The sequence below is a fragment of the Lethenteron reissneri genome, chromosome 65, assembly GCF_015708825.2.
Source record: "Lethenteron reissneri isolate LAM-NWPU_2019-01 chromosome 65, ASM1570882v1, whole genome shotgun sequence".
Lineage (NCBI taxonomy): Eukaryota > Metazoa > Chordata > Hyperoartia > Petromyzontiformes > Petromyzontidae > Lethenteron > Lethenteron reissneri.
Genome location: NC_083843.1, coordinates 9097551 through 9169639, shown reverse-complemented (window position 1 = coordinate 9169639; position 72089 = coordinate 9097551). Strand labels below are relative to the sequence as shown.

Here is a 72089-nt window from a genome sequence, read left to right as displayed (position 1 = left end):
GAAACGAGTTGATGGTTTAAGCCTCATTATCAATTCCAGGCATGTACGCATACAGAGTTTGATTATTCGATTAATTTGATCCAAAGTCCAGCTCTGAGCATTGTAGAGTCGTGGTTTGACCGCCGTGCGTCTAACATCGACAATGCAGCTGGTGTGGGTTGGTTATTGCTGCCTCCTGGTCGAGATGAGAACAGCATTTGGCGATGCATCGTTGGCGGTGGTGTGCAGGTACAACTAACACAACACATTTATAATAACCGTGTTGCGAACCTCCGATAAGCACGGTTGGCTACGTATGTTGCGAAAGAAGTTCCACATACATCCAACTATACAGCACTAATATACACTACACGATGACACATTATACACTACACTACACCACACACGATACACACTATAGATCACACACAATACACGACTGTACACTACACACTACACTAAACTATGATACACGACACCACTATACTACATTGACGACACTGACAACATACATACGTTCCGTAAAAAACACCCCAAAAATTCGGCCTGCATCAGGTGGAGAGATGTTATCTGCCTCGCTTCGTATGCATGAGTTCATGGGCTCGAACCCGACCCTAACACCTGTATATTTGGAGTTTGCACGTTCTCCCCGTAGTCGCATGGATTTTAATCCAGGTCCTCCGGTTTATTCCTCCACATTTAGAAACACGCGTTTAGAGTATTTGGCTGCTATACATTTCCACATGATAAGCAACTTTGTTGAGATATCATGTGTGGCCAGGTCGCGTCTGATAAAAAGCTATATCGCTCAGTGGGCCTTACTTGGTAATATAAATATGGTAGATTCAGAGTTTACTTCTACGATTGTCACTCTTTGGGTCCAGCTTAGAGGCAGTATCCTTTCTGTAGCAATACATTTCGAGTGCCAATATCTTATCTCTCTTAGTATTTTTTTTTAAGTCTTGCAGGAATACAAAGCTGTACTGAACACGCATGTTCTTAAGATGTTCAGTTTGGTCTCGTAGCTGATTTGCTTGCTTTTTCATATATCATTGCATCCTGCCGTTCCTCTTTTTGCCTTTGTCATCCTCGCGCTTATTGTGTCTTTCGTGCAGTCGTTGTCCCATGTCAGTAGACTGCCCAAGCATATAAATTAATTTACATTCACAATCTTGCTTCTTTCTATTACCACTTCTTGCTCAATGCCCTCCCTTCCTAACATCACCGTCTCTGTCTTTTTCACGTCAATCTTCCATTCTGAATCATTTCCTGACTCATTCGGGGTATGAACAATTCCCTGCAGTACAACTACGCAGCTTTCTTCCATCCCATATACATCGTCCGCGAATCTCGCGTTATTTATTTTATCTACTTGCACAGATATATATTTATATATATATCCTGTTCTGTTGTCCTGAATGGCATCCATCACTCTTTTCAAGCATCTATGACGAAGTTGTTTGGTGATAGTGGACCGATACAACAATTGGGGACAGAATAAGGGGTGGGGGGTAGAGAGTCGTGTTTTACCATCAAGGTCGCTTCCAGAGCAGTGTGACCGGCTGGCCGGAGTGCGGCTGCGTGCGTTGCCACAGACAATCTCGTCTGTTGAACGCGTTCTGGTAACGCTTCCATTCGTCACGTTTCACGTACTTATTAAACTAATTTTTATTTTATTTTACCAGTCATGGCCCAACTCGAGCTAAGTATCTCTTTTTAAGAAGTGACCTGGCCACAAATGATAGCTCAAAGAAGTGGCTCATCACGTGGAAACGTCTAGCAGCCAAATTCTCTGAACGCGTGTTTGTAAATGTGGTAGGAAAAACCCGGAGGACGCGGAGAAAAATCCACGCGACCACGGGAGGAGAGACACCGACAACTCCAAATATACAGCAGCAGGCGTCAAGATCGGAGTCGAACCCACGACCTCCTGCATACGAGGCAAGGTAGTTAACATCCTCTAGCTACCGTGGTACCCTCATTGTCACCCCCCCCCCCCTCCGTTTTCATTTCTGCACCCACGTTAAGTTTCGATAAGTCTTTTCTTGCCTATAAGTTGTAGTCCATCTATATTTTTTATTTAAGTAAAGTTTATATTTTATATCCTCGGTCAACTGCGATTGTCACGTTTCCGTGCAATATCCACTTCGTGCTATAGCTGCCCCGCAGTGATAATACGCGAATGTGTGAACACGCACTCGCTGAGCTACTCAGCAGTGTGAGTTAGACTCTCATTTAGATACAGACACAGACGCATTGATAACTCATCCATCTGTAATGCGAGCATAAACGGGGTGGTTGTTGGCCTCCGCGATATTCACGCGGGCCGGAGCATTGGGGGGCAGAGCCTGGTCGGTGGAGCGTGTGGGAGGAGCCACCGCTCATCTCGGCTGCAATGGGAGACGAGGTGAACGGGGGACGGAGACGGAGGTCACGTGATGGGAGAGGATATATGGGGAGAGCCGGAAGAGATCGGGAGTGGAGACGGAGCAAGAATAGGGGGGAGCCACGCTGAGCAGGACGGGAGCAGCGGCGCCATCTGCCACGTGGCGTGTGGTCGACGGGGCTAGCGGGGTGTGAGAGCTAGCCGAGTGTGCGGGGCACACGTAGCTAGTAAGTGACTAGCGGAGTGTGCGGGGCACACATAGCTAGTAAGTGACTAGCGAGTGTGCGGGGCACACGGAGTGAGCGGTGTGGCCAGCGGAGTGTGCGGGGTACACGGAGCGAGCGGTGTGGCTGGCGGTGTGTGTGTGTGCGGGGCAAACGGAAAGACGGGTGCGAAGGCGGTGCGGGTCCGGACGAGGACCAGCGGGAAGAGAACGAAGAACCTAAATAAATGACACAACGGAGACCAAGAAAGCCTGACAAAGTCGTTTATTACACATCTATTATAATACAAGTGCGTAGTTCGTGTGCGTGTGTAACACTAACGCTCACTTGTTCCCGCCTGTTGATTGGCAAAAACAACATTTACAATCGGGGATGTTTACACGAAAAAGAAAGTGTTTATATATTTAAAAGTTTAAATACAATAACATGTTTAAAATATATTTTAAAGTTGAATTACAATTGAATTAAATAATTTGTCCGCGATGACCCACGGAGAGAGAAACCATTGACAACCACAGGGGTGATTCTATTCCATTATTTCACAATTTTACGCCTACAACTTTTCCATATTCCATCGATTTACAAATTGTAATTTGTTATACATTATCCAATAACAGTTGCAGTGATTTTATAATTCTGTCTTGCTTTGTTTTTTTGTTTGTTTTAAAGTAAAAGTTAATGCGATATTGTTGCTACCCCTCCCCCCCCCCCGCTGAATGAGTGGTACATTCCGAACAGCCCAACAGCTACGGTGAGCAATGTGGATCAAAGCAGATACCGGTGACGCGATTTGTTATTATCACAGACGTTAATTTGGCATCTTTGGACTGACGTACAACAGAATCGGAATATTTATACTGCAGGAGGAATCCGATGACCTGTAAAGCTCTTTTTAACAGATGTCCAGTAGGGGCACGGGGTAAGAACGTTACAACAGCAAACAGTACACAAACATGATAGTAGCAGAAGTACAAGGAAAGTTAACACATCACCATAACACATCCACAGTAGTTTAACACGTAAAGCCTTCGCGACCAATATTCATTATACAGTTTTATCTGGGGTTAACCATCTAACACAATCAACCTGCATTATGAACATCTACAGTATATAAATATAAAAGTTAGTAGTTCCCTGCGTCTTGTTGACATTCGGGTGATTGCTAGAAAGTGCATTGCTTTATCCACCGCTTTCTTTGTTGTCGGAGTGCAGCGACGAATTCGCCTTGGCTCCGTGTCGCCATGGACTGCGTCTGTAGCGCGTTGTGGCGAACGGCGTGCGGTTGGTGCAGCTCGTTGACGCACAGCAGCAGCTGCTGCTGCTGTTGTTGTACAACATTAATGGTTGACGCCTCATCAATGTCTCTTTCAATTCACTACGCGCGATTTATCACCGATGTGACTTTTTACTTTGACGATATCATTTCTTGATTTGAAGCTTTCGTGACTGCAGGAATCCATACTCTTTGGTTGTTTCGGTAAAAAAATATCTACGTGACTTTCCCGATAGAACCAATGAGTTTACTTCTCATCATTTTCTCACAATAACCTCGCCGTTGACTGTTTACAGCTCAGGATCTAGCACGTGGTGTGGGTATGCAGAGCTGTCAACCCCTTATCAGTGCCCTACTTTATTACGGACAAGGAAGCCAACATTACTCAGCACGAGGTTACAAATCTCACGAGACACTCCGTGGAAATGTGCTCAGGTGGTCAAGGTCACAGACACGAGCTTCGTATCACGCAGCTGTCCAGACGCAACGTGAGACGCGTTACACGGTCGGCTTTGACCACTTGCAGACGGGAGCCAGGTCCACTCGCTACGCTCTCAGTGGGAGCTGCGCTCGCCACGACTCTCAGTGGCTTCTCACCGATAGCTGCTCGCTGTGGCTGAGAGACGCTGTCCCAGGAGCGCACACGGCGGCGACGAACCAAGACACGAATCGACTCTCACCTGCGTAGACAGGAGCGTTGCATTCACATCGCGGTGTTGGAGTTTACGGGTCGCGATTTCTACAAAACCCAGAGTGGCCATGCAAACGGTGATGGTTTGTCCCTTGGACTGATGTCGTTGGCTATGGTGAGGCTTTGTGGGTTTCTGCACCAAACCGTACCTTGTAAAACATTCTTATTAAAGTTTTTTTTTAAAGTATGTCGTCTCTATCATTGCCATTTATTTGTTCAGGATTTATTTGAGCATGATAGTTTAAATTGTCTTTAAAAAATAGTTAACTTAATATTGTTAATCATTTGACAAATCATCTCCCAACTTCACGTGTACATGAGTGGGAGGATATGAGGGTGATCGTATTGGTGGTTGAGCAGGTGTGTGTGTAGGTGGAGATTAGTGTTGTAGTGGTGAGTGCGCTGTGCTACGAACCTGCCGATCCAAGCTCGACATCCACTCACGGCCACCAACACCAGTGACCATTGCCTAAACCGGTCATGGGCATCTCCTAGGTCGACTCAGCCTCAAATGAGTACCTGCAGCGGAGTATAAACATCGCCACTCGGGAGACAAAGGCGGCCCGGCTTGGTGCTGGCCACCCACCCACTCGTGTGCCGTGCCAGCCGTCATAGGTGTTCGCTAACAGCACTTGCCCAACAGTCTGTTCAGGCTATACGGGGAATCTTTGTGTGGGTGTGTGAGTGAGTGAGCAGGTTTGCAGGCGATCAGGTGGAAGGGAGATCAGCCGGTAATGGACTCTTGAATATGCATGAGGTGGACGGGTGAGAGGTTGGGCAGGCGAGTGGATGGGCAGGTGGGAGGGTAGGAGGAGGAACGGGTGGCAGGATGGGCAGGTGTATGGCCGAGCAGGTGTGAGTGTGGGCACGTGGGAGGGAGGGTCGTGGGTTAAGGAGTGACAGGTATCGGGTAGGAGAGTATTGGGTGCAAGTGAGTGGGTTGTGGTCATCATTACCAAGCATAGTCATTGTTATTTTAATCATCATCATACTCTTCATCATCCATCAGTCGGGATCAATTCATCATAGCTCATCGTGACGAGGAACAAGCAAACTGAGTGTGCAGTTATAAATACCACGAGACACGCCATAGAATTTGGCCCAATGCTACAGACAGCACTTACCTGTGAAGGCGTATGCTGTAGATTTCCAAATCGTACCGTGTTTAATCTCGCGTAATATAACACAAGGCAGTCAGGCTCAGCTCTGAGAGAGAAACATTCAAGCCTGGATGACAATCTTGAAAATAATTTTCAAATTAAATTTTTATTTACCCAGAATATTTTGACCCTTGACCCACAATACAACGTGATTCCAATTCACAGGTAACCCAGAACACAATCAAGAATATTTACGCGATTTAACCCAAGAAACCTTTGTTTGATAATATTGGTCGCGAAAGCCTACGTGTTAAAGTCAATTTGTTTAACCAGATGAGAACTCAAGATACCAGGATGAGTGTCGGTTGCAAGAGTGATGATGCTGCTGCTTCTGCTGCTACTGATGATTCTGTTACTACTACTAATGATTATATTATTATTAATGCTGCTGGTCCTACTCCTGATATTGATCATGCTAGCGATAATGCTGCTGGTTATGCTATTGATTATTATATTACTGCTGATATTCATTGTATTATTAATATTGATTCTGGTCCTGCTTCGGATACTGATCATGATGCTAATGATGGAGCTACCACTGCTAATGCTGTTGCTCCTGTTGTTGTTACTAATTCTGCAGCTGATGATATTTCTGCTGATGATGATCGAGTCGTGTTGAATTTGAGTACAACGAGGTTAGCACTCAGATCAGGATAAGTCTCATTGACAAGAGTTACCTGGTTCACAAAAATGAAAATAATTGCAAAACAAGTCAAACCCATGCCAGCAATGAAGAAAATAGAAATCTCATCCACAGCCCAGAGCACAATGCAATTAGCGTTTACACAATTATTTCAACTGGTACAATATAATCAATGTGTCTCAAATCATCTAAGCGATGCTAAACAGCTTGAGACTCGAGGTTGGGTTCACACCGGATTGGTGTCTCACGTTAAGGAGGGACGCCGTTGTGGCTAGGATATGTTTACTCCCTCGCCTGGTATGCAGGAGGTCATTGGTTGGATTCAGACCCTGACAGTTGCTGGAAATTTGGAGTTTGTGTTGTCTCTATCCCTGTAATAACACACAATGTCTCTGCTATTAATGCGTGTTGAGACAATATTATTCGTGTCGTATTGTAAGGTAGATCCTCACTCTAGATATATATCAGGCGCTTAATAACTTTAACCCACTTCAAAGTCAAAACACAGTTCCCATTGTTGTCAGCAGAAGCGTTATCCCATGAATCGAAGGTTGTGGCTTCAGGACCAAGTCTGAGAGCAGATAATTAAAATATGAATCAAAACAAACCTTTACGAATAATATTGGTGGTGAAAGACCTCCTACTACTACTAGGTATTAAAATGGCTTCTCTCTCTATGCCCTGTAAAATAAAACTAGTTTGGGTGGAGGGGGTCACTCGACCCCAGGTTATAACAAAAATGCTTTATCCCAGCGATGCTCAGCACACACCACGAGTAGTCCCCCCCCCTAGTGATGCCATCCCATTCCCACCCCGGGTTTATCACCCAACGCGCGAGTGACCGCGAGGGGGACGGCGCGCGTCACCCCGTAGCGTCACGTGACGCGTGTTCCCAGCACGCCCGCGGTGGAGCTCCGCCCTCTCGGCGTTGAGCGCCACGCGGTGCGAGGGACGATGACGTCAGAGAGAAGCTTGGCTCCCCCCGCCCTCCCCCACCAGTGCGCTAACCACTGCACCACCGCTCCACCCCACACTACGCACATGGCTCTCTATACACTAAAGACAAAGATCCTCCATGTAGCCTGAACAGACGGTTGGGGCAAGTGCTGTTAGTAGCGAGTAGCAACTATGAAGGCCGGCACTGTAACACACGAGGGAGTGGGTAGGCAGCACCACGCCCAGAAATACACAAAGACAATGACACGCACAGACACAGTAGCAAAGACACAAACACAATAACATAGACACGCAAAGACACGCACAGACACAGTAACAAAGACACAAACACAATAACAAAAACACATAAAGACACGCACAGACACAGTAACAAAGACACATACACAATAACAAAGACACACAAAGGCATACACACCAACCCACTTACTCGAAGACAAAGATCCCCCATATAGCTTTAAAATAATGTTGAGTTAAGTGCTGTTAGTGAGTTTCACCTAAGAAGGCCAGACTAGGAGAGACCCGCCTTTGTATCCCCAGGGGTAATGTTTACTCATCGCACCAGGTAGTCATTTGAGGCTGAGTCGACCTAGGGGAGACCCAAGACCGATTCATATAATCGATATCAATGATGTTTGTAAACCAGTCATGGGCCTCCCCTAGGTCGACTAAGCCTCAAATGAGTTCCTGGTGTGGTGTGTAAACATCGCCACTGGGGAGACAAAGGCGGTCGGGTGTGGTGCTGGCCACCCACCCCCTCGTATACCGTTCGGGCCTTCATAGGTGCTTGCTAATAGCACTTGCCCAAACAGTCTGTTAAGTCTATATGGGGGATCTTTGTATATCTGTGTGTATCTGTGTGTTTGTATCTGTGTGCTTCTGTGTTTGTATGTATCTGTGTGTGAGGGTGTGTCTGTGTGTATGTATGTATCTGTGTGTTTGTACGTGTGTCTATCTGTGTGTGTCTGTGTAGTCTTAACAGACTGTTGGGGAAAGGGCTGTGAGTAGCAAGTAGCAGAGCCTGTGAAGGCTGGCACTCTTGCACACGAGGGGGTGGGTGGCCAGCACCAAATCAAAAATACACACAAAGACACAGACACAAAGACACAATAACAAAGACACACACACAAACACAATAACAAAGACACACACAGACAAAGGCATACACACCAACCCACGAACCCAAAGAAAATTATCCCCCGTGTAGCCTTCACAGACTGTAGGGGCAAGTGCTGTTTGCTAGTAGCACCTATGAAGGCCGGCACTGTGGCACACGAGGGGGTCGGTGACCTGAACCACGCCCGACCCGCCTTTGTCTCCCCAGTGGCGATGTTTGCACATCGCAGCAGGTACTAATTTGAGGCTCAGTCGACCTAGGGGAGAGCCTGGACTGATTCCGATAATCGTCACTGGTGTTAGTGAACCGGTCATGGACCTCCCCTAGGTCGACTCAGCCTGAAAAAAGAGTTCCTGGTACGGTGTGTAAACATCACCACTGGGGAGACAAAGGCGGCCGGTCGTGGTGTTGGCCACCCACCCTCTAGTGTGCTGTGTCGGCCTTCATAGGGGCCGTCCATAAATGACGTCACGTGATTTTTGACCCCCCACCCCTTCGTCACACGGCGTCACAAAAAGTCAGACCCCCCTCAAATATGACGTCACAAAGCTCTGCCCCCCCCCCCCCACCAAAAAAAAATAAAACATGCCTCAAATAGCTTTAAACTATTGTCATGGTAGTGCATATTTAATGTGGCGCTGCACTCTGATGTTGTAGGAGAAAACATATATTAAAAAGTATATTTAATTAAGTAGAACGTGTTGTCTATATTTATTTAAAGTTACTCATTTTACGTGACGTCACATTTCTCAACCTTCCACCCCATAGTCACACATCGTCACAAAATGTCTGACCCCGCCCCCCCCCCCCAGATGCGTGACGTCATTCATGGACGGCCCCATAGGTGCTCGCTAACATCACTTGCCCCAACAGTCTGTTAAGGCTGCACGGGGGATCTGTGTCTTTGTGTGCACGAGTCTGGGCGTTGTGCCCGTTTCTCTGCGCTGTTCACACTCCGTGCTCTCAAGACGCACGACTCAAATCCAGAATCCTCACTGAGCTACCATCACCATCCACATACAGTGCGGGGTAGAGCGGTTGACTAAACGAGTGGTGGACGGAGTGCAGCAGCTCCATGGAGTCGGCGCGGTAAAACAACAGCAGCCCCGCCTCCCAGTGCAGGTGACACCCGACTCTCCGGGGAGGATCCCTCACCGGCACTGAGGTCACTACACCACCATGACGCACGAAGCAGCTGTTGTTAGTTTTATATAAAACCCAGGATGAGTCGTTCCTTCCCAGGCTGCACTCTATACCACGCCCTTTCCGTGCGATCGTTCCGTACGCGACTCCAACCTGACAGAACCCCGTCACACCCCCCACGTCCACCTCCCAGTAGTGCTGACCCGACGAGAAGCTCTCGGAGCACAGGGCTTGGTCCCAGTAATCAAAGCGGTGTGGGTGATCGGGGCGACCCTGGGAGACAGCGGTCACCGTCACCGTCCTGAGGTCCGAGGAAATCTGGAGTTCGTTGTGGGCCGAGTTTGGGTCCACAGTCGGTGAGCGTCCGCCTGCAGTAACGATAATCACAGTAGCCGTGTAACACCAGCACCACTATAACAACAGCACTCGTTCACTAACACGCACGTACACTACAATAGAGCAATTCATAATGAGCTTTGTTATACAATGTTGTAATGCGTAGCTATCGGTGTGATGACATGTAACGGGCACTTTGTTAATCCACTGCTGGATGAGGGCCTCCCTACACCGTGCGGGTCGCGGGGGATATTTGACCATACTTCACCACGCTGGTCACCACGTGTTGGTGAAGGCAGGAGGCGCAGCTGGCGAGAGCACAGAAGTACAGTACAGCGGTGCGTTTGTCTGCCCCGCCATCTACATTTTTAAAAGTCGAGCTTCAGTTCAATATTCACTGTGTAATAGATGTAAAACATGTGATGCTACCATCAAAATACGAACTGCTCTATTTATTCTAATGCAACGCTGAAAACTTAAAATATATTAATTGCTTCCAACATGTATTTGTTAAAATTTTTAATTGAAATAGAACGATCAAACATGTGTGATGTACACTCGTGTGTGTGTGATAGTGTAGTGATGTACACTCGTGTGTGTGGGTGATAGTGTAATGATGTACACTCGTGTGTGTGTGTTTGATAGTGTAGTGATGCACACTCGTGTGTGTGTGTGATAGTGTAGTGATGTACACTCGTGTGTGTGTGTGTGTGATAGTGTAGTGATGTACACTCGTGTGTGTGTGTGTGTGATAGTGTAGTGATGTATACTCGTGTGTGTGTGTGTGTGATAGTGTAGTGATGTACACCGTGTGTGTGATAGTGTAGCGATGTACACTCGTGTGTGTGTGATAGTGTAGCGATGTACACTCGTGTGTGTGTGATAGTGTAGCGATGTACACTCGTGTGTGTGTGATAGTGTAGTGATGTACACTCGTGTGTGTGTGATAGTGTAGTGATGTACACTCGTGTGTGTGTGTGATAGTGTAGTGATGTACACTCGTGTGTGTGTGATAGTGTGGTGATGTACACTCGTGTGTGTGTGATAGTGTAGTGATGTACACTCGTGTGTGTGTGATAGTGTTGTGATGTACACTTGTTTGTGTGTGTGTGATAGTGTAGTGATGTACACTAGTGTGTGTGATAGTGTAGTGATGTACACTAGTGTGTGTGTGATAGTGTAGTGATGTACACTCGTGTGTGTGTGTGTGATAGTGTAGTGATGTACACTCGTGTGTGTGTGATAGTGTAGTGATGTACACTCGTGTGTGTGTGTGTGATAGTGTAGTGATGTACACTGTGTGTTTGTGATAGTGTAGTGATGTACACTCGTGTGTGTGAGATAGTGTAGTAATGTACACTCGTGTGTGTGTGATAGTGTAGTGATGTACACTCGTGTGTGTGTGATAGTGTAGTGATGTACATTCGTGTGTGTGTGTGATAGTGTAGTGATGTACATTCGTGTGTGTGTGTGATAGTGTAGTGATGTACACTCGTGTGTGTGTGTGATAGTGTAGTGATGTACACTGGTGTGTGTGATAGTGTAGTGATGTACACTCGTGTGTGTGTGTGTGATAGTGTAGTGATGTACACTCGTGTGTGTGTGTGATAGTGTAGTGATGTACACTCGTGTGTGTGTGTGATAGTGTAGTGATGTACACTGTGTGTGTGATAGTGTAGTGATGTACACTCGTGCGTGTGTGTGATAGTGTAGTGATGTACACTCGTGTGTGTGTGTGAGATATTGTAGTGATGTACACTCGTGTGTGTGTATGTAATAGTGTAGTGATGTACACTCGTGTGTGTGCGATAGTGTAGTGATGACTGCGGTGTTTAAACATCGCCACTGGGGAGACAAAGGCGGTTGGGCGTGGTGCCGACCACCCACCCCTTCATAGGAGCTCGCTAACAGCACTTGCCCCAACAGTCTGTTAAGGCCATGCAAGGGATTTCTGTCTATATCAACGTATTGGTATATGTTGATACGTTTTCTTTTGTAATTAACTTGTTGTCGCCTGTGTAGTGATTTGCACGGGCAACTCATCTGATGCCTTGGCCAGGTTGTCTAATGAAACCTAAAGTTGCCTTTGATTCTGAGAGCCTCAGGTTGTAACACTCAACCCTAAGAATCCTCAAGGTGTCTGTATCTCACTGCCTCAAGCACTAATAATGAACCCTAAACATCTTAGCCATAGCGCGTGTGTGTGTGTCAGACTCACACGCAGAATAGCAATAGCATCCTTACTCAATTATACACACGTGTAATATTAATAGATCTCATGTAATAGTGATTTGCACCCATCTGTGTATTTGCTATATTTTAATGTGTAGGTATATTGATATATGTTTTTTTAGTAATTTAACTTTTTGGCTAGGTAATGATTTAGATGGTCAACTAAGGTCAAGCCCTTGACTGGCTGTCTGATTAACCTCTGAATTGTAACACAGAATCCTCAACGTGCCTTTGAGTCTTAGAGCTTTAGGCATTAACACTAAACCCTATGAATCCTAACTGTGTGAGTCTGGATATCGCATTTTTATCATTGAACCGTACAAATCCTACAGGCAGCCTTTGTGTCTGCAGTGGTGATGTTTACAAGACATACTAGGTACTCGTTAAGGCTGAATGTACCTAGGAGGGCTCCAAAATTTGTTCTGAATCCACTCATCACTGATGTTAGCCATGGCCGTGAATAGCCTGTTGGTGACGATGTTTGTAGCTCAGTGCACAAACCATCCCATCTTCACTGGACATCCGTACTCACTCTCATCCATACACCTCCGATTAGCACGGTTGGTGTGAAAGAAGTTCAATGTAGATCTATACACTTTACAAAGACAAAGATGCCCCTGTATATCCTCAACAAACTTTTGTGGCAAGTGCTGTTAGCAAGCACCTGTGAAGGCCTGCATGGCACACCAGGGGGTAAGTGGCCAGCCCCACGTCAGGCCGCCTTTGTCTTCCCAGTGGTGATGTTTACACACCGCACCAGGTACTCAATTGAGGCTGAGTCGACCTAGGGGAGGCCCAGGACCGGTTCAGATGATCCATCACTGGTGTTGGCCTTGAGCAGGAATAACACTCGGGACGCCAGGTTCATAGCGCAGCGCACTAACCATTACACTACCGCTCCACAACATACTTGTACGAGCACAATTACACACGCAATAACACACACACACACAGGTGGTAAGAGTCCGTGGAACTCACACATGAATGCCAACAGGTTGACCACAGCTCCCTGCAGGGCGCTGACAGATGCGATATCTGTTTTTCTGGGAGATGAGGGTGGAGATCCCTTCTGAGCCTCTCTCCTGTAAGATCAGAACCAGCAGTGACTCCCACAGCCCGTGTCTTACACAGCATCATCACACGCAGCATCAACACTCACAGCTCATCATCACACGCAGCTCATCATTACACACAGCTTCATCACATGCAGCATCCAACACAACATCATCACACAGCATCATCACAGCCAGTGCCTTACACCGCATCATTACACACAGCGATATTACACTCATCATCATCATCACGCAGCCCATGTCCCACACAAGGCGTCACCCCGTGTATTAATCTGTGCGAGTTCATGTGTCCCTACCGGTTTGTCTCCTTCAGGTGAACCTGCAGGAGTCAGACACAGGATAGGGGGCGCGAGTCAGTTTACCTCCAGCCACATTAACCACACGGTGATTGGTAGACGCGATGAGCTGGGCTGAACTTAGCCATTTGCGTATCCCAGTGTTGTTGGTTGTAATCAAGACAAAGCCGTGGACTCGTTTGGACTCGATGGTTCTCATCAGCAAGGTGTGGCCTCTCAAACCATTGCCACGGGCAATGAGGTGTACGTGTCACTCGACATTGAGTGGCAGTGATTGGAAATAATATTCCACTGCATCGTGTTACCTTTGTCAGAAGTTTAGAATTTTTGGGACAATTTTTGGGCCCAAAAACCTCAGAGAAGCCCACTTTTGATACAATTTTGGGCCCAAAAGTCGGTAATGTACATACACAACGTACGTACATTTTATCTTGATTAACTATGAATAACCCAACTAATAATCGAGATCCATTGTCATTAATATGCATACATTAACCCACCTTTCCCACTCTGGGCTTTGGACCTGAATGGCTTACAGTGATGACATCACATTTATTCCTCTAAGACCAAAACAGAAGAATTTTTCCACAATTCTGACGGTCACCTGATGAGGCTGGTTGTAATTACTGGCAAAACATCGTACTCCAATTGTAAATGTTATTGGTTTACTCTACAACACTCCGGTGTGCTGAACTAGTAACGAAATTGGCATGTTATGTTTACGTGACAAATCTAATTGGTTGTGTCGGGTGGTGGCGGGTTTAACGACATTTATATTTAAGCGATCTAACCCAAAACAAAAATCTATGAAGGGTGAACACTTGTTGAAGCAGACAATCGTCGGATCGGTTTAAACTTTCCGAGACTGATAAAAAAACTTATTCCTGTGGCTTTCCTGATGTTTAAAGCTCTTCTGTTTTCAGCATTACTCTTGGTTGGTCGACATTTTGTTACATGAATAAACTAAATCTAGCGGTAAGTAAATTAAATCTGTCTCTTATAGGACCATGTGGTTAGATATTGTAGTGCCAACGTCTATATAAATTACCAGCCAATTATTAACTCGAGGAATTTCTGTGTTAATAAATTATTTATTATTTGGAAATTCAGCAGTAATTAATATATGTTTACTGGAAATTCACGTTGGTGGACTTGTTCCACCTTTAATTTCAGATCGCATAGGCCATAGATTGTATTGACAATGCAAGTTGCGTTTATCTGTTCTTTGTGATACCTCGCATGTGCCGCCTTGCTAAATGCACAGGCAGTTTTCGACTTATGAACACCCAACTTACGAACCAGCTTCCATGAATAATATATTTTTGTTACATTGATGTAAAATGTGAACTTAATCATGGAACAATGTTTTTTCAGCAGAGCAATCCTCCGCGAGATGTATTGAGTCAGCCTCGTGCTGGTAGTGAGTGTTTGTGCATGTGTGCGCCCACGCTTGTATGTGCGTGCGTGTACAAATGAGTGTGGGGGGAGTGGTAGTGCAATGGTAAGCGCACTGCGTTAACAACCCGGCACCACGAGTTCGATTTCCACTCACGACCAACACCAGTGACGATTATCTGAATGGGTCCTGGGCCTCCCCTAGGTCGACTCAGCTTCAACTGATTAACTGGTTCAGTGTGTAAACATCACCACTGCGGAGGAAACAGTGGTCAATGGTGGCCAGGTGAGGTGATGCCCACTCACCCCCTTGTGTGAGGTGCCACCTTCATAGTCTGTTGGAGTGTGTGCACGCGTGCCTTGTGTGTGTGTGTCTCTGTAGTGTCCGTGTGGGTGTCTATTTGCGTGTCTTTGTCTTATGTGTGTGTGCCTGCGTGCCCCGTGTGTTTGTATTCAATTGTAATAACTCATTGCACCTCTTTCAACAAGCAAAAGAGGATCAGGACTCAAGGTAAGTGAAAATAACACGGATTTTTTAAATATATATTTATGTTACTTTATCGACTGTATGGGCATTTAAAGAGTACATTGTTGTGTTCCGACTTATAATTTGTTGGACTTACGAACATGCCTGGAAACGAGTTGCGTTCGTAAGTCGAGTACTTCCCTGGCTCCGCAAGAGCTCTACCTGCAGGAACGTGAGCGAGTCCCTCTCCTCCTGCAGAGTTCGCAGGCGCGTGGCTGCTGCCTGGAGCTCGTTGATCTCGTGCTCGTAATGAGCGATGTTCTCCTCAATCCGGGACAGCAGCTCGTGCCCCTTCACATCCACGCATTCCAGAGCCGTCTTCTCGTCCTCATACAGCATCGCCCTCATGCGGTTGAACTCGCCTGTGATACGAGCCTTGGTCTGGACCATGCAATCCTGCAAGGGTGTGTGATGGATGCTATCAATTCATATTCCATGCTATAAATACCAAAGTCACATTGTTTTCTGGCTACTCCAAACCCGGTTTGCCCTACCTCCACATTATGTCTCTGTACTCACATCTCATTGAACAGGTCGATAACTTTAAGTATCTAGTTCCTTCACGTTCATAATATGGTTAGTAAGATAAAAAAGTAAAATTGGATTCCTCTGCGGAAATAATCACAACATTAAGTGAAACTATTCAATTGTAAATCAAAACATAATTTTCCACACGGTCCCATTATATGGCCTAAGATGCATTCCTAAAACAAATGTACTGACCCAAAAATACAAAAAAACATTGTTCAATACAACTGAGATATTTTATGCACAAGTATAGAGAAAATAACTGCTAATAACTTACTAAAATTACCTGTTATTAAAATTACCTCACATTACTGGAATGTCCATGCCTCTCAGCATAGGCTGGCCTCTTTCCCCTCCCTCCACTGTTTAAAATCACTCTAGCTCAGGATTTCACACTTTCAGCTGCTGTACCTGGACCCAACCTTTTTGCTGTTACTTTTACATTTCCATTATGTTTTTTTATTCACTTGATCGAACAAAGACGGCCACTGCATCGCACGCTTTCAGGTGCACTTCTGCGGCCGTCTGGAACGTTCTTCCTTCCAATATTAGGAAGCCACTGGAGCTATGCATTTTCCATCATCTAGATTGAAAACTCATTTCTATAGAACTGCTTTTTGTGTTCAGTTGTCTGAACCCCGCACCTCCGATTAGCACGATTGGCATACATGCAATTATGTTTACTTCACCTCGCACTCATCTGTTCTCTAACCATTAATGAACCCTTTTTTGGTACAATACGCCTTTTGTTTATTTTGTTAATATTGTTAATGTTTGTTTTTAATGATTTTTTTCCTCCCGGAGCTCTGACGCATTTTTTTTCAAATGTCGCATGTCCCTCCCCAGCTATCAACGCAATATTGTTTTTGTTCTATGCTGATGCATCAAGGATTTCCCTTGCAAATTAACTGGGTAACTGGCAAAATGGGATTTCTGTGTAACAATTCATATTCAGGGCCCTATTACTACGCATGACATATTTCAGTCAGCCTAGATTTATCAAAGCTGTGCAGTATATTGTAATAAACTTCAACACAATACCACAAGATTTCGTTACAAATAAATTCCTGCCACCTGAATACAGATGCCAATGGCTGGGCTGTCCAAGTCAAACCTGGGTAGTTGTCAACTCTAAGTGGAAGTGTAATGATTGGGGAGTTGCATGGTGAGTGAGATGTGTATATTTGGGAAATATGTAGTGAGTCACTTCTAAGACACTATTTGATGAGGCAACAACTTTATTCTACACTATATCTTACACACTGTTCACATACGGGATAACTATTTACGGGTCAGAGCAGCCAACATGCTGTTTGACCCACGACGCCAGAGACGGAGATGTAGCACCTCTGGTTCCATTCCACCTGTAGACAGCCCCGATTCAGCCTCGGGGCGTCCCTTTTATGCCCCTTAGCGTGGCCTAGCTCCGCCCTCGGCCATGCCCCCTTCTGGAACCCTCTAGAAGGTCCTGGGCTATGCTCGCCAGCCGGCCGGGTTGCCATGTCCCCACATGCCCCCCACTGCCAGCAGCCAGCACCACGCCCCATAGTGGCATTACCTGCTGTGCTGACTGCTACACCCACAATCCCTCATTCTACTGTACCTAGTGCTATGCGCTGTAGTGATCCATTATATTCCCTACACATATACTGAATAAATGCCGCTATATCTATGCACTCCCAGAAGACTGTGGATGTTAGAAATATGTATTTTAGGGGGAGAGACAAATCTATAATGCAAAAATATCATCCGTTTATATATTTTCTTAGTTATATTCTCCACAAAAAATAAAATAATTATGGTTGAGTTGTGTATTATTATTTGGCATCGAACTACGACCAATATCTTCACGAGAAGGTCCTTGCCTATAAACATAGGGAAGTACACCAGCATTGACTACAGAAAGCCTGACTGATACTGAGACACTGGGTGTGGAAACCAGTCCAGAGCTTGCTTGTACTCATTCAATACTTTTGAAACGATGCACTCCCACGTCGTGGGGCTGATGGGATGTGTCAATTTTTCATGATTTTTATACAGAGGCAGATATTTGATGGGGACCTATTATCTGCTTATCTGTTTTTATTACTAATATTTTCCACAACACGGAGATGTTGTGTACATTATCACCAGCTGACTTGATGCCCTCTTTTACAGTAGGATATGCATGACATTGGATACTTGTAACCTTATCGTGGTGGTGGGGTTTGTGTGTTCCAATGACCCTCAGACCTATGTCGCCTGGAGTCTTGTGTTCCTGTTAGGGTGTCCCTTGGTGAACAGGTCAGGGGGGAGGTTCCAGACAAATATTGGTCCAAAAAAAACATCACTTTATGAATGGTTAAAAATACAAAAATCATAGAACCTCACCCAGACAAGGTATACCAGGACAACCACATAGAATCAGGCCTCGGTTGTGGTGTTCGCCGAGAAGAGCCTGGTGGGTGGGAGACCCACGTAACCCAGCTACGTGGCGCTGTCCTGTGGGCCTACCATCTGCAGGACGAAAAGTGAGGGGCGGGTGCGATGCTAGTGTTGCGTGGTGCATGACGACTCGGAGGCAGATTTCCTGTCTTACGCCGGTTTATTAAACACAGGGTAACGCTCCACACCAGAGATAGGTGTCACTATACTCGGTCCTTCACTCGGACCTCAGGCTCTATCTGTCCCTAGCTCAGCTATCTCTAGGGCTCTCTCACTCGGGTCGGGACAGGGGCTCAACCAACACTGCCCGACCGAGGAGAGCAGCAATTCACGTAACCCTATCCGACTCTTGCAGACTTCTATGAGCCCTATCCCTGGCGGTATCTTCGGCTCTCCTACTCGTAGAACTCGGACGGGGGATTAGCCAACACTGTCCGGTCACGAGCAGGAGAGACCTCCTTCAGACAATCACCATCTCCCACAACGACCCCGCTTTCGTCACGGGGGGTCCCCCTTAAGTATTCCCCATGACATGACGTCATCGCGCCTCACCGCGCTCATGGCGTCACGTCGCCACACTACTCATCTACACTAGTATGGCAGGGAGAAGGATGGTCTCAGAAGGACTGGACCTTGGAAATGGGCGCTCGCTATTAGGACGTGGAATGTAATGTCACTAGGGGGGAGGGGGAGTCGGTGCTGGTGGAGGAGGTGAAAAGGTACCGTCTAGATGTAGTTGGTCTCACCTCCCCACACAGCATTGGCACTGGAAGCAAACTTCTCGATCGGGGGTGGTCTCTCCTATTCCAGAAAAACCTCTGGTAAGAGGCCTCGGGTGGGAGTGGGGATACTCACAAGCACCCGGCTGGGTGCTGTTCACTTCGAGTTTGTCCCAGTGGATGAGAGAGTCGCCTCATTGAGACCTCGGCTCTCAGAAAGGACACCTCTGACTGTTGCCTGTGCATATGTACCAACAGCAGTACAGAGTATTCTGCCTTCTTGGAGACGGTGGTTGCAGTGCTCGATCGTGCCGTCTACCGACTCCATAGTCTTACTGCGTGACATCAATGCTTACGTGGGAAACGATATAGATACTTGGAGAGGCGTGATAAGGGGGATTGCCCCCCTTGATCTGAACCCAAACGGTGAGATGTTACTGGAATTCTGTGATAGTAACAGAATGTCAATAACAAACACCATGTTTGAACACAAGGATGCTCATGTGTACTTGGCAACAGGGCACCTTGGGCCAAAGGTCAATGATTGACTTTATAGTTGTATTATCAGACCTAAGGACATATGTTGTGAACACTCAGGTGTAGAAAGGGGCAGAGCTAACAACTGATCACCACCTGGTGGTAAGTTAGATGCAATGCTTGGGGCACCGACCAGATGGACGTTGAAGGCCCAAACGAATAGTGTAGCTTTTCTAGGAACGTCTGGCAGAAGACCCAGTGCAGAAAGATTTTAAATTCCACCTCTGGAAAAACTTATCTTGCTCTCCAGAGAAGGTGATGGACATTGAGTCCGAGTGGACAATGTTCAGAACCTCGATTGTGGATGTGACTGTGAAAAGCTGTTGTTGGAAGACAGTTAGTGCCTTTGAAAGTGGCAAACCTAGGCCCCGCTATTGGACACCAATGCTGAAGGACGTTGTCAAGTTGAATAAGGAGGCTTTTTCCTAGCTATGCTCGGAAAAAGGTCTCCTTACTCGATCGAGAGGTATCTGCTTGCCAAGAGGGTGGCAGCGGTAGCAATCACTGATGCGAAAGCCCGGGCATGGGAGGAACTTGGAGAGGCCATGGAGAGAGACTTGCTGTCAGCCTCAAAGATATTCTGGCAAACCATCCGACGCATTGGGAAGGGTCAACGGGGCGTAGCCCAGGCTGTTCTTTGTAAGGGTGGCGTAACATTGAACTCAACTAAGGAGATAGCTGACAGCTGGAAGGAACACTTTGGTGAGCTCCTCAACCCGGTGGACAAGCCCTCCTCTCAGAAGCCAGCTCGGAAAACAGCAGGGGGGATCAGATCCATCATGGCTGCTGAAGTCTCTGCGGCGGTTGAGGGTCTTCATAGTGGCAAAGCTGCGAGAGTGGACGAGATTCACCCAGAGTTGTTGAAAGCACTGGACAGTGTAGGTGTGTCGTGGTTAACAGTCCTCTTCAATGTTGCATGGAAGGCGATGGGTACAGTACCTCTGGATTGGCAAACTGGAGCCGTGGTTGCCATTTTTAAGAAAGGGGTCTAGAGGGTGTGCTCCAACTAAAGACGGTTCACACTCCTTAGCGTCCCAGGTAAAGCAAAGGCTAGAGTGCTGGAGTGGAGGCTCCTGCCGGTTGGTTGATCCTCAGGTTCAGGAGGAACAAGAAGGATTCCGTCAGGGTCGTGGAACAATAGACCAGCTCTTTTCCTTCTTACAGATATTTGAGGGGTCATGAGAGTATGCTACTCCAGTCTACCTTTGCTTTGTAAACTTGGAGAAGGCATATGACCATGTTCCCTGTAATGCTTTTGTGACTGCAGGAATTACGAAAGCTCCAAATCAAGTTTGAACCACCTCTACGGGGAGGATTTCAGTTTTTTTTTCTCTCTCTCTTTGTCTCTGTGTTGTCTCTCTCTGCTTGTGTGTCTGTCTTTGTGTCTCCATGTCTGTGTTTTGTCTCTCTCTCAAATTTAACACTTAACTTCTAATTTAGCAATCTTTGAAAGAACGTAATCAACCAGGCTTTGCGTTAATTGTGTGTTGACCGACTTTCTGTGCTTCATTGCATTGCATTTCCAAATTTTACTAAGTTTTGTTTAATTAAGTGTGTTTTCTCTCTCTGTGTGTGTTTTTGTGTTGTTGCTCTAGTATTTCCTGCAGTCACGACAGCTCGAAATCTCTCATTGACATGCTAATTTCTCTACCCCCCCTCTCTTTCTCTGCCTCCCTCTCGCTCTATTTAAGGCCTCGACACAGAGGCGTTGTTTCTCTGTGTGCCTATGCGTGTGTCTCTCTCTGTGTGTCTCTGTGTTATCTCTGCTTATGTGTCTGTCTATATGTCTCCGTGTCTGTGTTTTGTCTCTCTCTCAAATTTTGCAACCTTTGGAAGAACGTAATCAACCAGGTAGGGTGTTGACTGTTACGTTATGTGTTGTATTGCATTATATTTCTAAGTCTACTAGCTTTATTTTCTCTTTCATTCGTACCTGATGATGATTGCTTGTGTTGCAATCGAAACGTCGTATGCTATTATTTAATTTATTTTTCTTTTTACGTGACTTTACCGAAAGAACCAAAGAGTAATTCTTGCAGTCACGAAAGCTCCAAATCAAGTTTGAGTTTAAGTACCTCGGGGTTTCTTTCCTGAGTGATGGTAAGTGGGAGCGGGAGATCGGCCGGTGGATCAGTGCGGCGTTCCAAGTGTTGCAGGCGCTGTACCGTTTCATGGTCGTGAAGTGGGAGGTGAGTTCTCGAACAAAGCTTTTGCTTTACAGGTCGATCTACGTTCCCACATTCACCTATTGTCATGAGCTTTGGATAACGTCTGAAAGGATGAGATCGTGGGTACAAGGGACCGAAATGAAGGTTATCTGCATGGTTGCTGGGCTTTCTCTCCATGATCGGGTGAGGAGCTCAGTAATCCAGGAAAGCCTCAGAGTGGGGCTGCTGTTCCTCTGGATCGAGAGGAGCCAGTTGAGGTGGTTTGGGCACCTGGTAAGGATGCCCTTCGATAGACTTCCCCTCGAACTCTCCTGGGAACGTTCCACTGGGCGAAGACCCCGGGGCCGACCCAGGACATGCTGGCGGAACTATGTCACTCGGCTGGCCTGGGAACGCCTGGGAATTCCCCAGAAAGTGCTAGAGCCTGTCACCAGGGAAAGGGATGTCTAGATCGTTCTACTCAACATTCTGCTGCCACGACCCTCACCAGGACAAGTGGATTGAGAAACGAATGAATGAACAAACTCATGAATGCGATAATGCAAACAGGCTCAGAGCAATACCGTTGAAGACATATCAAAAGTAGACGCAATCACGTAATTATCCTTTCCATTAAAATGTACGACACCAAAAGAATGATTCACTAATACATCACGATTCGTTCACATAAAAAAATGTTTGAAATAGTCATTGACTCTACGTTGTGTTGAGTCTGCTTGACAGTTGTATGCGTGTCATGAGCGCACAAGTGTTTTCTTGCATTCCCTACACGCTCTTGAAGCCGCATCTCTTGTGTTTATTCTAGCATTTAATAGACGATTTCCTGTCGCATTTTACCATCTTCACTCGTTTAATGTCTAGTTTCTAATTCAATACAGTTGTTGATCCATACTGTGTTATTTTATCTCACCTATTGCAAGTTATTCGAGTTATCCTGCGAAATGCTTTGCAGTCTCAACAGATAATAACTTTTTTTTCCATAAACGTTGCATTTGTTTACATTTCAAGCACCCATAGCGATAATAATAATAGTTCAATATCCTGCACAGTTACTACACATTGATTCAAAAATAAAAAAGTTTACTTGAGTCTATGAAGTTGTCCTCACAGGGAGAGTCACAGATTCCAAGCAGGGTGGAGGTCACAGGGTAACAAAGTACACGCGTCGTACCTGCACGTCCTTGCGAGTGGCCTTCATTTGTCCCACGGACGCCTCCGCCTTCTTCCTCTTCTCCTCCACTGCTCGTGTCTCCTCTCCGACTCCACTCTGTAAGAGACGAAGTCACCAGAGGGAGTCACTCCCTGAGCGACTCCCTCTCAGCCCCACCACACACGGAGCCCCCCACAGTGATGGCCAGGAAATCATCCCAGACTGATTGAAAAAGTCTAAAAGGGCAAGGGACGGTGGAGAGAGAATCAACTCATGGTGATGTTCGTTGCATGAGATGTTTCAAATAATCCCAGTGACACTGATTATTTACTTCCCATGTTGTTATGGCCAGTGAGTTGAGGTATAGTTTTTTTCTGTACCTGAGTAGCTCTCACTCCTTGAGGGCCTCACCTTACGTGTCTCGTGCTCATCCTTGAGCGTGATGACCCGATGTCCTATGTGGTCTCCTGCGATGGTGCAGTCCCTGCACACGAGGCTCTCGTCCTGCTTACAGAGAAACCTGTAAAGGTCTCCATGTTGCTGGCAGCGTCGCTCCTCCAGGCTGACAATGGGAGCTACCAGGACGTGGTCCATCAACTTGGGGTTTTTCAGATGAGGCTTTAGGTGGGATTCACAGAAGGAAGTCTCACACCTGAGGCAGGTCTTCACTGCAGGAGTCTTCCTATCATCACAGGTGTCACAGAAGACAACTGCGGCCATCCTCTCTGCAACTCTGAGCTGCTCCACCAGGTTGGCGAGCGCGACGTTCCTCTTCAGCTGGGGTCGCTCAGGGAAGGCCGCTCGGCACTGCGGGCAGCTGAAGCTGCTTGCTCTTTCCCAGGCACCGTCCAGACACCGGAGGCAGAACGAGTGTCCGCAGCTCAGCGTGGAGGGGCAGTCAAACGTGCCCAGGCAGATGGGACAGCTCAGCTCACTGTCTACACAATCACTGGGAGACGCACTCGCCATGGCCCATGGCTTCACTCGAACTCAGTCGCTCGCCGCGGCTCACGGAGGAGCTATCGCAGCAGCAGCTGCTCACACAGCGGAGACGAACAAGGAAATGAACTGACTTCACCTGCAGTTAAGTTATAAATACCTCGAGACACGCCCTGGAATGTTCCACACGGCGGCCGCGCTCACCTGTGTAGACGTGGCGGTACAGACACGCACTGTGTAATAGCTAAAACTGACTTTTGTGTTTAGTTTGTTGTCCTTCCTCTGCACTTCGAATTAGCACGGTTGGCTACGTACGGTGTGGAAGAAGTTCAACATACATAGCTTTGACCGGTCTCAAGTGATATAATATTTGTACAAACAAAACCCAGCAGCAGCAGCAGCCAGGGACACAGCGATAATAGTTTGTCCCACAGGCCGATTGACTGCAAAGGTCAGGCTGTGTGCATTGCACAATGGAACCGCACCTTGTACAAACATTCAGATTTAAATGTTAACTTGTTTTTTTCCATCTGTGTCTTTGTCCATGTTTTTTCTTGCAAGGCCTGTTTATTTAAGCTTCGCAGTCTGTAATCGTCTCACATATTTATCAGCGAATATTTTAACTACTGGCTTTGTGCGTCCTCTGTTCATCTGTCAAATATGTTTTTGTTTTTTATTCCTACGACACCGTTTTATTCTGGGTGGACGGTGGTTGTACGTATGTTGAACTTTCACACCATATGTAGTCAACCGTGCTAATCGGAAGTATGTGAGTGAGTGGGTGGGTGAGTGTATCTTGAACTTATTTCGCAGCGTACGTAGCCGCTCGTGATAATCGAAGGTGCGAGTGAGTGGTGGTGGTTGAGTAAGTGGGGGTGGGGGGTTATTTGGTGAGAGGGGAGACAGATGGGCAGGAGGATGGCGTGAGGGTGGGCGAGCAGGCGGTGAGGTAGAGATGGAGGGTGGCTGGGAGGGGCATGCGGTAGAGTTAGTGGTTACTTAGGTGGTTGGCCTCACGCATTACCACAGCGAACAGCCCCGGGCTAAACAAACATCGTGGTTCATTTAAGCTCATTATATGACTTTCACCGTCCATTTTCCTATTATGCGTAAAAAATTTGAGGATTTAAATCTTAATAACCTAACAAATATAAATTCATCACCTATTGTTAATGTTAAGATTTTACATCCTGGACTCGCTGAGTTTGGTCGATTCTATAAATAAAAAAAACTATTTTTTATTTTACCAGGTAAGGCCCACTGAGGTATATAGCTCTTTTCAGAAGCGACCTGGCCACAAATGATAGCTCACAGACGTAGCTTATTACGTGGACATTTTTCGCAGCCAAACACTTTAAGTGAATGTTTCTAAGTGTGGAGGGAAAAATTGGAGAACCCGGAGACAAATTCACGCGACTACGGGGAGAGAGACAAGCAAACTCCAAGTACATGTACAGGCGTCAGGGTTGGGATCGACCCCACGACCTCCTGTATACCAGGCGAGGTAGTTAACATCTTCCAACCACCGCAGCGAGATGTAAAACAAAAATCACAGAGCAGCGACAACGAACAAGGAAACGAACTGACTTCACTTGCAGCTAAATAATAAACACCACGAGACGCGCCCTGGAATGTTGCACGCGGCAGCCCGTACTCACCTGTGTAGACGTGGCGTCACATTCACACACACAGTGTCAAGGTTAAAGAGTCGTAATTTATAAATTGAACAAAAACCCTACGGTAACCATGAAAACAGTGATGGTTTGTCCTATAGACTGGTTACACCGGATTGGGTGAGGCTGTGTTTTTCCACTGTAAACCGCACCGTGTAAATTCTTATTTAAGCTTTAAAATTATAAGTAGGCTTTCACGACCAATATTATTCATTAAACATGTTTTTGAGTTAGATCGCATTAATATAAAAGTGTCGTTAAACTCGCCACCACCCAACACAACCAATGAGTAAGGTTTGTCACGTAAACAAAAAAACATCCGGCTAGGGTGAGGCTGTGCGTTTTGCCCAGCAAACCACACAGCTGTCAGTTCGCATTCAAAGTTTACAAAAAAACGATTCCCCTAAACCAGGGGGGTCGCCAACCAAAACAAGGAGAGACATTTTTTCTTATTTTTTACATTTCGGTAAGTAAAATAGAAAACAACCAAATAATTATTTCAAGAGCCGCAATGCAACGTGGTGTGAGTACGAGAGACGGTGGTGGTGGTCCTTGATAAATAAAAACGTGGTGTGAGTACGAGAGACGGTGCTGGTGGTCCTTGATAAATAAAACGTCTCCCGAAGCAGCCGTCCCTCAAAGAGCCGCACGCTGCTACGGAGCTGCAGGTTGCCGACCCCGTGCCCTGAACAAACTGGCGTGAGCGTCAAGTAATAATAATTTAGTTATTACTGTATAATGTAATAATTATAATTATTAAAATCTAATTACTAAATTGTAATTATTTGATAATTAGAATTAAAGTGGAAATTGATAATAAAAAATGATTTAGCTATTTGTTTTTACATTTTGATCTATTAATAACTTAATAATTTAATAACAATCTTGATTTGAAGCTTTCGTGACTGCAGGAATCCATACTCTTTGGTTCTTTCGATAAAGTCACGTAGGTAGAAAATAAAATAAATCCCGACGTTTCAGGCGCAACACAAGCGTCCGTCATCAGGTGGAAAAGCATGGTCTGCTGCTGAGGCAGACTGTTTTGAAAGGTTTGAAATGGGTGTAGCCCAAGGGTCATAAAGAAGTGGCCGGGGCTAGTGATGTTAATGTGAGAAATTCGCATGTAACTGTAGAAAGAAGGAAAGCGGCCTCCTCGACGAGGGCACGGAAGTGGCAGTGTTCATGTGAGAGATTAGCATGATGTTAATGTGAGAAATTAGAGGGCACAGAAGTGGCTTTGTTAATGTGAGAGATTAGCATGTTACTGTAGAAAAGAAGAAGAAGAGCAGCCTCCTCGACGAGGGAGTGCAACCCAACGGGTGTAATCCGAAGGGCCTTTGGATATGAGAGTGCAATCCAAAAGACAAGTGAGCATGAGAGTGCAATCCAAAGGCATGAGAGTGCAATGCAACGGACATGTGAGCATGAGAGATTTAAGAGAGAGGCATATAGAGACACAGAGAGTCCAAATAACAACTGACATAGGCAGGTTGGATGGAAACATCACAGTCAGTTAAGATTTTACCTGGTTACTAACGTCCTTCCAATGATTGCTCAGTTTCTACCCATCCTCTCGGTTGAAGTTGTGTCTGTGTTTATATATCTGGATGGCTTCATGAACAAATCTGAAGGTAGCCGGTAGGTTTGCAGATTACCTCCGTCGTGTGAGCCCACAGCGTTAAAACAATGATCGGCAATGGCAGAGGTATTTGTCCTATCGTGTTTCAGATCTGCATTGTGTTCACGGACGTGATCCGAGACATGTCGTTTCGTTTCCCCATGTAACTGGTGTCACAACCACAACTCAGTTTGTAGACACCAGGGTATTGCATGTCAGGAATCACATATTTTATTGATGGGATTCAATCACGGATTTTGTGTACTGCATTTAAACGAACCTGGATCTTGTGTTTGTTTAATATTTTGTAAATCTTTTTGGTAACCCCTGCTATGTACGGTAAAGTGATGGTTATGGTTGGAGCCTCTGAAGGTTGTCTCCGCATGGCTGGGGAGACAGCTTTGCGGATTGTACGTTCCGAGTATCCGTTCATCCTGAGGGCTTGGTGTACGTGCTCCAACTCACTGGCTAGGTGGTGCTGGTCGGAGATACAACGGGCCCTATGGTGTAGTGTTTTTATTAGGGAATTCTTCTTGGCTGGATGGTGGTGGGAGGCAGGCTTTAGATAGGCATCCCTGTGGGTGGCTTTCCTGTAGACTGAATATCCCAGCGAGCCATCAGGTCTCTTCTCGATCAAAACATCCAGGAATGGTAGCTTTCCAGTTTTTTCCCACATCCATGGTGACTTTGATAGACGGGTGTGTGGAATTGATGTCGTTAAGAAATTGGTTCAGTGCTGGCAGGCCATGTGGCCAGATGACAAACGTGTCATCTACGTATCTCTTCCACAAGGAAGGATGAAGGATGGATGTCTGGATGGCATCTGTCTCAAATGTTTCCATGAAAACAATCGCTACCACTGGCGATAAGGGTGAACCCATTGGAGTACCCTCATTTTGCCTGTAGAATATACCATTTTAGGTGAAGTATTTGTTGGTAAGACAGTGCCTTACCAAATTTGGTACATCTGGATTCAGTCCTTGTTGGACCAAGTCTTCAATGATTGCAATGGTGGCAAGTACAGGTACATTGGTGAACAGAGAGACTACATCGAAACTGACAAGCAAATTATCCGGAGACAGTGAGATGTCCTTGATTAGAGAAACCAAGTGAGCTGAGTTAAGTACAGCTGAGGTGGACTTGCCAGTGAAAGGAAGCAGAGTCTCAGACAGAAATCGGGCCAGTTTGTAGGTGGGTGAGAAAATCGTGGAGACGATAGGACGGAGCGGGGTACCTACTTTGTGGATTTTTGGAAGGCCATATACTCTGGGTGGTCTAGCAGCCGAAGGTTTGAGGGAGCTCTGCTTGGTCTGATCGATTAGAGAAGTCGATTTAGTGATGATATTGTTGGTTTTAGTAGCTAAGCAATTAGTGGGATCTCTGTTGATTTTGCTATAGCTGCCATCATTAAGAAGGTCCTGAATTTTGTTGTTGTAAGTTGTTTTATCCATGATGACAGTGACATTGCCTTTGTCGGCTGAGAGGACGACAATGTCATCTCTGTTTTTTATTTAGAGAGTTCAAAACGCTCCTCAAACACAAGATACAGGTTCGTTTCAATACAGTACACAGAATCCGTGATTTAATCCCATCTTGATTTGGCGCTTTCGTGACTGCAGGAATTACTCTTTGGTTCTTTCGGTAAAGTCATAGAAAGATAAAATAATAAATGTAATAATAGCATACGACGTTTCGATTGCAACACAAGCAATCATCATCAGGTACAAATGAAAGAGAAAACAAAACTATAATGCAATAGAACACAGATAGTCGGCTAATATAACAGTCAACACCCTACCTGGTTGATTACGTTCTTCCAAAAATTGCTAAATTTAGGAGATAAAACACAGAACCGGAGACACATAGACAGACACATAAGCAGAGAGAGATGACACAGAGACACACAGAGAAAGGCAAACACATAGGCACACAGAGAAACAACGCCTCTGTGTCGAGGCATTAAATAGAGAGAGAGGGGGGCAGAGAGAGGGGGGGGGGTAGAGAAAGTAGCATGTCCATGAGAGACCAGGCGCAACAGCAGGAAACAAAGCAACAAAACGAGGGGAGACAGAGAGAGAGAAACCACACTAAATCAAACAAACTTAGTAAATTTTGAAAATGTAATGCAATGCAACACATAAAGTCGGTAAACACACAATTAACGCATGGCCTGGTTGATTACGTTCTTCCAAGGATTGATAAATTAGAATTTAAGTGTGAAATTTGAGAGAGAGGCAAGACACAGACACGGAGAGACAGAGACAGACACACTGACAGAGAGAGACAGCACAGAGACACACAAATAGAGAGAAAACAAACTTAAAACTTCCCCGTAGAGGTGGTTCAAACTTGATTTGGCGCTTTCGTGACTGCAAGAATTACTCGCCGATGGTTTCATTCTCCGTTTTTCCTTATGTTTTGAGTCACGTGCAGAGTAAAGGACTTCAATATCACTTTACTAAGCTAAGAATTGTGAGAAGCTAAGAGGTGTGCGAATATATTTTCATATAATACTGTGATCAGCTAAGACGATTGAGATGTCAAGTAGAGATTTCGTATATACACTAATATCGAGAATGCATGAAATGTTGTCCAAGCTGTAGGCTGGAAAAGTTCATTCTTGATTTGAAGTTTTCGTGACTGCAATGATCCATACTCTTTGGTTCTTTCGGTAAAGTCACGTAGGTGAAAAAAAATTAAAAGTTAATTACATCACTTACTTTTATTTATTTTTTAATTTTATTTTTTCACCTACGTGACTTTACCGAAAGAACCAAAGAGTATGAAAAAGTTCAGTTGACCAAGTGACTGATACTCTGATGATAAGAGTCTTGATGAGTTCTGGAGAGAGCTAAGCGCAGTGAGACAGCAGGGCACAGCAGGAGACCTACCGAGGGAAGTGGGGGGTACCAAGGGTGCTCACGCGAAGCATTGCAGCTGCTGACGAGGAATGATGAGCAACTTAGCCACAGAGGATTCTGACTGCTGATCGAACCTGGTGTGCTGATAACCTACAAAGGTGCAGCGCAGCAGGTAATGGCTGACCATGAAGCTCATAATATAGGTTTTTGGGTCAGATCGCGTTATTTATAAATATGTCGTAACCCTCCACCACCCGACAGAGCCAAACAGTAAAAAATGTGTCACGTTTTCAAAGTACAAAATAATTCACTTCTTTAGCCCACAGGTGTGCTGAAGAGAGAATCAACAGCATTTAAAAATTTGAGTACGACGTTTCGCTGATAATTACAATCAGCTACATCGGGCAAGAATGGTGAGGCTCTCCTGTTGCTTCCGGTCTTAAATAGAGCAGCATCAGGGTGACGTCATCATTTAATTCAATTCAATCTGGTGCAGTGATTCGAGGCAAGGAGGGGGAGGGTATTGTAATTATATAGATTGGTAATCATTCAATTGTTATTCATTGGTATTTGTTTCCCTTATAAAAAATTGTAATTGTATTTATTTGATAATACGCTTCCAGGCCGCACTACGCCTGTAGCTGACACATTTATAAATAACGCGATCTGACCCAAAAACCTATATTATGAATAATATTGGTCGCGAAAGCCTTAAACGTGTTAAATTGACCATGAAGCTGCTGACTCGGGAGCCCCGAGCACCCTCCAGCGTAGATCGAGCACGATGCACAGACCACAGAAAGAAGGGAGCAGCGAGCAGCAGGACCGCGAGCGCACTAAAACTGTAGACGACGCCTGCCGTTCTGAACATCATTGTGGGACTTGTTCAGAAAGAAGAAGAAAGAAGAAACATTCACTTTGAAGCTTTCGTGACTGGAGACATCCATACATAAAGAACCAAAGAGTATTAACTTTGCACTCACTCACTGTTTTTAAATCCTTTATATTAAGTTCGCATGCTTGCTTGCTTGCTTGCGTGCTTGCGTGCTTGCTTGCTTGCTTACGACCGTGCAAATCTTTCGGTCGTTTTTTAACCCACTCCCCGTGATCCAATCGAGCTGACATTTTCCACACAGACTCGTTGTGCCAGACAATTAATGTTCGTGAAAAAAAAATCCCAAAATTTTACACTTTTTAGTCAAAAAAAAATTATTTTACATATATTCAAATAGAACTCATTCTTGGCTTTGGCTGAACGTCACAGTATAAGAGCCCAGAGCGTAACCCCTCCACAGGCCGTGGCGGAGTAGCGCAGTTGGTAGCGCCCTCGCTTCCCATGCCAAAGGTCGCGGGATCGATCCCCGCGTCCACCACAGGCGAATATATTTTTAAATCCTTTATATTAAGTTCGCTGCCACGCATATAAAGGATTTATAGTGAAAAATTTTGTTTTTACGGGTTATACTTATTAACTGTACCTTGTAGAGGTTGTGGGCCAAGAAGAATCTCGGCTTGCATGCCTCACACACCATAAGAAAGGAATTGTGTATGGTCGCCTTACCATGAGATAGACTATTGTTTTATTTTAATCACGTGATTGGGAGATCAGATCGTTGACGTTTTCGAACTATTTGACACGCGTTTGATGAGAACGCATTCTGTGAGAATATTGCCATTTTGAGGTGTTGCCTATTGGTTTGGTTTACCCACGTGATTGTGAAATTCGATCGTTGATGTTCTTCTAACCATTTGATCAGGATTTATTTTATGAACCCATATGCCTGCATGAATATGGTAATTGTGATAATAGCTGTTTGTTTGTCTGTTAATAACATAATCTTGAAAATCTGACTTTTGATGCTTTCTAAACATTTGCTGATACGTGTTCTCTCTCTCTGTGTATCTTTGTGATATCTGTCTGCTTATATGTCTGTCTATAGTTTTCTGGTTAGATTTTTGTTGCTATTTCTTTTATACCTAATGATGATTGCTTGTGTTGCAATCGAAACGTCGTAGTATGCTATTATTTAATTTATTATTTTATCTTTATACGTGACTTTACCGAAAGAACCAAAGAGTATTTGCTAAGGATACATTTGTTAACACGTATGCTAACATTGATATTGTTGGTGTGGGTTCGCCTTAAGTATTCTTTGATCACGTGATCATGAAATTCGATCGTTGATGCTTCTGATATATTTGATATGTCAAATTTTTTTTGGACACGCGTTCCGTACGAATATTTATATATTTTAGGGTCTACCTATTGTTTCTTTTCATCACGTGATCGTGAAGATTAGACAATACTTGTTTTTGTCATTTCATACGGATTGATGAGTACGTATATTTGCATGGGTACTTTCGTTGCTATTAATTTCTTTTGATAAGAGTTTGATGTTAGAGTAAGTTGATATTAAAGTTGCTTAGATTAAAAACAGGTCTCCAAGTGCTTCTTTCCTGAAATCGTGCATCATCGTCGTAATGACGAACTGTGTCCTGCAGTGAGATCTGAATCCTGAGACCTGTCATAATTACACAACATAATTGTTAAAGCGAGAATCATAAAAACAGAGCGAGAATCATAATTGTTAAAGCGAGAATTATTGAAATTATCACGATTGGTGAAACATACCCGCGAGACAACGAGAGCCAACAACGTGATCACACACACACATAACCACATATAATAATCACAAACACACACACATAATTACATACATAATAATCAAACACATATACATAATAATAATCAAACACATACAATTACATACGCAATAATCACACACATAATCACAAAAACATAATCACACGCACACATAACCACATATAATAATCACAAACACACCCATAATCACATACATAATCTAACACACAATTACATACATAATAATCACAACAACAACCGCCATTCGCCACTAAGTGTCGGTGACGTCACCACGACGCTTGTGCCAGGCCATGTGCACCTTAAGGCCACGTGAAGTGTCGAACGCCCGCTGACAGGAGGTCAATAGTAATCAATAATAATCACAAAAACATAATAACACGCACACAAACCCCTAGACAACAAGAGAGCCAATAATAATAATCGAACCCACTTAATAATCACACAATCACATAACTGCACACACACACATAATCACTCACATAACACTGGTCAACACACTTTTTCTGGCATAAGGTATTCCAACGGTTTTAATGTCATTTTGGGGTGCTGATTCCAAATCTGGCATCAGTTTTTGTCTATCACATCAGGTTTTTGAGATATCAAATATTGCATTTTCAATAAAAACTGCAGAAGAAAAATATTAAATAAATGTGGATTATCTACATAAAATTATATTATAAACACACCATCCTAAAAATACAGCACCATATTTTAACACTAAAGCAGTCACTGACTCGCAACAACTTGCAATCATAAGTGACAGAGTTAATTTCGGGTAAAATCAATGAAAATGAGGTATGCCGATAGCATAAAAATGATGTGATAGAGCAAATTTGAGATCAGATTTGGAATCAGCACCCTGAAATTAGTCTTTAACAGCTGCAAAAGTCCAGGCCAGAAAAAATGTTTTTTTTTGTTGTCCAGTGTAATCACAGACAATCACTCACATAATCACATACACTTAATTAACTCAAGCACAAACACATAACTCACTCACACATAATCACACAATCACATACACAATAACATACACGTCCAATAATAATTTTGAACAAACACATGAATTACACTTAACACACATTTCCAGTTAATAACACTTAATTACACATGTTAACATATTTTACGTAATAATATTTTTTTTTTATTATTTTTGAAATCATATTTTCATTTTTACATTTAATTTATAATTTCATCACAATAGATACAACAGACAGATGATCTCACATGAGGAGCGTGAGTAGCGGCATGGAGAGTTCGATTCCAGCCACCTCGACAACCGCGACGGCGACGTCTGGGGCCTTTTGACCGGGGGAGTACCGAGACTTGCGTCGTTTACAAAGGACTATGGAGTGAAGATCTTTCGCTGAAGCAGTGGTGATGATCCTGCTGTTGTGGAGTGACTCATGCAGCCAGCTATGGCTGCAGGGTTTTGGTAGTACATGTTGTTTATGCCATTTATTGTGAAAATTCCGTCACAGTTCCTATGATTGCTTTTTCATTGCTTTCATGGCTTTATTTTGGTGATTTCGAAAAGTGTATTGGTTTAGCCATGTTTGTTTGTTGTAGTACAGAGTTAGACTGATGGCCTTAATCTAAGTTGTCTTGTGGTTGTTGTTGTTGTTTGACTTGCATCCCACTGGGATTTTTGCACACAGCGTTGGTGTACAGTGTTTTTTTCTGCAATATTTTGCTGTCTTTTCTTGGATTTTCTGTTTGCACTTAGTCACATATTCACTTTAAGATGTTTTTCGTTCATGTTTTTGTTTTTTGTTTTTGCGGTTGCACCCGATTCAAGAGCCGAATGGCTCACAGGGCTATACCTAATAAATGAACTTGAACTTGAGGGCTAAGCAGCCATTCATGTGAGTAGGTAGATGGATGATGATGAAGTGGATGAAAATAATAATAACCATGATGAAAAATTCTAGATTTTAAGCTTTCGTGACTGCAAGGATTCATACTCTTAGGTTTATTTTTTTCGGTAAAGTCACGTAGATAAAAATAAATTATAAAAATGTAATTATAGAAATAATAATAGCAATAAAATTATAAATCACGACGAGACAAAATTCCTCACTTGATACAGTAAATCTAGCTGTGACGGTCCCACCTGATGACGGAGACTTGTGTTGCCTCCGAAACGTCGTGATTTTTATTTTATTTCTATCATTATTTATTTTATTATTATTATTTATTTTTACCTACGTGACTTTACCGAAAAAAACCTAAGAGCATGATGAAAAAGTTACACCCAACACCCACTCATTTGCACCCAACACCCGGTCATCTGCCACTCCCTAACCCACGACCCACCCAGCCATCTACAGAGACCTCCCCCCCCCTCACATCTCCCCGCCAGCCCACACTCATCTCATACCTGTGTAGGGGTGTTAGAGAGAGAGCCGTTATGCATGGCAGCCTATGGCAAACAAACACAGTGGGCGGGGCTACGTAAGTGCACGGGGAGGTGCCCTCTACGACGTCCGAGCCAGGCACCCTGGGGGGGGCTGGTTCGAACGTTATGATCCCCCGGGGCCCCACCCCTCAGGGAGGGGTTGGGTATAAAAGGGGATGTATCAAAGGGCTCGGGAGGAGAGTTAAAAGCTAACCAGAGAAGACTGAAGACGTCTTAGATAGAGCCCTGGACTCCCCTAGTTCGATGTCCTTATCAGGGCCGAACAGGACTGAGCCAGCGGCGTGGTCCCGAAAGCCAGAGCCGGTGCTCTTGTAAGAGCTGGTCTGGGACTCCGGGTACCGGGCCCGACTTACCAGTGTCGGGCCAGATAGCCTCCCCTAGCCCGTTAGTGGAGGACTCGGGGGTAGGACAGGGATAGCTAGGGGTGTATTCCCAGTTATACGGGTGAGGGGGCCGATACCCCCTCGAGTGTTATATGCCCACTGTTGTACTGTAAAATAAATACACGTGTGCCTCCACCTCGGTGTCAAGCGTCCTCACCGGTACTTCAACTGGAGTCAGAAGTAATACGAACATGGAAACGCGGAATACAGCTCGGGCCAAAGTACTGCAGGAGGAAGACACTGCCGAGATCGTCGGGCCCGAGACGGCTCCACAAGACATGGTGCAGCCGGGGCCTGGCGCCTTCTTACCGGGGCATCGGGATGAAGAGGGGCCGCAGCCAGACGCGTTACGGCTGGCTCACGGAAGGCTGGCGGAGCTGCTGTATGCCGCTGCCGCCACGCTGGAGACCATCACGCGATTGGGGGCTGGTGATCCACCACGGGGCGAGGCGAGCCGACGACCGGGACGCCTTCCCGCCATTTCAGAACAGTCGGAATTTGAATTTCCCGCCATCGACGCTACAGCTGCTCAGGGCGTGGCCAGCTTGAACATCCGCTCCGACATCGGCCTCGCTGGAGCTGCAGCGTCATCACCGGCGGAGGGTGCATCATTACAACCGCGACAGGCGATCCCATCGGCCGTTCGCGCTGAGCCACAGCCGAGTCGGGGTGACAACAACCTACGGGGTCCTACAACAGCCGCTGCGCTCCACCAGAGACTGCCCCCGCTTAAGGAGTTCGTCGGCGCGGAGGGAGACTGGGGCGGCTTTCGGCGACGCTTCCTCGCCCACAAAGAAATGGCGAACTGGTCGGACGAGGAGGCTCTCCGCGCGCTGCCGGCGCTCCTTGACGGCGACGCGCTCGCCGCCCTCACATCGGCGCCGAGGGAAAAGCGTTCTACGCTGCCGATGGCGCTACAACTGCTGGCCGGGGTCTATGGACCATCAGCTGAATGCCGACAGCAGTTTTACGATCGCAAGCGGGGTGAAAAGGAGTCGCCCCTGGCATACCGGACGAGCCTCCTGGCGATGGCAAAGACGGCCTTTCCTCGTATGGACGACGACGGCGTGGACGCGATGGTCACGGAGAAAATCCTCCTCCTGGCAGACGACCTTGACATCGCTGTCGTCGCACAGGAGGACGCGGAGATGACATCGCTCCAGGCTGCGCGGCTCCTCCACGCCAACCTTCTGTCACTGCGGCGGAAAGCCAGCAGGGCATCGGCCGGGCGTGCGGTGGCTGCAGCCACCCTTCCGACGGAGGAGCTCTACGCCGTCGACCACCGACGGCAACAGGCGACAGGAGCACGGTCGGGCCGGGACGGGTCGAGCCACTTCGACCGTCCATCATCTCCGACGGCACTCCCACGGTGTTTCAACTGCGGCGTCTGGGGCCACGTCGCCTCGGGGTGCCGCTCTCCTCGACAGCGCGGGACGACACCTCAACGGGACGACGGCCCTCGTCACAAGCTCCACCATCATAACCCGGCAAGTCGCGGCACCCCACATGTTTGGCCCACGCACACGCCCGTCACGCACTCAAACACCGCAACGAATGGGGGGCCGATATCGCGCACCATCGCACCATCACGCACCACTCTGGGTACTCATATCGAACCCGGCCAGTGGTCCGTGTTGGCCGATCGTGTGGTAGCCGCATCGTCGGGGTCGTCTGCCGTTGTGGGGCACATCGACGGGGTTGAGGTGCGCATCCTGGTCGATACGGGAGCATCGGCGACCATTATTTCGGAGTTAATTTACAATATTCTCCCTGTCCAGAGCCGTCCTTTGATGCCTGTTAACGTGCCATTCTATGCTGCTAACGGGGGCTCACTTGGCATCATCGGACAGATTCGTGCCCAAATTTGTATTGGGGAAATTAAATTGTCTGGGCCGATTTTTGTTTCCTCCTCGATGGCGGTTCCGTGCCTGCTGGGGACGGACTTCCTGGCCAAAATGCGGATTAGGATATTAATCGACCAGGGATGCATTGAGCTCCCGTCGGGCCGATGCATGGCGTTTCTGCCATCGCCAGTTACGACTCGGACGGCGTTCGCGACGGTGCCGGCATTCGTAGATAGAACGGTGCGCGTCCCTCCGGGGGCACAAATGTTGATTCCTTTGAAACTTCGGCGGCCCTTCGCTAAGGGTATTGGGGCCCAAGGTGTTCTGCTGGGGCCGTCTAGGGCCGGGGTTAGTGGACCTCATTTACTCCCGGCCCAGACCATAGTAAAAGGGGACGGTGAACCCTTCATCGCGGTCCTCAATGTGGGCTCGCAGACGGTGGTGGTCCCACAGGGGACCGTGCTTGCTCACGCAACGCCGGTGCCATGTGAGGAACCCGTCGCAAATCACGTCAGCATTGTCCCTGTGCCGCGACCGCATTCGGACAGCGATGAAGGGTGGCTCGAGGCGCTTTGTGCGGGATCGACGGACCTGTCGGATTCAGAGCGTCAACAACTTAAAACACTACTGCGGGAATTTTCCGACGTTTTCAGTCGAGATAAATACGATTTGGGTTGCACTCATCTGCTTCGTCACCATATTGATACGGGTGACAGCGCGCCAATACGCCAGAATCCCTTTCGGTTGAGTCCCGCCGAAAAGGACCATGTCAAATCGGCTATTGATGACATGTTGGCCGCCGACATCATTTCTCCTTCCACCAGTCCTTGGGGAGCGCCGATCGTCCTGGTTAAAAAGCAGGACGGCTCGTTGCGGTTTTGCGTTGATTTTCGGCGCCTTAACAAAATTTCGGTTGCCGACGCATACCCGCTCCCTCGGATGGATGAATCGCTGGAAGCCTTGGCGGGAGCGCGATTCTTTTCCACACTGGATTTACTTTCGGGATTCTGGCAGCTTCCTCTGGACGATGACTCAAAGCCTAAAACTGCTTTCCGTACACCGCACGGCCTGTTCCAATTCAACCGGTTGCCGATGGGCTTACACTCAGCGCCGGCAACTTTCCAGCATTTGATGGAATTGGTTTTGGCTGGATTGCAATGGGAGTCGTGCCTCATTTATTTGGATGACGTTATCGTCTTTGGTAAAACTTTTGACGAACATCTCCAGAGGTTGCGGGCGGTTTTCCTAAAGATGCGGGCTGCTAATTTGAAATTCAAGCCCCAAAAATGCCATTTGTTACGCGATTCGGTGCGTTATTTGGGGCACATCGTGGGACGCTCAGGTATTGCTACCGATCCCGCCAAAACGCAGTGTGTCAGCTCCTGGCCGACTCCCACTTCGGTGGGAGAGGTCAGGAGTTTCATTGGCTTCGCGTCGTATTACCGACGGTTCGTCGCTGATTTTGCGACAATTGCCAAACCCCTGCACGCTTTAACATCAAAAGGGGTTCGGTTCCACTGGGGTCAAGAGGAGGAGGCTGCTTTCTGCTCCCTTCGGGACGCCCTCCTCTCTTGGTTTACCCCGATTTTTCTAAGCCCTTTTTGCTCGACACCGATGCGAGCAACACGGGTATTGGGGGTGTGCTTTCCCAGGTGGTTGACGGCGTGGAACGGGTGGTCGCGTACGGTAGTCGGGTGTTGTCTCCTGCGGAGCAAAGATATTGTGTCACCCGTCGGGAACTGTTGGCAATTGTCTATTTCATCCAACAGTATCGCCCATATCTGTACGGTCGGCATTTCACCGTCCGCACAGATCATGCGGCACTACAGTATGCCCTGCGAGTTCAACAACCATCGGGACAATTGTCTCGATGGTTGGAGATTCTCCAGGACTTTGATTTTGAAACCACCTACCGTAAGGGCGTTCGCCACACAAATGCGGACGCTCTGTCGCGCATGCCAACCACCTCCGAATGTGCATGCCTCCTGGAGTCGGGACGTTGCAGGCCTTCAGGAGACGTATCGGTTCCGGTCTTGGCAGCCACCGACGACGACGAAACATTAATTACTAATTCGATCGAACAACAGGGAAGAGATTCCCTGTTGGGGTTGCCCGTCACTGAATGGGGGCGCCTCCAGATGGAGGATACCTCCCTCCTCGGGTGGCGTCGTCGCGTCGGGGGTGCTGGGCGGGTGAAGGGTGATTCTGATGCATGGGAAATGGTGCAAGGTCTGCTGATGCATTGGGACGGGAAATCCCATCGACATCGGCTGGTGGTCCCTTCTGGGTTGCGAGGCAAGGTGGTGTGGGCCGCGCATGAGCGCCTTCTACACCTGGGGACCCAAAAGACTCTCGCCTTGCTACAACTTGATTTTTTTTGGCCTGGCATGATGAGGGATGTTGGGGATTTATTGGGATCATGCCCTCGGTGTGCGCAACGGAAACCGCCGGCACGGGAGTCTAACCCACCCTTGCAATCGATCAAAGTGTCCAGAATAAACGAGCTTGTCGCGCTGGATATTTTGGGCCCATTCCCTGCAACCCCCAGGGGCAATAGATATTTGTTGACTGGTGTGGAGTATTTTACACGCTGGCCTATGGCCTGGCCCCTTGCCAACCAGTCGGCAGCAGCCATCGTGGAGGCCTTTGTTCAGGGATACGTCCTGGACAAATGTGCTCCGGAGCGGCTGCTAACCGACCAGGGCAGAAATTTTTCCGGTAAACTACTCAAACAAGTCTGTGAGCTCCTGGGCACGAAGAAAATTCGTACCTCCCCGTATCACCCGCAGACTGACGGGATGGTCAAGCGCCTGCATCGCACCATCACGTCAATGTTGTCACAGCAGGTCTCAGACTCACAGACCGATTGGGACCTGCAAATTCAAGGGGTCTTGGCGGCATACCGGATGGCACCCCATGCAGCTACGGGATTTTCTCCCTTTTACCTCATGTATGGTCGCGAACCCGACCCGCCTGTTCGCGCCCAGCTGCAGATCCCCGAACCGCAAGGAAAAACTAAATTGGCTGACCATGTAAAATTTAATCTGGCCAAATTAACAGAGGCGCGGGATGCTGCAATGCTAAACTCGGACATCCGTCAAAAGGCGAATGAGCGCCTCAGACTGGGTCGGGCGCACATGATACAGTGGAAGCCGGGGGACAAGGCATGGCTGCACTGTCCCCAGGTGCCACTGGCAACCTCCTCTAAGCTGGTGCGGCCGTGGCGGGGACCTGTGGAGGTGGTCGAGGTTTTGCGACCACAGTGCGTGCGCATCAAATGGGGGAAGCGGCGGTGGTTCGTGCACCCCTCTAGATTAAAACCCTTCGTTGCGGTACACAAACCCACTTCACATATGCGTGGCCAAACATGTGGGGGGTCGACCGACTCACTGGGTCCGTCTCCGTCGCCCTCACCTAATGCCTTGCCGGCCGTACCACCTCCAGGTGCATCAGGACTGACGGGCTCACGCCCGACCACCCATCCTGGGGATACCAAAGGTCGCGCGGCGTCGGATGAGGACTCACTCCGGGACGGACAATTGTCACCTGACGGTCCACCACCCGGGGTTACCCCGTGTGAGGGGCCCGCTGCAAGGACGCGCGCAAAAATGCGCAGACTGTTGTGAGGCCGGAAGATGTGTACATAGGTTGTGTTCATTGTGTGTTGTGTGGGTGGTGTGTTCCCTGCCCATTGAATGTACATACGTTGGGTTCACCAGGTGTTGTGTGGGTGGTGTGTTCCCTGCCCATTGAATGTACATACGTTGGGTTCACCTGGTGTTGTGTGTGTGGTGGGTTCCCTGCAAATTGTATATAGGCTGTTTTTTTGCGGAATTCGTATTTATTCAGGGGGGGTGCGTCGGGTTGTTTTCTCTTCTTGCTGTTGCATTTTGTTGTGTTCTTGTTGCTGTTCTTGTTATTGTTGAAAAATAGTGAGGCACACGCGCGGTCAGGGGGTAAATGCACTTTTATTGTCATTTTTTTTGTATGTTGGCAGCCGGGACGGCTGCAAGCTATGCGGGGGGGGGGGGGGGGGTGATGTAGGGGTGTTAGAGAGAGAGCCGTTATGCATGGCAGCCTATGGCAAACAAACACAGTGGGCGGGGCTACGTAAGTGCACGGGGAGGTGCCCTCTACGACGTCCGAGCCAGGCACCCTGGGGGGGGGCTGGTTCGAACGTTATGATCCCCCGGGGCCCCACCCCTCAGGGAGGGGTTGGGTATAAAAGGGGATGTATCAAAGGGCTCGGGAGGAGAGTTAAAAGCTAACCAGAGAAGACTGAAGACGTCTTAGATAGAGCCCTGGACTCCCCTAGTTCGATGTCCTTATCAGGGCTGAACAGGACTGAGCCAGCGGCGTGGTCCCGAAAGCCAGAGCCGGTGCTCTTGTAAGAGCTGGTCTGGGACTCCGGGTACCGGGCCCGACTTACCAGTGTCGGGCCAGATAGCCTCCCCTAGCCCGTTAGTGGAGGACTCGGGGGTAGGACAGGGATAGCTAGGGGTGTATTCCCAGTTATACGGGTGAGGGGGCCGATACCCCCTCGAGTGTTATATGCCCACTGTTGTACTGTAAAATAAATACACGTGTGCCTCCACCTCGGTGTCAAGCGTCCTCACCGGTACTTCACCTGCATAGGCGCCCATCCAATTACACGCCCATCCATTCACACACCAACCCATCTGCTCACTCACCCACCAAATAACCCGGTCCCCCCTCCAACCTGCCCACCCGCTCACCTGCTCAACCCGACAACCTATTCACCTGCCCACCGACTCACCCATCCTGCCGATCGCCAACCACCAGGACTAAAACCGCATCCCAAGAAAAAAATTATTTTACAAATGACCATCAGAGATCACGAGGCACAGATTGAACACATTAAGTTGATGTAGATTTGAAACAATTCCAAATTTATAATTCACAGACACAGATGCTGAACAAATAAATGGTAATGACTGCGACGAGTATAATTTTAGGGTTAGACTACGTGAATATAAATGTCTCGTTAAAGCTGCAACCACCTGACACAGCCAATCAGTAAGGTTTGTCACTTAAATAAAAAGTGCCAATTAGTTACTACGTAAGCACACCGGTGGTGTATTGTAGAGTAAATCCACAACGATGACAATTCTAGTATGACGTATTGCTGGTGATTACAACCAGCTTCATCAGGCAATAGCCAGAATTGTCAAAAGGTAAATGTTGTGTGTTTACTCTCCAACACACAACCGGTGTGCTATAGTAACTAATCAGAATGTTCTGTTTAAGTGACAAACTGTAATTAATTGGCTGTCAGGTAGTGGCGGGTTTAACGACACTTTTATGTTGACGCAATCTAACCCAAAATAAAAAAAGATTTTAAGGATAATATTGCTCGCGAAAGCCGACGTATTACTTTAAAACTTTAATAAGAATTTACAACGTGCAGTTTACTATGAAGAAACCCAGCCTCACCCTATCTGGTGTAACTTGTCTGTGGAAAAAAACATCACCGTGTTCATGGTTACCATGGGGTTTTAGCAAAATATATAAATTGCGGCTTTTACACCCTGACACTGTGTGTGAATGTAAAGCCACGTCTCCACAGGTGAGCAGGGCTGCCGCAGGGAACATTCCAGGGCGCATCTTGTGGTGTTTATAATTTAACTGCAGGTGAAGTCAGGTCGTTTGCTTGTTTATCGTGGCTGCTCTGCGATTTTTTTTTACATCTAGCTGCGGTGGCTCTGAGATGTTAACTACCTCGCCCGGTATACAGGAGGTCGCGGGTTCGATCCAGACCCTGACGCCTGCTGTATATTTGGAGTCTGCATGTCTCTCTCTCATCATCATCACGGTGGCTCGGAGATGTTAACTACCTCGCCTGGTATACATGCGGTCGTGGGTTCGATCCCGAGCCTGACTCCTGCTGCTGTATATTTGGAGTCTGCATGTCTCTCTCGCCGTGGTCCTGTGGATTTTTCTCTGCTCCCTCTGCTTTCCCCTCGACATTTAGGATCCACATCACGCGTTCAGAGTTTTTGGCTGAGAAAAGCCACTTCGCTGGGCTTTCATTTGTGGCCAGGTCGCCTTTGGAAAAAGAGCTACGTAGCTCAGTGGACTATACCTTGTGAAATAATGTATTTATTTATCGAATCTGCCAAACTCAGCGAGTCCAGGATTTAAAATGTCAACTTTGACAAGAATAGGTGATGAAGACCTTTTTTGTTTACGTGATGTGGATTTTAAACATTGAGCAAGATTTGTTTATGCATATTAGGAAAATGTACAGTGATAGTCATACCGATATTGAGCTTAAACGAACGACGATGTTTTGTTCAGCCAGAGGCTGTTACCTGTGATAATGCATACAACCACCGTCCACCCAGAATAAAACGGTGTGGTAGGAATAAAAAAAAACTGAAACATATTTGACAGATGAACAGAGGACGCATGAAGCCTGTAGTTAAAATATTAGCTGATAAAGGTAGAAGACGATTACAGACTGCGAACCTTAAAAAAGGCCTTGCAAGAAAAAAATGGATAAAGACACAGATGGGGAAAAAAACAAGTTAACCTTAACATCAGAATGTTTCCACAAGGTGCGGTTCCATTGTGCAATGCACACAGCCTGACCCTAGCCGGTCAATCAGCCTGTGGGACAAACCATTATCGCTGCGTCCCTGGCTGCTGCTGCTGGATTTTGTTTGTATAAAAATTATATCACTTGAGACCAGTCAAAGCTATGTATGTATGTATGTTGAACTTCTTCCACACTGCACGTAGCCAACCGTGCTAATCGGAAGTGCAGGGGAACGACATCTAAACACAAAAAGCAATTTTAGCTAACACAGTGCGTGACTGTAACGCCATGTCTACACAGGTGAGCGCAGCCGCCGTGTGGAACATTCCAGGGCGTGTCTCGAGGTATTTATAATTTCACTGCAGGTGAAGTCAAGTTCATTTCCTTGTTCGTCTCCGCTGTGTGAGCAGCTGCTGCTGCTGCGATAGCTCCTCTGTGAGCCGCGGCGAGCAACTGAGTCCAAGTGAAGCCATGGGCCATGGCGAGCGCGTCTCCCAGTGATTGTGTCGACAGTGAGCTGAACTGCCCCATCTGCCTGCGCACGTTTGACTGCCCCTCCACGCTGAGCTGCGGACACTCGTTCTGCCTCCGGTGTCTGGGCGGTGCCTGGGAGAGAGCGAGCAGCTTCAGCTGCCCGCAGTGCCGAGCTGCCTTCCCTGAGCGACCTCAGCTGAAGAGGAACGTGGCGCTCGCCAACCTGGTGGAGCAGCTCAGAGTTGGAAAGAGGATGGCCGCAGTTGTCTTCTGTGACGGCTGTGATGATGGGGAGACTCCTGCAGTGCAGACCTGCCTCAGGTGTGAGATGTCCGTGTGTGAGTCCCACCTGAAGCCTCATCTGAAAAAACCCAAGTTGATGGACCACGTCTTGGTGGCTCCCATTGTCAGCTTGGAGGAAAGAAGATGCAAGAAGCACAAAGAGGAGCTCAAATTCTACTGCAAGCAGGACGCGAGCCTGGTGTGCGTTGCCTGTACCATTATCGGAGAACATAGAGGGCATGATGTCGATACACTGGAGGATGAGCATGAGACACGGAAGGTGAGTACCTCACGGTGTGAGAATGGAATCGCTTCAGTTCAAGGTAGCCATTTGGTTTTGAAAGGGAAAGGGACAGGAGTTTGAGTGCAGGGAGGAGGAGGGTGGGTCAAGGCTTTTTGAGTGAGCCGTGCTGGAGGAAGGCCATGTTTGGGCGTTGCTCGTGAAGTGAAGAGCTGTTGTGTTGAACGATCATGTCCCTGTCCCCTGCTGTTGCCTCTACAACACCTGGACACGAGCTGACAAATTCGCAACTTCCACATCGCATTAAAGAAAAAATGAGGAAGCTATTCTCTCTTCATTTTGCCTTCTTGCTTACAGACTGCTAAGTCAGTCCAGGCTGACTTCCTTGGCACTCTTCTGGTGGGCAATTCTAGAGCCGTCACTGTGGAGGGCTCTGTGTGGAGTGGGGCTGAGAGGGAGCCGCTCAAGGAGTGGAGTGTCCTCTGGTGACTTCGTCTCTTACAGAGTAGAGTCGGAGAAGACACGCGAGCGGTGGATGAGAAGAGGAGGAAAGCGGAGGCATCTGTGGGACAGATGAAGTCCACTCGCAAGGACGTGCAGGTATGACCTGTGGGCTCTGTAATCTCGTGGCCTCCACCCTGCGTAAAGTCTGTGACTCTCTCTATGAGGACAACTCCATAGATTCAAGTGAGCCTTCAGTATCATTGGAAATAGCAATACATGATGTATATTGCTGCTTGGATGTGGATTTAAAAATGTACGTTTATAACAAACAAGTTAATTTTTCGTACCAATGCAAAGCTGTATACGGGATAACTCGAATGACTTTCTATGGGTTTGATAACATAAAAGTTCATTGGATTAAAAACTAACACTTAAACAAGTCAAGATTGCGATTAAATATAATAGAAAATCTTAGCTCTTTAATTCTAGAACACAAGAGATGATTTGAAGAGATTTTACAGGGAACGCAGGGAAAACTCTCATCATACACCCAAGTATAAAATAGACAATGCATACATAATGAAATGTTAAAACTTGTTTTACTTGCATTTCAGTTTGCATTCATTGTTATGTCTTAACGACTGAATCTTGGTGTCGTGAGTATAAGGCAACCGATAATTATGCAATTGCGTATACTTTTAATATTTCTGCAGGGAATGGGTTTGAGCCTACTGTATTTGTTATCAACTGCATGGATTTAAATTCTAACTAAATATAACACATTCCTGCGGAGGGAGCTGGTAGGAACATTGCGTTGCTCGGTCAATGGCCAGGGTCAACGGCGGCATGGTGTATTCCGCAAATATGCCCGACTGTGAGGGTGGGCACAAGCCGGCGTGAGTAGGTTAAACGTTGAGTTTTATAAGGGCACCACGGGGTGACCAGCCCCTCCCCACTCTTCCCACCCCCACCCAGCCCCACCCTCCCCACCCAGCCCCTCCCCACCCCACCCTCCCCTCCCCACAAAAACGTTCATTGGATTAAAAACTAACACTTAAACAAGTCAAGATTGCGATTAAATATAATAGAAAATCTTAGCTCTTTGATTCTAGAACACAAGAGATGATTTGAAGAGATTTTACAGGGAACGCAGGGAAAACTCTCATCATACACCCAAGTATAAAATAGACAATGCATACATAATGAAATGTTAAAACTTGTTTTACTTGCATTTCAGTTTGCATTCATTGTTATGTCTTAATGACTGAATCTTGGTGTCGTGAGTATAAGGCAACCGATAATTATGCAATTGCGTATACTTTTAATATTTCTGCAGGGAATGGGTTTGAGCCTACTGTATTTGTTATCAACTGCATGGATTTAAATTCTAACTAAATATAACACATTCCTGCGGAGGGAGCTGGTAGGAACATTGCGTTGCTCGGTCAATGGCCAGGGTCAACGGCGGCGTGGTGTATTCCGCAAATATGCCCGACTGTGAGGGTGGGCACAAGCCGGCGTGAGTAGGTTAAACGTTGAGTTTTATAAGGGCACCACGGGGTGACCAGCCCCTCCCCACTCTTCCCACCCCCACCCAGCCCCACCCTCCCCACCCAGCCCCTCCCCACCCCACCCTCCCCTCCCCACCCAGCCACTCCCCACCTTCCTTTCCCCACCCAGCCCTACCCTCCCCACTCAGCCCCTCCCTGCACGACGGACAGACGGACACAATAATTCCATGTGTGTTGGTGTAACCAGGAGGTTCCTACCAGTATGACCTAGAATAGGGCGTATCCTCATATAGAGAATTGGACGCCTTTGACCAGTGTAGCTTGCGATGGAGACTTCACATTCACTCTGCGAACTTATCTCAAATACTGGAGTCCATCGAGAAACAGCATGATAGTTGCTGTCTGAATCAGTCACAGCCAGGAGGACCTGGCTCTGTGGACACATTCCAGGGCTGACACGTTGGATGATCCCACCAGAGCACTGTGTGCAATCATTGATGGCCCAGGGGCAGGCCGAGGCTGACCTGGACGCGCACGATTGCGGCCGATCTCAGGCATCGTAAACTCGGCGTCCTGGACTCGGCATGGTGTGGAACCCAGGACAGAGTTGCCTGGCGATGTGTCATGAGGATTGCTACACCCCGGCCTGCTAATGATTGATTTGTATCCTCCATCAATTTACCTTGTGATGGTAATAATAATTTACACCAGTTTAACACTTAGGCCTTTGCGACTAATATTATCCAAAATAGAGGTTTTTTTTGGTATTACATCACGACAATATGAATGTGTCATTAAACCCACCACCACCCAACACAGCCAATTAGTAAGGTTTGTCACGTAAACAAAACATGCCAATTAGTTACCAGTTCAGCAAACCGGTGTGTTGGAGAGTAAACCCACAACATTTACAATTCGATTATGACATTTCACCGGAAATTACAACCCTGCTTCATCAGGCCACAGCAGAATTGTTCTTAAATATAGAAATAAATGCGATGCCATCATTTGTGAACCAATCAGGTGCAAAGACCAGGGGATGGGGAGCGGTTCATGTACAGTGATACCTCGGTTCACGAACTTAATTCGTGATCTGACTCTGGTCGCGAACCGAATTGGTCGTGAACCGAGGCACATTTTCCCATAGGGTTCAATGTAAATCCGGTTAATCCGTTCTGACCTATTTTTTTGGTTTTTGAAGTACAAAAATATGAAACAAATTACAATACACATTAGTACTGTACAGTATAGTAATGTATAAAGAGAGAACACTAACCTTGCTTGAGATGACTTCAGTAAGCACTCAAACGGGTGAACTGTACAATACAGTAAGTACAGTATTGTACAGTACAGTAGTACAGTACAGTACTGTATGTGCTAAAAAGCACACCAAAAAGCAAAAAGTCACTGAAAGTGTCTTCACAGTACTCACAGTACTTCTTTCTGTGTCTCTTCTTCTCTCCACGATCTTCCTACAGGAAGTCACGACCATGTGACAGCCTGGAAATAGCATTAAAATGGCCGCGGCTCCTGTTCGTGAACCGAAGCGGAGTTCGTGAACCGGAGCATATTTTTATGAACTTTTCTGTTCGTGAACCGAGTTGTTCGTGAATAGAAGCATTCGTGAACCGAGGTATCACTGTATTTATATAAGCTACAATTGATATCTATTATTGGTTGGGTTATTCACAGTTCATCAACACACACGATGTGCATCATGCATGTACATTACGCATTTGTATTGTCAATGATTCGGAGACAAGGTTCGTAGGAGGCACCTTTTGTTAATCAACTTCTACGGTCTTGTCCACACACTATCCACAGTTGCTTAGCCTAACCTGTACACAACACTAACGGTCAAACACTGACCATGCCGACTGAGCCAACAACTTTTAGCAGCGCAATATCTAGTGAAGACGGCAGTGACGACGGCAACGAGATGACAGCAACGACGAGACAAGTCCACTCCCAGAACCGGCAGCCCCGAGACCCCACTCTCGGCTCCTTTCATGCTCCCAGAGCGGCCTGGCTCCGCCCTGACCGCACCTCCCTTCTCGAACCCGCTAGCAGGTTCTAGAGGCCTCCAGATGGGGTCCTCCATGACCCTTACCCGAGTTCTTCCTCTCTGCCAACACACCGTGCACACCCTCATCGGCGTGTGTACTGTTTGTCCACCACAGTTTCCGCCGCTGTCCACCAGCCAGCGCTATTACACTACACATGTACAAAAAATAACTCTTATGGATAAATTATACCCTTTGTTAAACCAGTGTGACATTGAGGCCTTGCCACAACCTTCATGCTAGCAGATTGGTTAACAATACTTTACCATCCATAATATAGGTTTTTGGGTCAGATCGCGTTATTTATAAATGTGTCACGTTTTTTCAAAGGACAAAATAATTCACTTCTTTAGCCCACCGGTGTGCTGAAGAGAGAATCAACAACATGTTAAAATTTGAGTACGACGTTTCGCTGATAATTACAATCAGCTTCATCGGGCAAGAATGGTGAAGCTCTCCTGTTGCTTCCGGTCTTAAATAGAGAAGTGAATTATTTTGTCCTTTGAAAAACGTGACACATTTTTTACTGTTTGGCCATGTCGGGTGGTGGAGGGTTACGACACATTTATAAATACGCGATCTGACCCAAAAACCTATATAATGAATACTATTGTTCGCCAAAGCCTACGTGTTAAAATACTTTACCATGCTGGTCATTGTGGGTTGGTGAAGACAGCCCAGCACCCATTCATAAATGACTCACCACACAGTTTGATGACCACCACACCACCACTGCCCTACCTGGTGAACATCATCATGACGATCCATGGGCAGATAGCCCGTAGTGTCTACTGCCCATGTCATTGGTTTCCACTTTCCTCTCTCTGTCTTGTCAATATGCCCTAGTAGTGCCACATCTTTCTGGCACTAATCTTTAATGTTGTCAATACATTATCTGTGAGGTCTAACTCTCTTTCTGGTTCCTTCCATATTTCTGAACAACAACAACATACTTTTCATTTGCCTGTTGTTTTCCATACTACATATGTGTTCAACTAGTGCCAGTTTCCTTCTCATCACTGCTGCATCATCAGGTCTTCTTCTGTGTGCCATATTTTTCTTACTTCTACGTTGGTCACTCTTTGGGTTCAGCTTAGATGCAGTATCCTTCTGTAGCAATACATTTCAAGTACCAATATCTTATGTCTGTCAGTATTTTGTAATGTCCAAGTCTTGCAAGCATACAAAGCTGTACTGAACACGCATGTTCTTATGATGTTCAGTTTGTTCTTGTAGCTGATTTTCTTGCTTCTCCAGATGTTATTAAATCCTGCCATTAATCATTTTGCCTTTGCGATGCTCGCTCTTATTGTGTCGTTAGTGCAGTCATTGTCCCATGTCAGTAGACGTCCCAAGTATACAAATTCATTTACATTCACAATCTTGCTGCTTTGTATTATTGCTTCTTTCTCAATGTATTCCCTTCTGAACACCATTGTCTTTGTCTTTTCCACGTTAATCCTCAGTCCTGCATCCTTTCCTAACTTATTGAGCGTATGAACACTTTGCTGCAGTACTATGCAGCTTATTTTTCATTGGATCTGTCGTCCACGAATCTTTATTCTGTCTCCTTGCACATATATATCCTGTGCTATTGTCCTGAATGGCATCTATCACTTTCTAAGTGTAGTGTCGTAGGTCTCTTCTTCCTTCTTGCTCGAGGCTTGTGTGTGTGTGTGTGTGCGGGTGGCGTGCGTCGCATACACTCAGTCAGAGACGAGGTAGTCGCAGGAGGCACCGTCCTCCCCTTTTATTGGTGTTGTGTTCACGCCACCAACTCCGGCCCCCTCTCTCTCACGACGATGCTGCCGCACGACCCGGCCGAGACACGACCCTGCTGCATTGCACCGATGGCGTCGATCGAGACAGCCAACTACTGTCCGGCCACGCAATGCCCGGGCGAAGGCGGTAGCGACAAAGGCGACGAGGAAGAGACGAGTCTACTCCCAGAACCGGCAGCCTGGAGCTCTCGCTCTCTGCTGCTTATCTTCCCCTCAGTGCGGCTTGGCTTCGCCCTTGCCACGCCTCCCTTCTCGAACCCACCAGAGGGTTCTAGGGGCTTCCCCACGAGGTCTACCGTGACCCTTGCCCCAGTTCCTCCACCCTACCGGCACCCACGCGTATATACTCAATGGCGTGTGTGTGCTAACGGCCCACCTACAGTTGCAGCTGCTGTACAAGAGTTAGCAATATGTCACTCTACTATTAGAGGTAAAGGGGATATAGCAACACCAGTTGCGTCAACAGGAATACCAGCAAAACTATTAGCTGGAGGCTGATCTGCTCATTCAGTCTCTAAAATTATTGCAACATTGACAAGCAATATAAAGCCAAAACGAAGCCACAAATATATTGCAATCGAAACTACTCGTCTGGGATGAAGCATGCCAGGCAGATAGATTATTGGGTTGACGAACAGTTAAATGTAAACAATTTGGAGGCAAGTCCTACTGGTTACTTTACGTGGTTCACGGCCTCTTGCTGTTGCAAGTTGTATAAAGAAGTGTAATAAAGAACTCTTAGGCGATGTTGGTCTCCGTCTGTCCTTTATTGGGTTCCTGTCTCGCACCCCGCGATGTCCCCGGTCGGACCCGCACCTCTTCCGTCGCGTGCCCTCCGCACGCCGTTCGAGTCCTCCGCTCTCTCTCTGCAGCCACACTGCTGCCCGTGTGCCCCGCACACTCTGCAGCCACCCCGCTGCTCCGTGTAACTCCGCACACTCTGCAGCCACTCCGCTGCTCCGTGTGCCCCGCACACTCTGCAGCCACTCTGCTGCTCCGTGTGCTCCCGCACACTCTGCAGCCACTCCGCTGCTCCGTGTGCCCCGCACACTCTGCAGCCACTCTGCTGCTCCGTGTGCTCCCGCACACTCTGCAGCCACTCCGCTGCTCCACGTACACCGCTGGCCGACAATGCCGTGACTCCGACCACGTGGCTATTCGTGCCACTCCTCCGCCAGCACCCCGCGTGGCTTCTCCTATCTTCCCTCTCTCTCGACTCCCGATCCCCTTCCGGTTCTCACCCTATATCCTCCTCCTCACGTGACCCTGACTCCTCACGTGACCTTGACTCCGCCCCCACTCACCCCGACGACCAGGCTCCACCTCTCCTAATGCTCCGGCCCGCGTGAGTGGTGCAGAGGCAGCGCCCACCCTGTCCTTGCTCGCATTACATGACCCCACCCCTCTGATGAAAAACACAGCCGTCCCCGGCTGCAACAGAACAAAATAATGCGAGCAACAATACAGCAATCAGCATCACAAGACAAACGGAGATTATAACAACAACAACAATTAACGAAAAGAAAGGGACTTGGAATGCGTGCGGGTCGCCGGCCTGTCCCGAACGGGGGGCGGCCCCCACACAGACCGCGACCGCGACAGGGTTTTAGGAGCGGCGGGATCGGAACCGCCCGCCGCTGTTGGAGGCCTGTCAATTCCAGGGTCCCGTTCCCCAGAGAGACCCGTCGCCGGGGTCTCCTGCAAATGCGTCCGTGGCGGGGTTAGAGGGGCAGCGGGGTCAAGTGTCCCCGTCGCCGTGGTAGGCCCACCTGGAGCAGGAATCACTGTATCCGTCTGTGTCACGGCCGGTCCTTCTGTAGAAGGCACGACAGGCGCGCTTGCAGGTTGAACAGGCAAAGTCAGTGGCGCGTCGGATGCAACAGACACCGGCAAGGCAACATTAGGAGATGACGCATCCATCTGCGGGGCCACATAGGGTTTCAATCGAGACGTATGGATGTACCAGCGCCGCGATCCGAAACTAACACGTGCGGACTGCGGACTAGGAACCTCAATGAGCACAACCGGCCCCTGCCATGGTTTGTGCAACTTAGGGGAGGTTCCCACCCGCACCTGCGGGCAGTGCAGCCAGGCCATGTCCCCCACTAGCCAGGGGGATTCCCCATCCGAGCGCCGAGCACAATGTTCGTTCCGGGCCTGGGTCTTGACCGTAGCCAATTGGGCCCCCTCCTGTGCCTCTGCCACGCGACGAACAGCGTCCTGAATGTACTCTGGGAGAGGCTTAACAGGACCCCTCGCCCCCGTACCCAGCTGCACGTCCACCGGCGGCACTTTCTCGCGGCCGTACATATAAAAAAAAGGTGAGTACCCCGTCGACGCATGAGGCGTCATCCAGTATGCAGAGAGCACCCCAGGGATATGCAAATCCCAATCAGCCTGCTTTTCGCTAACCGTGTGACAGAGCATGGCCGACAGGGTCCGATTAAGCCGTTCCACCATCCTATCCGCTTGCGGGTGGTAGGGAGACGTCCGAACCTTCTTGGTCCCCAGTGCAGCACACACCTCAGCCAATAATTTAGAAGAAAAATTTCGCCCTTGGTCTGTGAGCAACCTTTCCGGCACCCCTTTGTCCATTACATATCCGAACAGGAACGCGTCCATGATAGACGCCGCCGACTGGTCGGGTAAGGGCCAAGCCATCGCCCAGCGGGAAAGATATTCCACTCCGACCAGCAAAAATGTATTCCCCCCAGCGGACGGCGGGAAGGGCCCCAAAATATCCAACGCCACCAACTCGTTAATCCGAGACACCTGTATGGACTGCACTGGCGGCACATATGGGTGTTTAGGCGGCTTCCGCTGGGCACAGTCGGGACACACCCTAATGTGCCCGACGACATCAGTCGTCATGCCGTGTCAGAAGTAGTCCCACTGCAACGTCAACAAGGTTTTCTGCACCCCGAGATGTAACAACGTCTCGGAGTGCAAAGTCCGAACCAACTCGTACCGTAACGACGATGGCACCACCAGACGCCAGCGATCGTGCAATCCTTCCCTCCACATCAGTAACCCATCCCGGAGAGCGGCTCCCGGCGTCCCATTGGAAAGCGGTCCCTCCGTCCCCTTCACAGCCCGACCCCGCAAGGCCCCCAGTGACTCATCGAGAAATTGCTCGCGAATCCATACCAAACGCGGCAGGTTCAAAACCCCATCAGCCGGTCCCGGGCATACGGGAGCCTCGGGCACCTCGACAGTGGACACAACAGGCCGAGGGGGTTGCGGAACCCATGTACACCTATTCGTGCCCGAAGCGCAAGCGCAAGGGGACCCCTGCGGCAATCTGGAGAGTGCGTCCGCGTTCGCGTGACGCGACCCCTTCCGATACTGAATGTCGAACGAAAATTCATGCAGGGTTTCCAACCATCGTGCCAATTGGCCAGACGGTTGGTCAACTCTCAGGGCATATTGCAAGGCCGCATGGTCCGTGCGCACAATAAACGTATGGCTGTACAAATACGGCCGATATTGGTGAAGAAAATGTACAATAGCCAAAAGTTCGCGGCGAGTAGCGGAGTAACGGGTCTCCGCTGGAGACAACACGCGGCTACCGTAAGCTACCACACGTTCGATGCCGTCCCTAGACTGGGACAGAACAGCCCCAATCCTGGTGTCACTAGTGTCAGTATCCAGAATAAAAGGTCGAGTGAAATCTGGATAGTCTAACGTCGGTGCCGACGCCAAACAATCGCGCAGGCCTTGAAACGCCGCCTCCTCCGTCGGTTCCCAGCTGAATCTGCGGCCTTTAGCCGTAAGGAGGTGCAACGGCCTAGCGATCGTGGCAAAGTTTGGAACGAACCTGCGGTAATATGAAGCGAACCCAACGAACCAACGCATGTCCCCCACTGAGGCCGGAGTCGGCCAGTTACGGACGCCGCCGTCTTCTCCGGGTCCGTGGTGACCCCTTCCAAACTGACAATGTGGCCCAAATAGCGCACGGATCGTTGCAACAGGTGACACTTTTTGGGCTTAAATTTCAAATTGGCGGAACGCATTCTCGCAAACACCGCGTCCAACCTCCGCAGATGTTCCTCAAACGTGCGGCTGAAGACGATAACATCGTCTAAGTATATCAAGCACGTCTCCCACTGCAGACCCGTTAACACGAGCTCCATCAACCGCTGGAATATCGCAGGGGCGGCGTTCAAGCCCATGGGAAGACAATTAAACTGAAACAAACCCTGCGGCGTCCGGAAAGCCGTCTTTTCCCTCGAGGACTCGTCCAGGGGAAGTTGCCAGAATCCCGATGAGAGATCAAGAGTAGAAAAAAAATTCGCCCCAGACAAGGCATCGAGGGAATCATCCATACGCGGCAGGGGGTACGCGTCCACAACCGACACCTTATTTAATTTGCGAAAATCAACACAAAACCGCAACTTCCCATCCTTTTTTTTCACAAGGACCACCGGCGCGCCCCACGGACTGTTGGATGGGGAAATGATTTCAGCGGCCAGCATCTCCTCGACTGCACAGCGAATGTGATCCCGCTCCGGCGGACTCAACCGATGCGGGTTCATCCGAATCGGAGCGGCATCACCCGTATCAATGTGGTGGGAAAGCAAGGAGGTGCGACCCAAATCGAAATCGTCCGCACTAAAGACGTCGGAATACCTCTCCAACAGCGCGCGAAGCGCGGACCGCTGGTCCCCAGTCAAAGACGCATTTTCCCGGCACACCTCGGCAATCCATCGATCGTCCTGTGACGTGGAGACCGATACCCCCCCTACAAGGCCCTGGCGGCCCTGATCATCATGGCTCGTGAAAGCAGTCATAGCGTGAGCCAAAACCGTTCCGGCCGGTACAACAACATTATCCGCGCTTCCATTCAACACTTGTAAAAACGGAGGTTGACCCGGCCGGACAATCATCTGTGCCCCGACCAGCGTCAAGCCACCCATTATAGCAGTGGACGGTGATAACAAAACACCCGCCGCACCCTCGATTCCAGGCACTGGTTTGCGATACCGCAGCGGAATAAGCATCTGCGAGCAAGGCGGAATATCCACCGATACCTCGGACAGCGCCTGTACCTGACGGTCAGGAGCTGACTGGCCCCAGGGTGACGGCAAGAATGAAATTTGCCGACCCTCCGGCAATTCGATACAATTGTGATCCACCCTTATTTGAATGGGCATCTTGGCCAGGAAATCGGTTCCCAACAAACAGGGCACCGCGAGGGACCTGGAAATCAACACGGTCCCTGAAGCCGAAACACCCCCAACCGATATACTGGCGTCCACCTGACCCACAATGCCCATACTACCCCCGTTCGCCGCTATGCAAGAGTCGTAAACCGGCCGCACCCGCCCCGGCGGAATGGAGAGTGTGCCCCGCACACACTGCAGCCACTCTGCAGCCACTCCGCTGCTCCACGTACACCGCTGGCCGACGGTGCCATGACTCCGACCACGTGGCTATTCGTGCCACTCCTCCGCCAGCACCCCGCGTGGCTTCTCCTATCTTCCCTCTCTCTCGACTCCCGATCCCCTTCCGGTTCTCACCCTATATCCTCCTCCTCACGTGACCCTGACTCCTCCTCACGTGACCCTGACTCCGCCCCCACTCACCCCGACGACCAGGCTCCACCTCCCTTAATTCTCCGGCCCGCGTGAGTGGTGCGGAAGCAGCGCCCACCCTGTCCCTGCTCGCATTACAGAAGCATCGTTTCTGGGGAGAATTACAGGTGCTGAAGCTGAAACAGAATTTGCGAGCTCTGGGAAGTGAAAAGGAACTTGTGGAATAGCTCCTGGATGTTGTTGATGGAAAGAAAGACGATACAGCAACATTACCCTCACACTGCTATCCAGAAAACCAAGATACATTTGCGCAACTATACGGTGACATTTACTTTTCTACGATTACTCCTGAACAGCTTAAATGATGCGCAATACTGAGTGTTACAAATGTAGACTTTGTTATCTAACAATGGAGCTGAAGTGCTTTCCAAGTGCGTGGAAACTATTGTGAGTGATGATACTGCTGATCAACTTGCAATCCCGGAAGAATTGTTAAAGTCTTAATCCAACCGGAATGCCTCCTCATGAACTGAAACTTAAAGTAGGAGCCGTTTTTATGCTCCTTAGAAACCTAATGAGGACTACTTAATGGTACAAGACTTACTCTTACTCAAATACAAACTTACATAATTGAAGCAAAAATGATCGGTGGAGCAACCTCCGACAGGGTACTTATTCTATTAGATATTAATTTAACATTCAGTTTCATACGCTAACAATTCCCCATACGATTGGCCTTTTATTTACAATAAATAAATCACAATGTCAAATGTTTGATAAAAAATGCATTTACTTACCTAAGTCTGTTTTTAGTCAAGGACAATTATATCTTTTCTAGAATTGAAGTTTTCGTGACTGAAAGGGTCCATACTCTTTGTTTTTTTTAAATCCATTATATTAAGTTCACTTGCTTGCTTGCGTGCTTGCTTGCTTGCTTACGACCGTGCAAATCTTTCGGTCGTTTTTTAACCCACTTCCCGTGATCCAATCGAGCTGACATTTTCCACAAAGACTCGCTGTGCGTGACAATTAATGTTCGTGAAAACATTTTTCCAAAATTTTACACTTTTTAGGACAAAAATATTATATTTAATTACCAATTGCTCAATGGTGCAATGCAATCATCTGACCCATAGGTAGCAGCCATCTCAAGCCAGAGGACGAGAGGACTCTAGCCGCCACGCATATAAAGGATTTATAGTGAAAAACTTTGTTTTTACGGATTATACTTGTTTTCGGTAAAGTCACGTAGGTAAAAAATAAAATAAAAAGAAATTAAATCACGACGTTTCGGAGGCAACACAAGCTTCCGTCTTCAGGTGGCACCGTTACAGCAAAATAACTATATCACTTCACTTGATACAGTAATTTTGCTGTGACGTTGCCACCTGAAGACGGAAGCTTGTGCTGCCTCCGAAACGTCGTGATTTAATTTATTTTAATTTTATTTTTTACCTACGTGACTTTACCGAAAAAAACAAAGAGTATACAATTATATCTAGCTCGATCAAGAACCATATCGTGTGATTCACTTAATCTAGTGTCGGAAAAAGAACCAGAATATGGCAATTGTGTGTTTTTATCAATCTTTGTTGAAAAATGAGTAACAAAAATGCGTGAAAGTTTAATTAAGATCTGCTACATCGGTGAATGTTTCACCGGGTACAGCTAGTATCGTATAAAGCCCTTACGAGTGGGAACACGCAGCAGTGCTGGCCAAGGAAACGTACCCACCCCCAATCATTCGCTCAGCCAATGAGAGCGACGCACGCTGAGCCAACCAGACCCCACCCCCCATGATTCTATTATCACGATTTTTATAAAAAAAATTTAACAATCCATTTTTTTAATGTTAGCGAGGTGAGAACTCACTCGACCAGGATAGAGTTCCAGGCTCCATTTAAAGAAACCTCACCACAGAAATGTAGACTGAGGGCACCTCTAAGTTCACGGAGGTCCTGGAGCGCTTCTCTGAGAATGACCCCAGACTGGGAGTGCAGCAGCTCCCACAACCTCGTCTCCCACTGCTGCCATGGTGGCAGGAGTACTATATTATGCAAAGTACGTCATACTTAATGCGGTTATTATAATTGTTTTTATTGATGAAATGTTTACCATCTGTATTATTGGTGCTTTTACCGATACCCCAATGAAGCCCTCATCCGAAAGCAATAACGCTGATGGGAACACATCCCCATATATACAACAGTACAATGACCAATTTTAGCGTTGATTCTATAAGCCCTCACTTCTTCAGGAAGCATACTTTGCGTTTAGCGAGGTCTGCCAGTATTGATACAATAATTCAGTCTCAAAAGGCCATGGGGCAAATAGATTGTGTACCAAATAATTTAATTGATGATGTGCAGAGACAAATCTATGAAGGTGATTCGTGTGCTTATCTGTTTTGGTAAATAATTTACAGATCCTCACCAATACACTTCTGGACGAATGTTCCACAACATCGTGTTGATCATTGAGGCTAGTTGGCCATACTTAGTTGCATGGGTCAGTGCAGGTTGGTGAAGGTAGAGTCCAGCACTGGTTCATATCTCAATCATTACGCAGCCCTCTAATCGTGTTGGAGGCAGGGGAGGGAGCCCAGCCTAGGCTGAGAGGCAAGGACACTCCAGTAATGTGGGGTAGTATCAGCAGCGTGGAAGAACGCGTCACAGAACCTAGTTTTAATATATGGTCATTTTAGAGAGAACAAGGAGGTACTTATTGAGGTTGCGACTGGGAATTTGTAGATTTAGGAGGACCTTACTTGGCGGATTTGTTTATAAGGAATCTTAGGATGAAGACAGCCCAGTGGTGGTCTCTAAACAAATCCAGGGGGGATAAATTGGAGGTTATAGAGGTTGCACTAATGTGTTGATATGGAGGCATCAAGGTGAAAGTGGGCAGCCAGGTGGTATAATGGAACAAGAGGCTAGGCAGTCGATGATTTCACACGAGTCAAAGATGAGGAGTATGGCGGCTGGACTATATCAAGATGGAGCCGAGGTGAGACAATTTGTTTATTTATATAGAAGATTTTGTTTATTAAACGATATGATCAATTTGAAGGGCAAGATAGCACCTAGATACTTAAAGTTATCGACCTGTCCAAAGACATAACGTGAAGGCAGGGAAAAATAGGTTTGGAGTAACTGGAAAACAATGTGGCTTTTGTCTTAACAGCATAGAATATGAATTTACAGAATCCATCGCATGCCCCTTGCAGGATTCCATGGTCCAGACCAAGGCTCACATCTCAGGCGAGTTCACTCGCATGAGGGTGACGCTGGATGAGGACGAGAGGGCAGCTCTGGATCGCGTGGACATGAAGGGGCGCGAGCTGCTGTCCCGGATCGAGGAGAACATCGCTCATTACGAGCACGAGATCAGCGTGCTCCAGGCAGCAGCCACGCGCCTGCGCGCTTTGCAGGAGGAGAGGGACTCGCTCACGTTCTTGCAGGTAGAGCACTCACGGAGCCAGGGCGAGTGCCCCAGGTCACGTGTTCATTACGTTTGTAAACTTGGCAGATGCGTTGCAACACAAAACACAAGATAACCGCACTTCCATTGTCAAGACAACATATAGCCCATGGGTTCTTAAAGTAAATGTAGAGTCAAGTTCACCAACTTGGATTTGTATATTGTAATAAAAATATAAACTAGCGCTGAATAAAAAAAAAAACTATTAACACACAAATTCCTCGAGTTAATTGGTTGGTAATATATGCAGACATTGGCATTACAAATTGTAACCGCATCATCCTGTAATTAACATCAGATTGAGGCCACTTGACACTACATTAAACATTTTCATTTTACCAAATGTATACCAACCATTAGTAATGCTGAACACGGAAGGGCTTTTAACATCAGGAAAGCCAGAAGCAGTTATATTTCAGCATTGACTGCTGATGAGTCTTTGAAAGTTGAAACATCCCGAGATTGCTTGCCTCAACAAATGTTTACCCTGCTAAATTATGGACTCTGGTAACACCACGCTCTGGTTGTAATTTACGCTCGCAGTGGATCATTATTTTGAATGTTGGTTCACAATCACTGCAACTCGATGTCAAGTGCCACGGACGCCTCTTGCCATGACATCGGATACCGAGTGGCAACAGTTTAAGAGGCACACCTTACTGATGAGAATCATTGAGTCCTAATGCATCCATGGCTCTGTCTTGATTACAGCCAACAACACAAGGCCACGCGAATGTCTGAGTGCAGCCTCATCGCGTCTACCAATCACCATGTGGTTAACGTGGCTGGAGGTGAACTGACTCACGTTCCCTGTGTCTGACTCCTGCAGGTTCACCTGAAAGAGACAAACCGGTATGGACTATGAACTTGCACAGATTAACACACGGGGTGACGCCTTGTGTGGAACATGGGCTGAGTAATAATGATTATGTGTGATGATGATGATGTGTGATGATGATGTGTTATGTTGTGTGATGATGTGTGGCATGATGCTGTGTAAGACGAGGGTTGTGTGATGTTGTGTGCTGTGATGCTGTGCGCAATGTTGCAATTTGTGATGCCGTGTGTGATAATGCCATGTGTGATGATGCCATGTGTGATGATGGCGGGTGATGATGTTGTGTGTGATGATGTGTAGTATGATACTGTGTATGCTGATGCTGTGTGTGATTATGCTGTGCGTGATGATGCTGTGTGTCACTGCTGGTTTTTGTCTCACAGGAGAGACGCTCAGAAGGGAGATCCACCCTCATCTCCCAGGAAAAAAGACATCGCCACAATCAGCGCCCTGCAGGGAGCTGTGGTCAACCTGCTGGCATTCATGTGTGAGTTCCACGGACTCTTACCACCTGTGTGTGTGTGTTATTGTGCGTGCAATTGTGTCTTGTGTGTATGTTGCGGAGCGGTGGCATAGTGGTTAACGTGCTACAATATGAACCTGGCAACACAAATTCGATTCCCGTTCACAGCCAACACCAGTGACAATTTTCTGAACCGGTCATGAGCCTCCCCTAGGTCGACTCAGCATCAAATGACTACCTGGTGTAGTGTGTAAAAACTGCCGCTAGGGAGACAAAGGCGGCCTTACGTGGTGCCGGCCACCCACCCCCTCATGTTCCATACCGGCCTTGAATTGCCACTCGCTAACAATTATTGCCCCTACAGCCTGTTTGGGCTATATGGGGGGTCTTGTAATTGTCTGTTTTTATGCGTATGTGTAGATGAGCGAGAGTGAGTACGGATGTGCAATGATGATGGGATGCTCTGTGCACTGAGCTACAAACATGGTCACCTACACGTGACTCACGGCCATGGCTATCATCAATGGTGAGTGGATTCAGAACCAATTCTGAGCCTCTGCCAGATGAACCCTTGGCTTAAACGAGTACCGGGTACGTTCTGTAAGCATCAGCACTGCGGACACAAAGGCGGCCTGCAGAATTCATATGGTGAAATGGCTTTTATAACTACATCAATGTAAATTTAAATAATGTTGTGGCTTGGCTCTCCAACACACCGGAGTGCTGTACTAGTGACGAATTGGCATGTTCTGTTTACGTGACAACCCTTGCTAGTTGTCTGTGTCGGGTAGTGGCAGGTTTAACGACACATTTATATATTTACGCGATCTAACCCCAAAAAAACCTCTTATGTATTATATAAACTTAGGGTTGATTGGTAATGCCCAAAGATCATACATCCAGACTAAGACATGTTGAAGATTTTTAGGCTTCATGTCAACAGCTTGATGCTCAGTCAAACTAAGGCATTTTTAGGATTCTTATGTTCCCCAGTTCATGGCTGAGGCTCACAGAGCGAGACTAAGGCATAATCTTGGTCAACCTTGTCTATCACTACACGGCACGTGCAAACATCAACATTACGACTGTAATGTATTCATTAGACAATAATATATAACACACACACGAGTGTGTTTAACTATTACATAAGCTCCATTGATATTATACGCGTGTATTATCCAGTAAGGATGCTGTTGTAGCAGATGAAACTACGAGTATAAGTCTTCTCTGTAAAGGATGTCATCATCAGACTCGAGCCAGACTAAATCATCGTAGTGATGCGTAGGATTCATTGTTAATGATGTAGGCTCATATCCATACTAAGGCACCTTAAAGATTATTGGGGTTTTATGTAAATACCCGAGGCTCACAGAGCCAGACTGGGCTATCGTTTTGGCTGACCACGTGTATCACTGTGCAAACAGATACATTGCTATTGCCCATGTATTGCAATACCTCTACGTTCACATAGAGCACACACACGAGTGTAAAGGAGTATTACATGAGCTCTATTAACCCTACACGTGTGTATAATTGAGTGAGGATGCTGTTGCTATTCTGCGTGTGAGTGTTTTACACAGAGACACTGGCTGATATTCTTAGGATTCAATATTAGTGCTTGAGGCAGCGTGATACAGACTCAGACACAGTTAGGATTCTTAGGGTTGCGTGTTAAAGTCTGAAGCTCTCAGAATCAACGGCACTGAGTCTTTGTGACACCCACAAGCTGTGGCTGATATTCTTAGGATTCATTACACTGTGTAATAAAAAAATGTCCCTGAGAAGTAAGTGTTATTTTATAATTGCTCATGCCTCAAAAGTACACAAAATGGCTATTATTCACCACAAACTTTGCTTTTGTGACCAGGAAAGTGATATTTTGAAATTTACACATTTTCAATGGGAATTCCAGATAGATTCAGTGCTGAGTAGTAACTTGTAGTAACTTCTAGAACATTCAAGAACTTTCCAGTAATAAAAAAAGTAGTATAAATACAGGGGCCTTAAGCCCACCAGTTCAGTTTATAGTGGTACCTCGGTATGCGTCGTTAATTCGTTCCAGAAGGTAGGACTTATACCGAAAATGACGTATACCGAACGAATTTTTCCTATAAGAAATAAAGGGAAAGGAAATAATCCGTTCCAGAGTATAAGAAATTATATTTAATATGGCATAATATACATTAATGGGGTTGTATAAAATAAGAATTAGACTTAACGTATTACTAAAATGCATACATAAATTAAAATAAATGCACACACGAGTGTAAATCACTACACTATCACACACACACACACACGAGTGTACATCACTACACTATCACACACAGACGAGTGTACATCACTACACTATAACACACACGAGTGTACATCACTACACTATCACACACAGACGAGTGTACATCACTACACTATCACACACACACACGAGTGTACATCACTACACTATCACACACACACACGAGTGTACATCACTACACTAGCACACACACACGAGTGTACATCACTACACTATCACACACACACACGAGTGTACATCACTACACTATCACACATACGAGTATACATCACTACACTAACACACACACACGAGTGTACAACACTACACTATCACACACGAGTGTACATCACTACCCTATCACACACACAGAGTGTAAATCACTACACTATCACACACACGAGTGTACATCATTACACTATCACACACACACGAGTATACATCACTACACTATCACACACACATACGAGTGTACATCACTACACTATCACACACACACACGAGTGTACATCACTACACTATCACACACACACACACACACGAATGTACATCACTACACTATCACACACACGAATGTACATCACTACACTATCACACACACGAGTGTACATCACTACACTATCACACACACACACACACGAGTGTACATCACTACACTTTCACACACACGAGTGTACATCACTACACTATCACACACACACAGTGTACATCACTACACTATCACACACACACGAGTGTACATTACTGCACTATCACACACACACGAGTGTACATCACAACACTATCACAAGCACACACAGTGTACATCACCACAATATCACACACACACACACGAGTGTACAACACTACACTATCACACACGAGTGTACATCACTCCCCTATCACACACACAGAGTGTACATCACTACACTATCACACACACGAGTGTACATCATTACACTATCAAACACACACGAGTATACATCACTACACTATCACACACACACGAGTGTACATCACTACACTATCATACACACACACACACGAGTGTACATCACAACACTATCACACACACACGAATGTACATCACTACACTATCACACACACGAGTGTACATCACTACACTATCACACACACACACACACGAGTGTACATCACTACACTATCACACACACACACACACGAGTGTACATCACTACACTATCACACACACGAGTGTACATCACTACACTATCACACACACACAGTGTACATCACTACACTATCACACACACACGAGTGTACATCACTACACTATCACACACACACACACACGAGTGTACATCACTACACTATCACACGCACACACAGTGTACATCACCACACTATCACACGCACACACGAGTGTACATCACTACACTATCACACACACACGAGTGTACATCACTACACTATCACACACACACGAGTGTACATCACTACACTATCACACACACACACGAGTGTACATCACTACACTATCACACCCATCTCGTGTGTCGTGCCGGCCTTCACAGGTGCTCACCAACACCACTTGTCCCTACAGCCTGTGAAAGGTGACACACGGGAGATGTTTGTGTTTGTTGTACACACACAGAGACGCTGCGGCTGTGTTGATTTCCACGCGGCCACGCAGCTGCTCCTGCGATCCACTGCCTCCCACGGGCACTACCGCACAGTAGGACTGAACGATGAATCGATTTCAAATCGAAGTCGCAATTTGAAACAATGCGATTAGCAAATCGCAAAGGCTGCGATTTTTTAAAAGTCCTATTACTTTCTTATTGGAATGTTTTATTTTTTATTATTAGAACTTTATTGATTTAACTTAACAATTAATTCTAGATTTGAAACCTTCGTGACTGCAAGGATTCATACTCTTAGGTTGTTTCGGTAAAGTCACGTAGGTAAAAATAAATAAATAATAATAAATGAAAATAACTCAATTAAATCACGACGTTTCGGAGGCAACACAAGTCTCCGTCTTCAGGTGGGACCGTCACAGCTAAATTTACTGTATCACTTTATTTTATTTTATTATTATTTTACCTACGTGACTTTACCGAAAAAACTTAACAATTGTTCTATGTTTGATCGTTCTATTTCAATTAAAACATTTTAATAAATACATGTTGGAAGCAATTAATATATTTTAAGTTTTCAGCCTTTGCATTAGAAAATATAGATCAGTTCACATTTTGATGGTATCATCACATGTTTTACATCTATTACACTGAATATTAAACTGAAGCTCGACTTTTAAAAATGTAGATGGTGGGGCAGACAAACGCACCGCTGTACTGTACTTCTGTGCTCTCGCCAGCTGCGCCACCTGCCTTCACCAACGCGCGGTGACCGGCGTGGTGAAGTATGGTCAAATATCCCCCGCGACCCACACGGTGTAGGGAGGCCCTCATCCAGCAGTGGATTCACAAAGTGCCCGTTACATGTCATCACACCGACAGCTACGCATTACAACGTTGTATAACAATGCTCATTATGAATTGCTCTATTGTAGTGTACGTGCGTGTTAGTGCACGAGTGCTGTTGTTATAGTGGTGCTGTTGTTACACGGCTACTGTGATTATCGTTACTGCAGATGGACGCTCACCGACTGTGGACCCAAACTCGGCCCAGAACAACCTCCAGATTTCCTCAGATCTCAGGATGGTGACGTGGACCACTGTCTCCAAGGGTCACCCCGATCACCCACACCGCTTTGATGTCTGGCCACAAGCCCTGTGCTCCGAGAGCTTCTCGTCGGGTCAGCACTACTGGGAGGTGGACGTGGGGGGTATGGCGGAGATCTGTGAGGTTGGAGTCGCGTACGGGACGATCGCACGGAAAGGGAGTGGTAAAGAGTGCTTGCTGGGACGCGACGACTCATCCTGGGTTTTATATAAAAATAACAACAGCTGCTCAGTGCGTCATGGTGGTGTAACGACCTCAGTGCCGGTGAGGAATCCTCCCCGGAGAGTCGGGTGTCACCTGCACTGGGAGGCGGGGCTGCTGTCGTTTTACCGCGCCGACTCCATGGAGCTGCTGCACTCCATCCACCACTCGTTTAGTCAACCGCTCTACCCCGCACTGAGTGTGTGGGGTGTTGGTTACTCAGTGAGGTTTCTGGATCTGAGTCGTGCGTCTTGAGAGCACGGAGTGTGAGCAGCGCAGAGAAACGGGCACAACGCACAGACTCACGCACACAAAGATACAGATCCCCCGTGCAGCCTTCACACGCTGTTGGGGCAAGTGCTGTCAGCGAGCACCTATGGGGCCGTCCATAAATGACGTCACACACGTGGGGGGGGGGGGGTGAGAAATGTAACGTCACGTCAAAATGCGCAAATTTAAATATAGACAACACGTTCTGCTTAGTTAAATAGACTTTTTAATAAATGTTTTCTCCTACAACATCAGAGTGCAGCGCCACATTAAATACGCACTAAAATGACTAGTTTAAAGCTATTTGAGGCATGTTTTTTTTCTTGGGGGGGGGGCAGAGCTTTGTGACGTCATATTTGAGGGGGGGTCTGACTTTTTGTGACGCCGTGTGACGAATGGGGGGGGGGGTCAAAAATCACGTGACGTCATTTATGGACGGCCCCAATGAAGGCCGGCACAGCACACTAGGGGGTGGGTGGCCAACACCACGCCCGGCCGCCTTTGTCTCCCCAGTGGTGATGTTTACACACCGTACCAGGAACTCGTTTTTCAGGCTGAGTCGACCTAGGGGAGGGCCATGACATGTTCACCAACACCAGTGACGATTATCGGAATCGGTCCAGGCTCTCCCCTAGGTCTACTGAGCCTCAAATGAGTACCTGCTGCGATGTGCAAACATCGCCACTGGGGAGACAAAGGCGGGTCGGGCGTGTTGCTGGTCACCGACCCCCACGTGTGCCACAGTGCCGGACTTCATAGGTGCTACTAGCAAACAGCACTTGCCCCTACAGTCTGTTAAGGCTACACGGGGATAATTTTCTTTGGGTTCGTTTTTTTGGTCTGTATGCCTTTGTGTGTGTGTCTTTGTTACTGTGTCTGTGTGTCTGTGTGTGTCTTTGTGTGTATTTTTGTTTTGGTGCTGGCCACCCACCCCCTCGTGTGCGAGAATGACAGCCTTCACAGGCTCTGCTACCTGCTACGAACAGCCCTTTCCCCAACAGTCTGTTAAGACTACACAGACACACACAGATAGACACACACTCACACACATACAAACACACAGACACACAAGCAGATAGACACACGTACATGCACGTACATGCACACAGATACATACATACACATACACACACACTCTCACACAGACACACACTCACACACAGATACATACAAACACAGATACACACAGATATACAAAGACAAAGTTCCCCGTATAGCCTGAACAGACTGTTGGGGCAAGTGCTGTTAGCGAGCACCTATTAAGGCCGGAACGGTACACGAGGGGGTGGGTGGCCAGCATCACGCCCGACCGCCTTTGTCTCCCCAGTGGCGATGTTACCACACCGCACCAGGTACTCATTTGAGGCTGAGTCGACCTAGGGGAGGATCATGACCGGTTTACCAATACCATTGATAGCGATTATATGAATCGGCCTTGGGTCTCCCCTAGGTCGATTCAGCCTCAATTGACTACCTGGTGCGATGAGTAAACATTATCCCTAGGGATACAAAGGCGGGTCTCTCCCAGGCTGGCCTTCATAGGTGAAACTCACTAACAGCACTTAACTCAACAGTATTTCAAAGCGATATGGGAGATCTTTGTCTTCGAGTAAGTGGGTTGGTGTGTATGCCTTTGTGTGTCTTTGTTATTGTGTTTGTGTCGTTGTTACTGTGTCTGTGCGTGTCTTTGTGTGTGTCTGGGCGTGGTGCTGCCTTCCCACTCCCTTGTGTGTCACAGTGCCGGCCTTCATAGTTGCTACTCGCTACTAACAGCACTTGCCACAACAGTCTGTTAAGGCTACACGGGGTATCTTTGTCTTTAGTGTATAGAGAGCCATGTGCGTAGTGTGGGGTGGAGCGGTGGTGCAGTGGTTAGCGCACTGGTGGGGGAGGGCGGGGGGAGCCAAGCTTCTCTCTGACGCCATCGTCCTTCGCACCGCGCGCCGCGTGGCGCTCAACGCCGAGAGGGCGGAGCTCCACCGCGGGCGTGCTGGGAACACGCGTCACGTGACGCTACGGGGTGACGCGCGCCGTCCCCCTCGCGGTCGCTCGCTCGTTGGGTGATAAACCCGGGTTGGGAATGGGATGGCATCACTTGGGGGGGGACTACTCGTGGTGTGTGCTGAGCGTCGCTGGGCTAAAACATTTTTGTTATAACCCAAACTAGTTTTATTTTACAGGGCATAGAGAGAGAAGCCATTTTAATACCTAGTAGTAGTAGGAGGTCTTTCGCCACCAATATTATTCGTAAAGGTTTGTTTTGATTAATATTTTAATTATCTGCTCTTAGACTTGGACCTGAAGCCACAATTCTTCGAATCATGGGATAACGCTTCTGCTGACAACAATGGGAACTGTGTTTTGACTTTGAAGTGGGTTAAAGTTATTAAGCGCCTGATATATATCTAGAGTGAGGATCTACCTTACACTACAATACGACTAATATTGTCTCAACACGCATTAATAACACAGACACTGTGTGTTATTACAAGGATAGAGACAACACAAACCCCAAAAAATAGCAGCCGTCAGGGTCCGAATCCAACACACGACCTCCTGCATACTAGGCGAGGGAGTTAACATCTCCTAGCCACCACGGCGCCCCTCCTTAAAGTAAGACACCAATATGGTGTGAACCCAACCTCGAGTCTCAGGCTGTTTAGCAATGCGTAGATGATTTGAGATGCATTTATTATATCGTACTAGTTGTGTAATTATGTGAATGCTAATCGCATTGTGCTCTGGACTGGGGGTGATATTTCTATTTGCTTCATTGCTAGTGTAGTAAGTATTCAGGAGGCTTTGACGACGGGGTCGGAGGCACACTTATTTATTAACACCAACTTGTGCACAGTAACGGGTACACACCAGAGGTGGGACAAAGTCATTGTTATGCAAGTCCAAGTCGAGTCTGAAGTCATCAAATTCATGACTCGAGTCTGACTCGAGTCCAAGTCACATGACTCGAGTCCACACCTCAGAGGTGGGACAAAGTCATTGTTATGCAAGTCCAAGTCGAGTCTGAAGTCATCAAATTCATGACTCGAGTCTGACTCAAGTCCAAGTCACATGACTCGAGTCCACACCTCTGGTACACACAGTACTTAAAAGGGTATCGTCCCCTTCACTCGTCTAACAGGGAGACACAACATCTAACCCCGCTAACCTACGCCCGAATCCTCCACTACGGAGCTAGGGGAGGCTACCTATCCCAGCCCTGGTCAAGCTGGGATCCCGGCATCCTGAGTCTCCAGACCGGCTCTTATAAGAACTTCAGTCTGGGCTCTCGGGGCCACGCCACCGGCTTTCCCTGGTCGGCCCTGACAAGGACAGCGTGCCAGGGGAGCTCCGGGGCCTATTCTAGCTGGTCTTCAGTCTTCGCTGGTTTAAGCTAACACTCGACCTCGAGCCCTCCGGCTCACCACCTTTTATAGTACTCGGCCCCCGGGAGGGGCCCGTGGGGGATGCAGGTGCGGACGTCGGTGTGAGCACCTCCTCTGTGTACGGCCCTAACCACGCCCCTTGTGTTTGTTAGCCATCCGCGCCCATTCACAATTACACCTCTACATCACCCCCCCCTGTACAGCTCGCAGCCGTCCCCGGCTGCAAAAATAAATCAGAATAAAGGTGCATCCCTCCCCAAAACCGTGTGTGCCTCGCGTAATTTTAACAAGAACAATGACAACCATAACAACAACAACAACAGGAAACAGGAAGAAAAAAAAATAACCCGACGCACCCCCCCGAATAAATACCCCATTCCGCAAAACCAACATATATACACGCGCTCCGGACGCCTCCCCCCACCGTCCGCAAGGGCCCCCCAACGGCCGACCTCACAAAAGTCTGCGCGTTTTGGCGCGCGTTCTCGCGGCGGGCCCGTCACAAGGGCCCGTCCCGGCACGCTCAGTGGCGGTTGTTGACGGTCCGGGTGCGAGAGAGTCTGGCTTCGCTGCCGAGTGACCCCCGACCCCCCCGGGAGGGCTTGGCGGTCGTGGACCCGTCACTCCTGTTGCACCTGGAGATGGAATAGTTGATGTCAGGTTAGGCGAAAGCAGCGACGTCGGGGAGTCGGCGGACCCCTCACACGTTTGGCCATGCGTGTGTGTGTGCGAACCATGGGGCATCACAATGAACGGTTTCAACCTTGAGGGGTGCACGTACCACCGACGCCTCCCCCATTTGACGCGTACACATTGCGGCTGCAAGACCTGTACGACCTCCACGGGCCCCCGCCACGGCCGTACCAATTTTGACGAGGTCGCCAGCGGCACCTGGGGACCGTGCAACCATGCCCTGTCCCCCGGTTTCCATTTGAACACATGTACCCGCCCCAGCCTAAGCCTCTCGTTCGCCTTCTGGCGGAGTTCCGAATTTTGCACGGCCGCTTCCCGCGCCTCAGATAATTTGCCGATGTTAAATTTAACGTGTTCGGACAATGTAGACTTCGCCTGAGGCGCCGAGAGCTTCAGCTGGGTCGTCACAGGGGGGTTAGCCTCGCGGCCATACATTAAAAAGAAAGGGGAAAATCCGGTGGCCGCATGGGGAGCCATCCTGTAGGCTTGTAACACACCGGCAATGCGAAGGTCCCAATCTGTCTGGGATTCCGATACCTGCTGGGACAGCATGGATGTGATAGTCCGATGCAGCCGTTCCACCATCCCGTCAGTTTGTGGGTGATACGGGGAGGTCCGAATTTTCTCCGTACCCAAGAGGTCGCACACCTCGCGGAGGAGTTTCCCCGAAAAATTATTACCCTGGTCAATCAGCAGCTGTTCCGGAGCACCCTTGTCGAGGACATAGCCCTGGACAAAGGCCTCCGCGATGGCTGCTGCCGACTGGTTGGCCAGGGGCCAGGCGATGGGCCATCTCGTGAAGTATTCGACCCCTGTCAATAAATACCTATTTCCCCTGGGTGTAGCGGGAAATGGAGAATATCCAGAGCAACGAGCTCGTTAACCCGGGAAACCTTTATGGACTGCAGCGGAGGGTTGGACCCCCTCGCTGGTGGCTTCCGCTGCGCGCATTGCGTGCACGACCCCAGGAGATCCCCCACGTCCTTTGCCATGCCCGGCCAGAAGAAATCGAGCTGGAGCATGGCAAAGGTCTTGTGAACCCCCAAGTGCAGGAGCCGCTCATGCGCAGCCCATACCACCTTACCCCTCAATGCTGCAGGCACCACGAGCCGTTGGCGGTGGGATTTTCCGTCCCAGTGCATTAAAAGCCCCTGGAACAACCCCCACGAGTCAACGTTCGCCACCCCCTGACCAACCCCCCCGGTGCGACGGCGCAGAGCGAGGAGGGAGGTGTCCTCCATTTGGAGGCGTCCCCACTCCGCAACCGACAACCCCAGCAACGAATCCCTCCCTTCTTGCTCGATAGGACCCAAAGCCGAAGGCGCATCGGCGGCGGCCACGAGGACCGAATCGGTGGTCACGTTCGGGGGCCTACAACGCCCCGAACCCAAGAGGCAAGCGCACTCCGAAGTGGGTGGCAACCGCGACAGGGCGTCAGCGTTCGTGTGGCGGACGCCCTTACGATATGTGGTGACAAAGTCGTAGTCTTGGAGAATCTCAAACCATCGAGACAACTGCCCCGATGGTTGTTGAACCCGCAGGGCGTACTGCAG

The 72089-nt window shown here is 47.6% G+C and overlaps 2 protein-coding genes across 2 annotated transcripts; one reads left to right on the top strand and one right to left on the bottom strand.

The window, feature by feature from the left end:
• Window positions 1–9313: 9313 nt before the first annotated feature.
• On the bottom strand, window positions 9314–24001 carry LOC133359567 (E3 ubiquitin/ISG15 ligase TRIM25-like). Its single transcript, XM_061578011.1, has 6 exons — window positions 23366–24001; window positions 22976–23071; window positions 15591–15824; window positions 13508–13530; window positions 13117–13220; window positions 9314–9938 (listed from the first exon to the last, which is right to left on the bottom strand). Exons 1-6 carry the CDS (start codon window positions 23921–23923, stop codon window positions 9391–9393), a joined length of 1563 nt encoding a protein of 520 aa, XP_061433995.1. The 5' UTR covers window positions 23924–24001; the 3' UTR covers window positions 9314–9390.
• A 20326-nt stretch (window positions 24002–44327) lies between these two features.
• On the top strand, window positions 44328–66539 carry LOC133359510 (zinc-binding protein A33-like). The gene is made up of 6 exons (XM_061577927.1): window positions 44328–44948; window positions 45414–45509; window positions 59469–59702; window positions 60552–60574; window positions 60944–61047; window positions 65898–66539. Exons 1-6 carry the CDS (start codon window positions 44391–44393, stop codon window positions 66443–66445), a joined length of 1563 nt encoding a protein of 520 aa, XP_061433911.1. The 5' UTR covers window positions 44328–44390; the 3' UTR covers window positions 66446–66539.
• Window positions 66540–72089: the final 5550 nt, after the last annotated feature.

Coding starts and splice junctions, on each gene's coding strand:
- LOC133359567 (XM_061578011.1), bottom strand. CDS start 23,923: ATGGCGAGTGCGTCTCCCAGTGATTGTGTAGACAGTGAGCTGAGCTGT. Junction 15,825..22,975: donor CCACTCGCAAGGACGTGCAG/GTACGACGCGTG, acceptor ACACCCTTGCAG/GATTGCATGGTCCAGACCAA. Junction 9,939..13,116: donor CAACCTGTTGGCATTCATGT/GTGAGTTCCACG, acceptor TCGTTACTGCAG/GCGGACGCTCACCGACTGTG.
- LOC133359510 (XM_061577927.1), top strand. CDS start 44,391: ATGGCGAGCGCGTCTCCCAGTGATTGTGTCGACAGTGAGCTGAACTGC. Junction 44,949..45,413: donor ATGAGCATGAGACACGGAAG/GTGAGTACCTCA, acceptor CGTCTCTTACAG/AGTAGAGTCGGAGAAGACAC. Junction 61,048..65,897: donor CAACCTGCTGGCATTCATGT/GTGAGTTCCACG, acceptor TCGTTACTGCAG/ATGGACGCTCACCGACTGTG.